Raw genomic sequence first — 71,057 nt, 5'->3', positions numbered from 1 at the left:
GGTAAAGTGTCCTACCATGAAGGACGAAATAAGGCTGCCCTCCCCAGAAACCTTTTGCAAAGGCTTTAGGACTACATCTAGGAGAACCGCAAATGCCAGGGCAAAGTAATCCTTTCACATGCTTGCTTTTAAACCATGTATAGCATTTTAAAAGGTACACTCACCAGAGGTCCCTTCTCTGCCTGCTGGGTCCAGGAGGCAGCCTTGGGTGGGTTCGGGGGGTACTGGCTCCAGGTCTAGGGTGAGAAACAGTTCCTGGCTGTCGGGAAAACCCGTTTCTCCGCTTGCTTGCTGTGAGCTATCTACAACCTCCTCCTCATCATCATCTTCTTCGTCCCCAAAACCTACTTCCGTATTGCCTCCATCTCCATTGAAGGAGTCAAACAACATGGCTGGGGTAGTGGTGGCTGAACCCCCTAAAATGGCATGCAGCTCATCATAGAAGCGGCATGTTTGGGGCTCTGACCCAGAGCGGCTGTTCGCCTCTCTGGTTTTCTGGTAGGCTTGCCTCAGCTCCTTCAGTTTCACGCGGCACTGCTTCGGGTCCCTGTTATGGCCTCTGTCCTTCATGCCCTGGGAGATTTTCACAAAGGTTTTGGCATTTCGAAAACTGGAACGGAGTTCTGATAGCACGGATTCCTCTCCCCATACAGCGATCAGATCCCGTACCTCCTGTTCGGTCCATGTTGGAGCTCTTTTGTGATTCTGGGACTCCATCATGGTCACCTGTGCTGATGAGCTGTGCATGGTCACCTGCAGCTTGCCACGCTGGCCAAACAGGAAATGAGATTCAAAAGTTCGCGGTTCTTTTCCTGTCTACCTGGCCAGTGCATCTGAGTTGAGAGTGCTGTCCAGAGCGGTCAGAATGGAGCACTCTGGGATAGCTCCCGGAGGCCAATACCATCGAATTGTGTCCACAGTACCCCAAATTCGAGCCGGCAACGTCGATTTAAGCGCTAATCCACTTGTCAGGGGTGGAGTAAGGAAATCGATTTTAAGAGCCCTTTAAGTCAAAATAAAGGGCTTCATTGTGTGGACGGGTGCAGGTTTAAATCGATTTAACGCTGCTAAATTTGACCTAAAGTCCTAGTGTAGACCAGGGCATAGAAACCTGCAAGATGGGTACCCAACCAGTAAATGAACTGATGAATATTATTACCATCACAGCAACGCCCTTCTAGTTCAGGTTGCACCATGACTTCTGTTTAAAGGTCCTCCTTTCTTAAAAAAAAAAGGAAAAAACAGAAGACATGCTTAGTCAGATTCTTTTGAAACTTAATGTGTCTTAGGAGGGTGCAGGGTAGGATTAGTGACCTAAATGTGGGGTCATTTGAGCCAAGGGTTGTGGAGATATGAGCCCCGTTACAAGTTTCTAGGTTTGTTTATTTTGCTCAAAGCTAGAGATCAAACTATTGATGTGAGACAGGTCAAACTGGTCTCAATCTGTCTCATTTTACCCAAGGTAGTGCATGGCCCCCACTAAATCTTGGGGGACCCAAAATGAGAATGGAATTTAAGAAAGTCTGCGTGTTGGATTGTGCGCTTGTGCCAATGCAGAAGGAGGGCTAGAGGATTTCCATTCCCGCCATTTCGTATGGTTTAAAGCTCAGTTTCTGGAAGTGCACTAGAAGCTGAATGGTTACTCGGATAGCTTTGAAATTTGGGTGCCTCAGGCAAGCCCGGGGTAGCATTCGAGTTCCAAATTTGTTGTCATTTGACCAAGGGCTTCCGGAGTTATAAGCCCCTCCATAACTTCCAGTTTCCTTCTGCTGCCTTGTATTGTTAAACTGCGAGGTACGAATGACGGGATCAATCACAGACCTCATTGAGATTGACGGCTGTGAATTCATCCTTCAATTAACATAACTAACAATAAGTTAACCAAAAACCCCCACCTTAAGCTTTGTCTACACTACCAATTTTGTCGGTCGGGATGTGAAAAAACCACCCCGACTGACAAAAGTTTGACCCACCCAAGCGATAAAGGAAGAAAGATCCGAAGGGTAGACACGGCGGTAAAGGTAAAAGCTGTAAGGTCCATAGTGTCAACATGGCCTAACTCTGTTGAGTTACTCACTGGGTGAGTAAGAGGAGAAACAGCTCCATTTACTCGACTAGAGTTACTCTTTATTTACACCAGGCTGAGGGAGAGAAGAATGAGTCTCACTGAGTCCAGTGGAATCACTCCTGGTTTGCATGGGGGGAGCGTATCAGCACCAATGACCAGTGGGGGAACACACAGGGATGCCATTAACGTCTCTCTGTTTGAACTGGGGTAAGTCAGCTTGGAAACCCCAGCCCATGTTTGTAGCTCTCTCCGTTCCTAACTGTGCAACCCTGGACAAGGTCCCTTCATTTCCTTCCCCACCTACATTTCCATCCATACAAATGTCCTTTGCTTGATGTGGCCACCTCTCCATGGAATGGGGAACATTAAACATTTGAACATTAAACATAAACCTGTGAAGTGAAGAAATTTCCTTGGAGAAATTTGCTCTAATGAACACACGGCGTGCACCTCTATGATCCACCCCTGGAACTGCTGAAGTCAGCGGGAGCATTGCTAGTGACTGCAGTGGGATCAGGACCAGGCCTTCCCTGCTATGTAAGAGCTGAGGGTTGTGTGGCTGACAGAAGAAGACTATTTCTATCAGGAAATTGCAAATTAATTTGAGATGGGCCCAGCTCAGACACTGGGCTCCTTCTTGGGATCCTCACTTCCCCAAAGCTCAGGCGAGGGGGCTTAGGATCTGAGGTTCTGGTTCCACACTAAAGCCCATCCCTACAGAACCCACCTTTACTTTGACTGGCAACAATTGGCTCCTTTGATGTTTATCGCAATCTCCATGGAGAGACCATGTAGTGAAGGGGACTGGGAGCCCGATCTACCCTCTCCCATTTTGAGATGAGCTCTTCAGGTCCGCGCTGGTCCATGGTCTCTGCTGAGGCTGCTCACAGGGGATTAACACGTTCTAGTTTGGATGGATGAGATGTTTGGTGGGTGCTTTCATGATGTGTCCAAGGAGATAAGGCACAAAACCAATTTTTCACAGAGCTCAGAAGGGGAGGACACTGGGGCACTGCTCACTGGGGCTGGGTTGAATAGGTGACCTAGACATGAAAGCAGCCGCTTCATCGGTTATCTCCCAAGCCAGCATGTCCCATCCTGCGCCGAGATGGCTATAGCGTTCATGTGGACATGGGGTGTGAACTGAGACCTCCTCTCCTTTCATATGTCCAGTGCTGGAAGCGAAGGCCAGAGACTGTCCTGCTCTCTAAAGATGCCGTTTCGGGGAACAGAGAGACAAGGTGGGTGAGGTAATATCTTTTATTGACCCAATTTCTGTTGATGAGAGAGACAAGCTTTCCAGCTACACAGAGCTCTTTCTCAGGTGTGGGAAAGGAATTCAGAGTGTCACAACTAAATACAAGGTCGAACAAATAGTTTGGCATAAGTAGTTGGCACAAATTCAAGGGACCATCCAAGGTGAATTGTCCCTTTAACACCCCTGTAGTCAAAGGAAAAAATATCAGGGTAGTCAGTAGAAAACAGGTCAACAGAATGGGCACCATGTATCCTGGGTACTAATTGCTGATTTCTATGGAGAGGCCCCAGGAATGGGCTTGGCCCTCTGGGGAGACCTGTAACCGACTTTGCAGCATCCTGTGTAATTAGAGCAGAAGGAAGGGGGTGTAGGTGCTGCAGAATCTGGAACAATACAGTGGACACTTGCTCCAGGATGTGAGCTATGACAGGGATTTTCAGAGTGGTTTCAGGGAAACAGGTGCCCAATGCCCATTGTCTGCACAATGGGAGTTAGATGCTTAACTCTTTTAGGGTATGTCTACACTACGAAATACGGTCAATTTTATAGAAGTCAATTTTTAGAAACTGATTTTATTCAGTCGATCGCGTATATCCCCACTAAGCGCATTAAGTCGGCGGAGTGTGTCGTCAATACCGTGGCTTGCGTCGATTTACAGAGTGGTGCACTGTGAGTAGCTATCCCACAGTTCCTGCAGTCTCCGCTGCCCATTGGAATTCTGGGTTAAGCTCCCAATGCCTGATGGGGCAAAAACATTGTCGCACGTGATTCTGGGTACATGTCGTCAGGACCCCCCCTTCCTCCTTCCCTCCTTCTGTGATAGCAACGGCAAAGAATCGTTTTGCGCCTTTTTTCCTGGGTTACCCATGCAGATGCCATACCACGGCAAGCGTGGAGCCCGCTCAGGTCACCGTACGTCTCCTGGGTGCTGCTGGCAGACGCGGTACTGCATTGCTACACAGCAGCAGCTCCTTGCCTTCACGGCAGATGGTGCAGTAGGACTGACAGCCGGCGTACGTCTCCTGGGTGCTCCTGGCAGACCTCGGTGAGGTCGATTGGGGCGCATGGACAGACATGGCGCTCCTCCTCTTAGAGCACCGAATGGGAGCCAGAGACTCCAGGTCATTCTCTTCTTTAGGTTTCGTCTCATGGAGATTCAGTCCTGCCTGGAATATCATGCGAGCTGGAGGCTTCTGCCTCAGGCTGCTCTCCCAGCCGGCAGCACCGTGCGGTCGCACCTACCCAGCTATAATGTTTTAGACCAACTGAGAACCTCTCCCTTCACTTTTAAGAAACCTGTGTAACCCTTCTGCCAGTTGGAGTCGGCAGCAACAAGGGCTGGGTTCAATATCTTGGGGGTCCTTTTCAACAATGCAACACAACACCGGCTTGAGCTCCCAACTAGTAACTTGGCACAGTTACACATCCCCCGTTGGGCACCTCTAGAGATAACACTTCCCCTCTCACAAGCACAGAGTCCGAGTGTAGAAAAGAAACTTTTAATAAAAAGGGGGAAAGTAAGCTGGTATTAACTTGGGAAAACACTGGAAGCAGGATTCATAACATAAACCATGAGCAAAACACCCACCCCAGAGTATGTTGGGCTGTGTCCTTTTGCCTCAGGTTCTTAAGTCCAGCAACCAAAAGTTCCTGTAACTTGCCCTTCCCTTCACCGCACCCCACTCACAGCTGTTGTCCTTGGTCAGCGAAGACCCAGAGTTCAGAGGTGCATCTGTGGCATTCACAGCCCACCCTGGTGGACGGAGAGAAAGGCACCTTGCTCTCTCTACTGTCCGGGCATTTGCTCTGGCCTCTGCCAGCCATCCTGCACACATGCACCCACCCACCTCCACTGGCCTTTGGCACCCATGTCCCCTGCTTAGCAAGTGCAGTTTACTTGAGGGTGAGTTCCTCAGTCAGGGCATGTCAAGCACAGTTCTGCTGCCCTTGATTCACACAAGAAGGATACACAACCCTTTATTACCCCTGCCCCAATAACAAAGTGTCTTGTGATCCAACACCAGCCAAAAGTCATTCCCATCATGCTGTGTGCCTAGGCAGAGTGGGAGTGTGTGATGGTGTTCCCCGGGCTGCAACCTGGGACTGTGGGATGGCTGTGGCTCCTGAATTCACTAGCCTGGTGTGTCTCTCACAATGCTCTGCTAGCGACTAACAGCAAACCCCTCCAGGTGCTATCACTCAGTCCAGAAGCATGTGAAGCCCCACACCCAGCTAGATTGCATGAATGCTCCCAGAGCCACTCGTGAATCGCACAAAGAAAGGCACCAGCCAGATGCCCCCAGCTCCCAGCCTTGTACCTCAGAAATATACCATCTTGCATTGCTCAAGGCATTTAGGCACCTACCGATGGAGACAGGCACCTAGGGAGATTAATCAAAGCTCCTAAGTAAGCCAGGTGGCTAAATCCCATGGACGTTCAATGGGAGTTAGGCACCTAACCTGCTTAGGTGCTCTTGTAAATCCCACTGGGCACCTATTAGAATAGGTAGGTGCCTAAACCCCTTTATAATCCGTGCCCTGTGTCTATCTTCTCAAGTTCTAAGGCCTGGGCTTCACCTGAACTTCAGGAACATTACACCTATCATTTGCAAAAGAGCGTATTGGAGCAAACCTTGGGTTTCTACAACTGATACACCACCATCTGCATCCCTCTGCAATAGCAACCACAGTGGACTTTATCCAGGGACATGTAGGTGCTTACAGGGTTAGGCAGCAGCTGAGCAGAGCTTTTGAGGGTGTAAATTTTGGACTTAGGCACCGAAATGCTTTTGCGGATTTAGCCCTTGGCTCCTGCTCAGTGGGGCTGGGTTTGGACAGGTGACTTAGAGGTGAAAGCAGCGACTTCATCTCTTATCTCCCAAGCCAGCCTGTCCCATCCTGCTCGACAATGTTTGTAGCTTCCACATGGAAATGGGGTGTGAACTGAGACCTCAGCTCCTCTCAGATGTTCAGGGGCCGAAGGCTCTCTATAGTTGCCTTATTGGGGCACAATCTATTCCCAGGCCCTGCCGCAGCGTGGTGCACCAAGCATAACATCAGCCCAGGGATTCAGTTACTGAGAGCAACCAAAGCAATCAGACCAAGTGGGGCATCCCCTAGGAAACCCGTGAGGAGCACAGAGCTGTGATTATCCCCAGGGGGCACTAGCAGGGGAGAGAGTAGAAAACAGCTCAGCAGAAGTGACCCAATGTATCCTGGGTGCAAAATCACCGATTTCCCTGGAGAGACCCCTGGAGGAATGGGCTTGGCCCTCTGGAGGAACCAGTGACTGACTCTCCAGCATCCTGTGCAATTAGAGCAGACACAAGGGGCTGTGGGTGCTGCAGAATCTGGAACCGTACAGTGAACTTTCACTGCGGGCCGTGAGCTGTGACAGGGATTTTCAGAGTGGCTTCAGGGAATTACGTGCCCAGCTCCCATTGACTGCACAATGGGAGTTAGGCAACTAATGTCATTAGACCCCTTTGAATATCCCAGACTTAATATACAGAGATTTCTGTCTTGTCCCCTTGTATCCTAATTTTCTTTGCACCACGCGAACCCTCAGTGGCCAGATGATTAGCCCAAGGTTCTGAAGTCTGACATTTTTCAGTAGTATGTATAGAAGCCCAGGTGGCAGCTGTGCGTTCTTCCCTCGCTCCCCATTCCCCGGACGTGTGCTTCTCCCCTGCCTTGGAGGGACCCTTCCTATATAGGACAGAGGATTCCTTTCTGCATACTTCTGGACCTCTCTATAGTAATGGAGCACAAGGATGCAAATCTATTTCCAGTAATGATGATGTTTGTGTGTTGGGGACACGTCTTCTAGAAACCGCACAAAGACCCTCAGTCCATTTCTTAAGGCCACCATGAAGCCATCACAAGGCACAAACTTTGATGCTTATGCCAACATAGTCACTAGCGGCCTAGCGGGGGAATGGTCCCTGTGCACCCCTAGGCAGTGATGAAGGCAAGGCTGGATGTTGAACACTGCACAGCTCAGGGATGGATGTTTCTGTTTGGCCAATGATGAAGAGAGGGGCCATTTGTAAAATCTGACAATAGATCATTTTCCACTTGACAAAGCCCTCAGCTGGCATTTTCAAAGAGGCCTCATTTTCAAAGCTACCCAGCTACCACTGACTGTCAGCTATCCAATGACTATCAGCCTTTCTCGTGTACCCTGCTGGGACCAGATTGTTCTGCATGATCTAGAGGTGAGGTGGTCCCTATCTCAGCTGAGATGGGAGCAGCCTTATATTTTAAAACCTCAAACTCATGAGTCTTTGGTCCTGGGGTCTGTGTCTGGCTCATTTTAAAGGGACAGGGCCATTTGTAGAACCCATGTCTGGATCTGGCTGCAGTTTACAAAGCCCTTCAGTGTTAGGAAGGGCTCAAAAATATGGTTTTTGGATCTGTCTTCAGTCTTCTGGGATGATATTGTTAAAGCCTCTTCGGGGATATCAGATACTCAGGGCTAGATTCACAGAAGGAATTAGGGCCTGATTTTTTAAAGGTATTTAAGCATCTAGTAGGACTTTCAAAACACCCTTTGATTTCAATTGGATTTAGGTACCTAAATGCTTTTGAAAATCCCACCAGGCACCTAAATACCTTTAAAAATCTTACCTTTAGGTATTCTAACGATGAGCATTGCAGCACCTAACATTTAGGCATTTAGAAAATCCCCATGATTCCTAAAGCTTGTGTTCGGAGCCCAGGCTCCCTGTTCAATGAATGGGGAGAGGTAAACACCTAAATGGGATCCACAGTTGCCAGCAGGCAGTGGGGAGGTGCCTAACCTGATCACTGGGAGCTGATGACTAGACGCGGGTGTGCCAGGCTCCGCCCCCTCACAGAGATAGTTGCCTATGTCGAACTGTTGGGTGGCGCCTATCCCTGCTTGTGATGCATACCTGGGAACCCTCTCCTTGGGTCAGGCCCCTCCGGTGTTTTGTGTGAGAAGGAGAAGGCCCTCCTGTTTAACTTTTAGCCCAGTGGTTAGGGTACTTACCTGGCCATGGGGAAACCCCCAGTTCAAATCCCCGCTCTGCCTGAGGAGGAGAAGGGATTTGAAGGGGGATCTGCCACCTTTTGGGTGAGTGTCCTAATCACTGGGCTGTGGGATATTCCGACGTGGGGCTCCCTCAGCCTCTCCTGTTCAAGCTGTTCCACTTTGGATTAAATCATTAAAGAATCATTGGTCAGAGAGGGAGAGAGAGCACATGAGAATTACCCTGTAGCCTGGTGGTCAAAGCACTCACCTGGGAGACCCCGTGTCCAGATCCCCTGCTCCAATAACTCTTTAATTATTTTTCCAGACTGGAACAGCTTCAACTGGAGTGACTGTGGGAGCCTCACATCAGAATACCCCTAACACTGATGACATGGACAGTGGCACAGCGTCCTTTCTCTGTGCAAGTCCTTGTCAATGTTGCTCTCTCTCTCTCTACTCCATTCATCGGTGTGGTGCCGAAAGTCACTGACACGTCACGTCCCAGAATCCTAATTTTTGAAAGAAGCCAGACGGGGAGAGTAATTCCAATGCACCAATTGCAGGGCTTTATTTGACTGGGAAAGGAGAGAAATGGAAAGAGTGTCAGGGTCTGACACCAGTTTGGGGTTATCCTTAAGCCCTATCCATATCCCTAACCCATATTCAACAGGGACTTAAACATGAGTTTACCATGGTTAAAGTTAAGAACGTGCTGAAGTGGCTGCGGAATCCGGACCATTATACAGAATATTCAAAGGAAATGAGTTTTAAATTCATAATCATGAGTGTTTGGACCAGATCCTCAGCTGGTGTAAATTCTCAGAGATCTATTGACTTCAATAGAGCTATGCCAATTTAAATCAGCTGAGCATTGGCCTGAGGCCCAGCTTGACTAAGCCTTGTCTGGGATGATTTAGTTGGTGTTGGTCCTGCTTTGAGCAGGGGATTGGACTAGATGGCCTCCTGAGGTCTCTTCCAACCCATCTGTGATACTTCCAAGCAAACCAGAGTATGTTAAAAATGTATCCGGTCAAAACAGCTCAAAGTTCAAACACTAAGTGCGTTAGGATGAGCTGTTTGTAAATGAGTGATGGAGTAAGATATAGTCATACAAAATCTTTGCGAAATAATGTGTAATAAGGAGTATTTATAAGAAAATCATGATCTGGACATAGACAATCATTAACAGGAAAAGAAGCACAATAATTTGCACAATAATTTCCATAGATTATTCATTATCTAGTGTGACAGGGTCGAGCCAGATGGCTACAGGAGAGTAGTAGAAGGCAGATATATTAGCCCCAGGTTAAGTAGGTCCCTTTCCCCTGGGTAAGGTAACAGGGAAGGTTCCAGAACAATCAGGAACCTTCTGGAGACAATTAAGACAGACAGGCTGATTGGCTGCAGGTGTTCTAATCAAGAAGCTGCTAGAATCAATTAAGGCAGGCTAATCAGGGCACCTGGGTTTAAAAAGGAGCTCACTTCAGTTTGTGGTGCCTGTGTAAGGAGCTGGGAGCAAGAGGCGCTAGGAGTGAGAATGTGGACTGTGGGAGGACTGAGGAATACAAGCATTATCAGACACCAGGAGGAAGGTCCTATGGTGAGGATAAAGAAGGTGTTGGGAGGAGGCCATGGGGAAGTAGCCCAGGGAGTTGTAGCTGTCGCACAGCTGTTCCAGGAGGCACTCTAGACAGCTGCATTCCACAGGGCCCTGGAGTCGAGGGCAAGCCTGGGTTCCCCCCAAACCTCCCAACTCCTGGTCAGACACAGGAGAAGTTGACCTGGACTGTGGGTTCACGACAACGGCCAAACTGAGGGCTGCCGTGAAGCTCAAAGGCAAACAAATCCGCCAATAAGCGCAAGACCCACCAAGGTAGAGGAGAAATTTTGTCACACTAGCTAGCTAGCTCATGTAATTCACAATCAAATAGAAATCTATCATTATCACTAAATGAGGGTGTGGGTTAGGACAAGGAATGGTCCTGTCTGTCTGTCTCTCTAGCTAATCACATACTCTGCTTTTGTCTGTCATATATGAAGTGTACACAACCATGCACAAAGATGATATTCTAATACTACTAACAGGCCAACTTCTGAGATCCTTTCTCAGCTTGGGTGTGAGTATATCTACACGGGAAGGCGTATGGAACACCAGATCAGTGCACGTGATGGCACTTGTCCACTTACACCAGGGCTAGAACAAAATGATCCCAGACAAGAAGACAAGAAGACCCCAGACACTAGTGTTCATGTCACTTATTTTAAAACAGTCTTCCCACCATAGCAAGAATGACACTGTTTTTACATCCCCACAACAGAAGGGATGTGGACAAATTGGAGAGAGTCCAGTGGAGAGCAACGAAAATGATTAGTGGGCTGGGGCACATGACTTATGAGGAGAGACTGAGCGAACTGGGGTTATTTAGTCTGCAGAAGAGAAGAGAGAGGGGGGATTTGATAGCAGCCTTCAATGACCTGAAGGGGGGTTCCAAAGAGAATGGAGCGAGGCTGTTCTCAGTGGTGGCAGATGACAGAACAAGGAGCAGTGGTCTCAAGTTACAGTGGGGGAGGTCTAGGTGGGATATTAGGAAACACTATTTCACTAGGAGGGTTACCTAGGGAGGTGGTGGAATCTCCATCCTTAGAGGTTTTTAAGGCCTGGCTTGACAACGCCTTGACTGGGGTGATTTAGTCAGCGTTGGTCCTGCTTTGAGCAGGGGATTTGACTAGATGACCTCCTGAGGTCTCTTCCAACCCTAATATTCTATGATGCTATACTCATTTAGGTTAAAATAATAAAAGGATGCCTTACATATTGTCAAGGTTCTTTCCCCACTCTGAACTCTAGGGTACAGATGTGGGGACCTGCATGAAAAACCCCATAAGCTTATTCTTACCAGCTTAGGTTAAAAACTTCCTCATGGTACAAACTTTGCCTTGTCCTTGAACCCTATGCTGCCACCACCAAGCGTGTTACACAAAGAACGGGGAAAGAGCCCACTTGGAGACATCTTCCCCCAAAATATCCCCCCAAGACCTACACCCCCTTTCCTGGGAAAGGCTTGATCAAAATTTTCACCAATTTGTACAGGTGAACACAGACCCAAACCCTTGGATCTTAAGAACAAAGAAAAAGAAATCAGGTTCTTAAAAGAAGAATTTTAATGAAAGAAAAGGTAAAAGAATGACCTCTCTAAAAATCAGGATGGTAAATACCTTACAGGGTAATCAGATTCAAAACATAGAGCATCCCTCTAGGCAAAACCTTAAGTTACAAAAAGACACAAAAACAGGAATATACATTCCATTCAGCACAGCTATTTTTTACCAGCCATTAAACAAAAGAAATCTAATGCATTTCTAGCTAGATTACTTACTAACTTTTTACAGGAGTTCTGAGCTGCATTCCTGATCTCTTCCTGGCAAAAGCATCACCCAGACAGACATACCCTTTGTTCCCCCCACCCTCCAGCTTTGAAAGTATCTTGTCTCCTCATTGGTCATTTTGGTCAGGTGCCAGCGAGGTTATCTTAGCTTCTTAACCCTTTACAGGTGAAAGGGTTTTGCCTCTGTCCAAGAGGGATTTTATAGCACTGTGGAGAGAAAGGTGGTTACCCTTCCCTTTATATTTATGACACATATCATTAATAATACAATAATATCCCAACAATCTACACATAATCATGTCAGTAGGAACTAAGCCATGCATAATCCTCTTTTGCACTCTTTTGTCATTGTGGGGAGCAAACCTTCAGTTCGCTCAGAAAACCCATCAAAGAGATGACAAATGGATACTCCCAAGAAGGGACAAACATTGAAAATCCCGTCTCACCAAACACTCACCATCTTCTCAGGCCTTTCCACCTCCAAAACCTCCTAAAACAAACAAACCAAACCACCAATCAACCAGTTAAGCAAAAATAAGCTAAAAATCTGACAAACAAACAAACAAAAAACACAAAGAACAAATGCATCGATACCTCCATCTGAGTTTTTATCCCAAAATATAAGAAGAGCCAAAGACCTCACCAGGGACTCTGCTATGGCTACTGATTTTATAGGCAAGGGTCTCAGGTAGTATGGTGATCGGTAGCAGTATATGATATATTCCAATCTTATTTACATTGGTGCAAACCTATAGAAACGCCTTTTTTTCCTGAGTCATGTTTGTCTGTATCTTTACTAGTGCAAATACCCAATTCCACATAAACAGAGTGCACGGTATTTTCTCATGGAGGCAATAATGTCATCAGATTTTATTTATAAAGAAATACAGAATGAAATTGCTACCGAAGGAGACATATGGACATTTTGTTCTTAGTGAATAACCTCCAACCTATCTGTTTACTCAGTGCACCTTTGATCTCTTTGTTTCTCATGCTGTAGATGATCGGATTCATCATTGGTGGCAACACAGAATAGAGAACAGCCACTATGAGATTCAGACGTGAGGTTGAGCTGGAGGTGGGTTTCAGGTAGGCAAAGGCAGCAGTACTAAAGAACAAGGACACCACGGTGAGGTGAGGGAGGCAGGTGGAGAAGGCTTTATGCTCACCCTACTTAGAGGGGATTCTCAGCACTGCTTTGAAGATCTGAACATATGACACAATGATGAAAAGAAAGCAGCTTAAGCCTAAGAATGAACTAAAGATGAGAAACTGTAGCCAGCCAGCCAGCCCCCCGCCCCCCCCCCCGCCCCCCAGACCAGCATTGCTGGAAACACAGGAGGAAGCAGGAACAGGGCACTTAACATATATTCCAGCACAGCCTTTGAAGCTGTGAAAGCACAGGTGTGCTGCTACAATGTGCCTCTGGGAGCAGATACAAGGATTAAGCTCACAGCAGGCAGAGGCCCTGTGACAGACATGGCTCTTAGCCCCTACTAAATAGCGTGATGCACACACCCCAACATCCTAGGTGGGAAAATATTTACCCTGAGAAAAGAAATGTCCAGTAGTCGAAACTTATTGTTTCTCTCCCTTGCAAGTGTAAACTACTCTTGCGAAAGCTGGCGTCACCCCGACAGACCAGCCTCAATTTGGCATAAGAAAGGAGAAAGAGAATAAAGGAGTACAGAGGTATAAGTAGGGGACCTACAGCACCATGATTTTTGCGTGCTTTTCACTATCTATCTGCTGGTCAGATAAGTGACAGCCTCCCAAGGCTTCTGCAGCTAAGAGGGTCCCTACGCCTTGTCCCTTATTCGTCTTTCCGCGGAATTGAGTGACCGATCCTGGCTTGGCACCGCTGGAATCGAGAGATGCAAGGAGGGTAAGAAGCACCCACACCTGATCTCCTATCTTTAGTGTACACATATTTTGAAATAGAGCTCTATACTTTGTTTTCTTTCTTTGGGATTGTGGCTTCAGTTTTGTAACTTGTTTGTGTGTGTAACATCTCTACATTTAAATAAGTAGGCACTAGCAATTTTGTAACCACATGATTAGAATCTAGCTTAATAAATTATGGTAACCATTTATGCATAAGCCTGACTTGTTTTCTCTGGTTTACTGTAAAGCAGCCAACACAATTAAAGAACCTCAGCCGTTTTGGCTCTAAAGCCTGGCCATTAGGTGAGAGTACTAAGAGCCTAGCGTTGAGTTGTGCCGCCTCCACGGGGCAAACTCTTGGGGCATCCGTCAGCCTAGCCCGGGCTGCCCGCCGCGAAGGGACAGTGCGTCCTAGCGGTTAAAGTCACGGATGGTATAAACGGGCATAGCTGGCACCTCACCAAACATCCTTGGCCGTCGGCTAACAGAAATCCAACTTCAATGAGGTACAAGTCAGAGCAGGCGAGATTGAGGAGCTGGGGGACTTCACAGAAGAACTGATCCACCACGTTGCCTCCACAGAAGGAGATTTCAAAGGTGATCCCAGTGTGCAGTGCAGAGTAGAGAATTCCAGTGATCCAGGCACTGGCTGCCATTTGGACACAAGCTCTCCTGTTCATTATAGTCTCATAGTGCAGTGGTTTGCAGATGGCGATGTATCGATCGTATGCCATGATGGTGAGTAAGACAAAGTCGGTTTCAGCAAAGAAGATGAAGAAAAAGACTTGGGTGACACATCCAGAATAAGAAATCGATCTGGTGTTCGTGAGGGAACTGGCCATGGATTTGGGGATGGTGACAGAGATGGAGCCGAGGTCTAGGATGGACAGATTCATCAGGAAGAAGTACATGGGGGTGTGAAGGTGGCGGTCAAGGGCTATGGCTGTGATGATGAGAAGGTCCCCCAGCAGGGATATCAGGTAAAGCAGAAGAAACACCACAAAGTGTAAAATCTGCAGCTCCTGAATGTCAGAGAATCCCAGGAGAAGGAACTCGGTCACGGCAGTTTGGTTGGACATTTTCTTCCGCAGTACACTGTGCGATGTCTGTGGAGGGAACGAGAAAGACAATGGTCAGGATTAGAGCGACAGAGGGAATGGCTCTGATTCCCCTTTCCCTAATATCTCATTCTATGAATGTCAAAGGTGCACAGAACTCATCACTTACAATGAGTAGGTGTTGTTAGTGTTCCTTGCCTCTGACAATCAAGGAGTCACGTTACCACACTAGTGTAAATTAGGTCAGCTCCTTTAAAGTCAATGGAGCTTCGTCACTTTATCTCATCTGAGGATTTGGCCCAAGGTGTGGCTTGATAAAATGCAATATGAAGGATGGAACAAAGCACACTCCAAACCCAACAATTCTCACAACTTGGGTATGAAACTGATCAACTAAAATTCTAACACAGCCTGATTCTCACTTTCCAGGGCAATATGATGTTGACTCACCCAGCATCGTAAATAGCAGCTCATCTGTCATTTTTCCACCCCAAACTCTGTGCATAGAGGCTGGTTGGAAATTTTCAGCTGTGTTCTTTTTAATGGAGATTGGTTTTTAAGATAAATAACAACACATCTCAGAATCTGTCTGCTTTTCTCAAACATTTTGGGATTGTTTTGTAAAAAAAAATGAAAACTTAAAAAAACAAACTATATTGGTTTTGGAATAAAAAAAATCAGTTTTCAGCAGAAAGTTTTCATTTGCCAAAAACTGGGGGGGGAGGGGGGAGCGGGGAATGGATTTAGGGTGTTCAGTGAAAAGTAAAAATGTTCCTGATGGGAGGAAAAATTCCAGTCAGCAGTAGGTATTTGATTAAACTGATGGGAAAGGTCTTAACCAGTTCATATTGTAATTCATATTTATCATCTTAATTCTTCCCTGTATGTTGATCCCCCAACACATTTAATTGAAATAGCAAACTTCCTGTGCTAACCTTTGTGGCTTTTTCCCAACGGAAGACACATTCAGTCATCCAGCACTAGGATTTTTTGGTCACTATCTATCTATATAGCAGAATCTAGAAGCTAAGGGCACAGGTATCTGAGAATCCTTTCAGCCTCATTCTGCGATTGAACTAGACTCAAACCGATTGCTCTCTTCAGACGAGCTGTGAGTAGCTGGCATTGAGCTGCACTGACATTAAAGGACTGATGCTGCAGGAAGGTGATTTATCCATGTCTATTTCCTGAGGGCTAGCAAGACTCACATCCTGGAGCCCTGCAGAGCTCAGAAGCAGAGATTCAGAGGCAAGGGCACAGAAACAAAGGTGATAACGCCAAAAGGGCCATTCAGACCCTGTAGTCTGACCCCAGCATAACACAGGGAGTACAGTCGCCACCGGGGTTCCCTGATTCCAGCCAGCTTCTGTGTTATCTGTGGGCCACGATTAAAAGATAAAAAGAAAAGGAGGACTTGTGGCACCTTAGAGACTAACCAATTTATTTGAGCATAAGCTTTCGTGAGCTACAGCTCACTTCATCGGATCTGTAGCTCACGAAAGCTCATGCTCAAATAAATTGGTTAGTCTCTAAGGTGCCACAAGTACTCCTTTTCTTTTTGCGAATACAGACTAACACGGCTGTTACTATGAAACCTGTGATTAAAAGATAGCACCTAACCTGCTCAGATGCTATTGTAAATCCCCAAAGGCGCCTTTCTCCTTCTTTAGGTGTTTAAACTCTTTGTAATCCTGGGCCTGTGTCTATCTTGTTAACTTCCAAGGAAATCCTGGAAATATGGGTTCTAGTCCCATTTACCTCCTGTATGTCCTTTGGCAACATTGAGATAGACTGGCTTTAACTGGTGGTTCAACTCTGAGCCTAAAGGTGCTGGTGTGCATAACATATCAACTGTGGCTGTCAGCTGTGCTGCTTATTCAATTTTGACCTTCCAGTAATTATCCCTTTGACACAGAAACAAACCCAGTTTCAAGAGAAAAAATGGTTTTGAAATTATGCTATTATTGAACAGTATTAGTGTTCCCCTCCCTTGTTTAAAGCTCCATTCCAAATTAGAGATGTTTGGAAATTTAGATTTTTTTTTGTAGTAGTAGGAAAATGAGTTTTTTTTGTAGGAAAACGAGTTTTTGAACTAAACAAAAATGTTCAGGGAAAGTATCTCCGATACTCAGATATTTGGTTTCGGTTTTTTTGAAATCTGCAAATCCCAATATTCTTTGGTTTGCAATGTGCAATTTCCAGTTTACAGTAGTTTTTAGCTGAAAAGGAATTAGTTGTTGCTTGCTAAACCCTGCAAACATTTCTGATTTCTGTTGCAAAGTCATTGTCCCCCTTCTTTTTCTCTGACTGGATCTAGATGTCTGACTAGACTGAGAGTTAATTCCTTAAAGAGTTCAAATTGTAACTTATATTTCGGTTCTTACATTCTGCTGAAAAGAAATCTGACAGGCTTTAGCTGTTTGATAATAAAAGTCTTTAAAGTTCCAATTACAATTCATATCTCTATTATTAAATTTGTCTGTATATTAATACCTTCACATGTAGAATTGAAAGCAAAAATGTAGTCTGTTGGTCTTTGTGGATTTTTTCCCAACATGCGATGCTTTTGATCCTCCAGCACCAGGATTCTTTGGTCATCTCTCTCTCATGCCCCCATCACTGTATTATCCAGCAGCAGTTTTCATGTCCCTTCGCTGGATTTCCTAAGTCTCTCTGCAGTTCCTAGTAGACAGGGATCCACTCCACAGAGGGGCGCTCCCTGCTCCCCTCCTTGGACAGGCTTGGCTGGGAGACGAAGGACTAAATGGGATCAGAGACTGAAAACTCCTCCCAGCTCTAGAGCTGATCCTGTCTTGTGCAGGGTTCAGATATTGCCACAGCCCAGGATGTCCCTACTCTGGGCTAAATAGTTGAATCCGGTCTCCAAGGCTTTACGCCCAGCTCTGATCTCACCTCTGGAGCAAACCACCCTGACAACCTGCCCAACTCTAACCCCACAGAGGGAGAACAGTACCCGCCTTTTATCTCACTTGATGGCAGCATCCCTGGAAGGACCCTTGGCTAAAAACAAGGCAGGGCAGAGGCCCAAAGCATGTCCCAAGGTGTTTGTAGAATGAATCATAGAATGAATGAATCATAGAATCTCAGGATTGGAAGGGACTAAAACAGCGATTTCTAACAGAGACACATGATCCACAATAGCGAAGAGCCTTGTCACACCAGAATCTCAGCTGGCCTGGAATAGCCTGTTCCTTCATTAACATCACGTAATCACTTCTGGGGGAGCAGAGACTTTTTTTTCCTCCTGCATTGTATGAGCAGCTCTAGAGGAACCCACAGCTCAGCCTGCCTTGTCTGACTGAAGTCAGTCACCAAGAGGTACCCAGAGGTGAAGACTAAAAACTAAGGGCCAGGTCATGGGCTTGTGTAAATTGTTACACTTCCATTGAGTTCATGGTAGTTTGGCCTATTTACGCCAACTGGGAATCTGGGCCTTGGATTTCTGTCGAGCGATGTCAATTTACATCAGCTGGGGATCTAGCCCATTACACAGTTATAAATCCATATGTTTTGCCTGCCAATGTGATCCGAAGCTGATTCAAAAGTTCTGAACCCGTCTGCACTTTCTTAGCTTTTTGCCCCATGGGTTTAATTACAAGTGTAACTTTTATTGGTGGCGAAGAATGGTTCAGTCCCACTAGGGATAGAACTTTGGAGGAATTCAGTGTTGCACAGTTTTCAAGTATCTCATCTTCAACTTCTGTTGGGATGAATGGCCCAAATCTTTCTTTCTTTCTTTCTTTCTTTCTTTCTTTCTTTCTTTCTTTCTTTCTTTCTTTCTTTCTTTCTTTCTTTCTTTCTTTCTTTCTTTCTTTCTTTCTTTCTTTCTTTCTCAGCCATTACACTAATTTTTCTCTTACTACAGACAGCACTAAACTAAAAAGCTCAATGGGCTGCAGATGCAACGCTGCATGACTTTTAAAAAATATTGAATTCACATTGATCGCCCAGCAGGTGTAAATTGGCTGTAGCTCCTTTGGAGTCAATGGGCCCTGCTGCCTATTCTGCAGAGTGTTAATCGCCCACTTCATGTTAATTGCCCACTTCATTTTAAATGGTCTCCTACAATATGTGTGATCCCCTTATGCATAACAATCTGTCCCACCTTGTACTGATCTTGGACACTATGGTTATCTTCTCCAGACCAGAGGAAGAGCTCTGTGAAGCACGAAAGCTTGTCCCATCCACCAACAGAAGTTGGTCCAATAAAAAATGATACCTCACCTTCTTTGTCTCTCTCAAAATCTTGAAAAGTCTTGCAGGATGGGAAACCCATTTCCCACCCAGCTGCATTCTTCAGGTATTCTTCCCTGCTCTGTGCCTGGTTACCCTGTAGATCGAGATAACAATACAACTTAGCTGTAGATCTCAAAGTGATTTATCAAGCCGGGTCAGGATCATCATCCTCATTTTTCAGAGTGTACAGAGAGGGGAAGTGACTGGCTAGAGGTCACACAGCAACTTTGAGGAATATAACCAGGGTGTCATGAGTCCCAGTCCCTTCGGGTATGTCTAGACGGGGATAAAAGCCCTGTGGCATGGCTTCGGCAGGCCTGGGTCATCTGACTCGGGGTTGCAGAGCTTGGACTGTGGGGCTAAAAATTGCTGTGTAGGGTCCTAGAGCTCGGGCTCCAGCCTGGGTCCGAATGTCTACACAGCAATTTTTCAGCCCCGGAGCCCAAGCCCCATGAGCTCGAGTCGGAGGATCCAGGCCAGCCATGGGTTTATTAATCCCTGTGAAGGCATACCTGAGTAATGTCGCTCCCTCTGGTCACGTAGCAATTGTGACACTGACAGGCCAGCTCAGGTCAGAGCAATAGGCCGATTCACTTGTGTGTTGTTAGGGCTTCCCCTACCCTCCCTTGGTTCTTGTCATGCAGACAGAAAGCAGGTAGCCAGTGTCCAAACTGCCGGCAATGCATAACCCCTGCTCTTTACACCAACAGAGCTTCCTCTCCCTCCTCCTTTGTAGTGGGCTTAATTATACCTGTAGTGTACGCCCCGGTACCCTGAACCCTGGTACCACCCTTGCAATTTATGGTCATATTCCGTTTTGGAGGGTCTTGAGTCTGGGGGCTTCGGTACCACCTCTTTTGTACCCCATGGGAGGGGTAGGGAGTGAAGTTATGCACCGGTCAGGGTTCCCTTTTTGATTGGTTTTTAGTGTTCCTTATAGCTTCCCCCATCTCCCTGGCCCCCCAAACTGGTTACTTGACCTTGTCTTGGGAGAGGAGTCAGGCAGCCGTCAATTATACACGGTATATCAAACTCCCGCCATATCCAGCAACACTGGAACCCTATTTCTTATCTTTTCTCTTTGTATTGAAAAACCCCCATCTGTAGGCAGAAGCAACACACGGTGGTGTCCCCCCAGCCCCTTGTTCACATATGTTGATAAGGGTATAAGACACAAACAATTCTATTTTAAAAACCTCAAAATTCAAGTGGGCAAACAAAACCCAAAATTCTATCTCAGGCAAATAAACAGGACTACATACTATATTACCATCACTAACGTATGACTATCAAAGAAATGTTAAGTGTACTAATTCACTCAAGTGTTTAGTTCAAAGGAAATGGGAATGATATTGCCTTCACTTATCTGTAACCCGTTGCATGCTATCCCTTTACATTATGTATATCCCTCTGCTTAATTAACCCTAGATCAAAAGTGTGAATTTACTTGATGTGTGAACTTCATGAAAACTAAGGAAGGATTGTTGTCTGCTGTTACATTGCAATTTACATCGCATGTATCCCGGTAATTACGTTTGCTCATCAAATGCGATTGGAGCCTTGGAAATGTAAATGAAGAACATGCTACCTTCAAAGCATGGGTCATTGTGTTGCACAAATGGAAATCCACAGACCCAGTCTGCGTTGAGTCATCAGAGGAAAAACCCATGCTGTGATGGAAACACTTGCCAGATTGCTTTCCGGGGAAGACAGCTGTAAGAATGGATCCAGGGAATGGTTCTGTCTCTCTGAGCTGTTTGGACACTTTCAGGGAACATTCCAGATGCAAGCAATGTGCCAGCAATGCCCCTCTGCCATGTACATTGGTCAAACTGGACAGTCTCTACGTAAAAGAATAAATGGACATAAATCAGATGTCAAGAATTATAACATTCATAAACCAGTCGAAGAACACTTCGATCTCTCTGGTCATGCGATTACAGACATGAAAGTTGCTATATTACAACAAAAAAGCTTCAAAAACAGACTCCAACGAGAGACTGCCGAATTGGAATTAATTTGCAAACTGGATACAATTAACTTAGGCTTGAATAGAGACTTAGAATGGATGGGTCATTACACAAAGTAAAACTATTTCCCCATGTTTGTTTATTTCTTACCCCCCACCCCCCCCCGACACTGTTCCTCAGTTAAAAGAAAAGGAGTACTTGTGGCACCTTAGAGACTAACCAATTTATTAGAGCATAAGCTTTCGTGAGCTACAGCTCACTTCCTCAGATGCATATCGTGGAAACTGCAGCAGACTTTATATATACACAGAGAATATGAAACAATACCTCCTCCCACCCCACTGTCCTGCTGGTAATAGCTTATCTAAAGTGATCATCAGGTGGGCCATTACCAGCACAAATCCAGGTTTTCTGGGTGAGAGTTGTTCCTGTTAACTGCTTGAAATGGCCCACCTAGATTATCACTACAAAAAGTTTCCCCCCTTCTTGTTAACTGCTGGAAATGGCTCACCTTGATTATCACTACAAAAAGTTTCCCCCTCCTTCCCCCCACCCCGCTCTCCTGCTGGTAATAGCTCATCTTAATTGATCAGTCTCCTTACAGGTTTGGTTTTTTGGTTTGGTTTTTTTCTCATGTTCTCTGTGTGTATATATATGTCCTCACTGTGTTTTCCACTAAATGCATCCGATGAAGTGAGCTGTAGCTCATGAAAGTTTATGCTCAAATAAATTGGTTAGTCTCTAAGGTGCCACCAGTACTCCTCTTCTTTTTTTGAATACAGACTAGCATGGCTGCTACTCTGAAACCTGAAAAGATGCAAGACAGAGATCCCCAAAGTTATCTTGGGTAACCCTGAGAGACTTATGGAAAACTAGCAGATACCACATCTCTGCTGTCACTTTGGACTGACAAACTTGGACTGTCCAAACCTGTTAATGTATTTTACGTGCTTTAAACTCTCAATAACTTTCATTTCTTTTCTTAGCTAATAAAACTTTAGTTAGTTTACTAGAGAAATTTGCTGCCAGCATTGCCTTTGATGTGAGATCAAGAGTATCCATTGACCTGGGATAAGTGACTGACCCTTTGGGGTTGGGAGTAACCCAATATAATGTGATTCTTTGTTTTAATAACCTTTTATCACAAAGTCCAGTTTATCTGGTTGGTGAAAGTGGCTGGAGATCCTAGGGGACTGTCTGTGACTCCATGGTAATACTAATATAGTGATCCAGGAGTTCACATTTATTACTGGCTTGGTGAAATCTAATTACCACCAGTCATACCACCAGTTTGGGGTGTCTGCCCTGTGTTCTGACCGTCTGACCTGCGATTGGCACTCATGGTTGTGAGCCGTTCCAGACAGCGTGACAGCAATGACTGAGGAAGAATGGTCCAGGTGGTCTGGACGCTAACATGGAACCTGAGAGACCCAGCTCAGCTACCTGCTTTGCCATGGGTTTCCTGTGTGATCTTGGGCACGTCATTCTGTCCGGACAACAGTTCCCATCTATAACATGGATATAATAGTACTGCCCTGCCTTGTAGGGTTGCGGGGAGGATAAATATATTAAAGAGTTAGTGGTTAAAACAGAGGTGGTTGGAAACTTTGTTTCCTCATGAAAATTTTGTGGTTTTTTGTTAAAGAAAATCCCCAACATTTCTCAAAACTGAACTTTTTTGTCTGAAAATTGTCAAAAAACATTAAGCTAAATTAAATTAAATTAAATGAAAAATACAATTTTCAGGCAAAACTATTTGTTTTTCCAGTTTTCATTTCTTTAAATGAAAAACAGAAAATGTTCAAGGAAAGTGAAGACTTTCTGTGAAAATTTTGTTTGGTGAAGCCTGCAATTTATACTTCGGAAAACATCGTGATGGAATGCAGTCATGGCAGCCATATGGACACTTTAGATAGACAGAGATGTGAATAATGGGACTTTTTTTCCTGATCATTGTCAAAGTCAGATTCAAGACTCAGAAGGTTTGTCAGACCACTCTGTTTATTAGCAAAGCACTTTGCCAATGCACCCAGATATGTGTGCCTCTTGCAAAAGCTCAAGCTAACTTATTTAAACAGATAAGCCAAAGCCAATTTAACATAAGAGACAAAAGGAAGCAGAAACTGACAAATATACGTACATATCTTATTTGCATACTAACGTTTACCAATCTCCTACCTCAGTAGGAGCTCTAAGTTAATTAGTTTGATGACCCATTGTCTCACACTCTTTAATGTTTCTCTTCCTGACAACTATATTTCTTTAATGAATTATAATTTCAATATCATTCATTCTACTTTCACATCATCTATAGAGTTGAATTATAACAGTTCCGTCCATTCAAAGCTATCATGAGGCTGATGTCATTCTCAGATTAAATTCATCCATGGGCACCATTTAATTTGATGCCTGAATGGGACCTGAGTTCTTCTGAGCTGGCCTCTGGGCATAAGAAATAAGTTACATTTCATGTTCAGCACTGGATGAGTTGATTTTTCACCTGCTGTGAAGCACCAAGTATTGGCTATTGCCCAGAGCCACCAAGTATGTCAGTGGCAAAACCAAAAACCAAGTCCCGTGAGAGCTGGGTGCATAATACCTTGGAGGACCTGGACCTGGAACAAGTTCTGAACTCCTATCTACTGCACTAACTTCTTTAGACTCCCTTGAAAATAAAAGCCCAAATATGGAATTTTTTGCACCATTCTGGAGTCCTTTCAGGATGCAGAATAAAAGTGACATTTGAAATTGTGGCTCAAAATAATTCTTGCAAATTTTGTTTTAAAATTAAAAAAACAGCAAATACAAACATTGAAGGACTCCTGAAATGAGCTTCACTTGGCATGGGAGGAAATGATGCATTGGAGGCATCACCTTTGAACGGACTCAGATCTCACTATCTTAGGAGCTGCAGGAAGACAGCAGCTTTTGATGTTTATCCCAGGCTCAGCGGTAAGTCCTTATTAATGTTCACTTCCAAACACACACATGCACAAAATCATATTTTCCCATAAATACGCCATCATGTAACAAAAGTCAGGGTATGCTTCTATGGGCACAAAGCTCTAAAGATTTAGAGCAGGTTGCACAGCGGAGCCAAGAGGCCAGTGAAGAAGCTTGGCAACATGTGACCTCTAGAAGAAGAAGGGGGAATGTCCGGGTTCCAGCAACGCAGACACAGGTAACTAACCGCTTTCATGTTCTCTCCACAGGTACCATTGTGGAGAGTGGACCAGATGATATGTCTGGGGGGAGAAAGCAGAAGGAGACTCCGCTGGTTGGAAGGCATGAGATGCTATGTCCTGAGGTTGGGAGTTCCACGACCACCACTCCCAAGAGAAGGAGGCGGGTGGTGGTGGTCGGGGACTCTCTACTCCGGGGGACTGAGTCATCTATCTGTCGCCCTGACCGGGAAAACCGAGAAGTCTGCTGCTTGCCGGGGGCTAAGATTCGCGATGTGATGGAGAGACTGCCGAGACTCATCAAGCCCTCGGATCGCTACCCCTTCCTGCTTCTCCACGTGGGCACCAATGATACTGCCAAGAATGACCTTGAGTGGATCACTGCAGACTATGTGGCTCTGGGAAGAAGGATAAAGGAGTTTGAGGCGCAAGTGGTGTTCTCGTCCCTCCTCCCAGTGGAAGGAAAAGGCCTGGGTAGGGACCGTCGAATCGTGGAAGTCAATGAATGGCTATGCAGGTGGTGTTGGAGAGAAGGCTTTGGATTCTTTGACCATGGGATGGTGTTCCATGAAGGAGGAGTGCTGGGCAGAGACGGGCTCCACCTTACGAAGAGAGGGAAGAGCATCTTTGTGAGCACGCTAGCTAACCTAGTGAGGAGGGCTTTAAACTAGGTTCACCGGGGGAAGGAGACCAAAGCCCTGAGGTAAGTGGGAAAGCGGGATACCGGGAGGAAGCACAGGCAGGAATGTCTGTGAGGGGAGGGCTCCTGCCTCATACTGAGAATGAGGGGCGATCAGCAGGTTATCTCAAGTGCTTATATACGAATGCACAAAGCCTTGGAAACAAGCAGGGAGAACTGGAGGTCCTGGTGATGTCAAGGAATTATGACGTGATTGGAATAACAGAGACTTGGTGGGATAACTCATATGACTGGAGTACTGTCATGGATGGTTATAAACTGTTCAGGAAGGACAGGCAGGGCAGAAAAGGTGGGGGAGTAGCACTGTATGTAAGGGAGCAGTATGACTGCTCAGAGCTCTGGTACGAAACTGCAGAAAAAGCTGAGTGTCTCTGGATTAAGTTTAGAAGTGTGAGCAACAAGAGTGATGTAGTGGTGGGAGTCTGCTATAGACCACCGGACCAGGGGGATGAGGTGGATGAGGCTTTCTTCCGGCAGCTCACGGAAGCTACTAGATCGCATGCCCTGGTTCTCATGGGTGACTTTAATTTTCCTGATATCTGCTGGGAGAGCAATACAGCGGTGCATAGACAATCCAAGAAGTTTTTGTAAAGCATAGGGGACAATTTCCTGGTGCAAGTGCTAGAGGAGCCAACTGGGGGGAAGCTTTTCTTGACCTGCTGCTCACAAACCGGGAAGAATTAGTAGGGGAAGCAAAAGTGGATGGGAATCTGGGAGGCAGTGACCATGAATTGGCTGAGTTCAGGATCCTGACACAGGGAAGAAAGGTAAGCAGTAGGATATGGACCCTGGACTTCAGGAAAGCAGACTTCGACTCCCTCAGGGAACGGATGGGTAGGATCCCCTGGGGGACTAACATGAAGGGGAAAGGAGTCCAGGAGAGCTGGCTATATTTCAAGGAATCCCTGTTGAGGTTACAGGGACAAACCATCCCGAAGTGTCGAAAGAATAGTAAATATGGCAGCGACCAGCTTGGCTTAACGGTGAAATCCTAGCGGATCTTAAGCATAAAAAAGAAGCTTGCAAGAAGTGGAAGGTTGGACATATGACCAGGGAAGAGTATAAAAATATTGCTCGGGCATGTAGGAATGAAATTAGGAGGGCCAAATCGCACCTGGAGCTGCAGCTAGCAAGAGATGTCAAGAGTAACAAGAATGGTTTCTTCAGATATGTTGGCAACAAGAAGAAAGCCAAGGAAAGTGTGGGCCCCTTAATGAATGAGGGAGGCAACCTAGTGACAGAGGATGTGGAAAAAGCTAATGTACTCAATGCTTTTTTTGCCTCTGTCTTCACGAACAAGGTCAGCTCCCAGACTGCTGCGCTGGGCATCACAACATGGGGAATAGATGGCCAGCCCTCTGTGGAGAAAGAGGTGGTTAGGGACTATTTAGAAAAGCTGGACGTGCACAAGTCCATGGGGCAGGACGAGTTGCATCCGAGAGTGCTAAAGGAACTGGCGGCTGTGATTGCAGAGCCATTCGCCATTATCTTTGAAAACTCGTGGCGAACGGGGGAAGGCCCGGATGACTGGAAAAAGGCTAATGTAGTGCCAATCTTTAAAAAAGGGAAGAAGGAGGATCCTGGGAACTACAGGCCAATCAGCTTCACTTCAGTCCCCGGAAAAATCATGGAGCAGGTCCTCAAAGAATCAATCCTGAAGCACTTACATGAGAGGAAAGTGATCAGGAACAGTCAGCATGGATTCACCAAGGGAAGGTCATGCCTGACTAATCTAATCGCCTTCTATGATGAGATTACTGGTTCTGTGGATGAAGGGAAAGCAGTGGATGTATTGTATCTTGACTTTAGCAAAGCTTTTGACACGGTCTCCCCCAGTATTCTTGTCAGCAAGTTAAAGAAGTATGGGCTGGATGAATGCACTATAAGGTGGGTAGAAAGTTGGCTAGATTGTCGGGCTCAACGGGTAGTGATCAATGGCTCCATGTCTAGTTGGCAGCCGGTGTCAAGTGGAGTGCCCCAGGTGTCGGTCCTGGGGCCGGTTTTGTTCAATATCTTCATAAATGATCTGGAGGATGGTGTGGATTGCACTCTCAGAAAATTTGCGGATGATACTAAACTGGGAGGAGTGGTAGATACGCTGGAGGGCAGGGCTAGGATACAGAGGGACCTAGACAAATTGGAGGATTGGGCCAAAAGAAATCTGATGAGGTTCAATAAGGATAAGTGCAGGGTCCTGCACTTAGGACGGAAGAACCCAATGCACAGCTACAGACTAGGGACCGAATGGCTAGGCAGCAGTTCTGCGGAAAAGGACCTAGGGGTGACAGTGGACGAGAAGCTGGATATGAGTCAGCAGTGTGCCCTTGTTGCCAAGAAGGCCAATGGCATTTTGGGATGTATAAGTAGGGGCATAGCGAGCAGATCGAGGGACGTGATCGTCCCCCTCTATTCGACATTGGTGAGGCCTCATCTGGAGTACTGTGTCCAGTTTTGGGCCCCACACTACAAGAAGGATGTGGATAAATTGGAAAGAGCCCAGCGAAGGGCAACAAAAATGATTAGGGGTCTGGAACACATGACTTATGAGGAGAGGCTGAGGGAACTGGGATTGTTTAGTCTGCGGAAGAGAAGAATGAGGGAGGATTTGATAGCTGCTTTCAACTGCCTGAGAGGTGGTTCCAGAGAGGATGGTTCTAGACTATTCTCAGTGGTGGAAGAGGACAGGACAAGGAGTAATGGTCTCAAGTTGCAGTGGGGGAGGTTTAGGTTGCATATTAGGAAAAACTTTTTCACTAGGAGGGTGGTGAAACACTGGAATGCGTTGCCTAGGGAGGTGGTGGAATCTCCTTCCTTAGAAGTTTTTAAGGTCAGGCTTGACAAAGCCCTGGCTGGGATGATTTAATTGGGGATGGGTCCTGCTTTTGAGCAGGGTGTTGGACTAGATGACCTCCTGAGGTCCCTTCCAACCCTGATATTCTATGATTCTATGATTCTATGTACCCGTAGAAACACACGCACAATAATCCACAGTCATAACACTCATGTAGTCACGCAATATTTTTCACTAATAAACACACAATATTGTGTATTCACAAACACAACAATAATGCACACTTGCACACCAGAAGAAGCACTGACAACACACACAAAAGTTACGCAATATTTTTCGCCATAAACACATGATTTTGTACATTCTCATGGACACACACGAACAGAAAACTCACATGCACATTGATTGCAACTCAGGTATACACTCACAATAATGTCCACTGACAACACCACACATGTGAGCAGTGTACTTGACTAGCAAACACACACTGAAAGCAATGTCTCAGTACATTGCACTTATCATGTAATCTCACAAAAAGAAACACATAAGACAGATCGACACTAGAAACTTTCACCGTCATAACAATGTCAGCTTGGAAGTGTGATTTTTTGGGCAACATTTCTATGCTGGTAAAACCCCTCGTGTAAACATGGTAAAACCAGCTTACAAATGCTTCTGCGGTGTGGCTTGTTTCTCTCAGAGAACCAGTGTAAGTAATACCAGCAAAACTACTAGTCCATTTACAGTAGGAGAGTTTGTTTGTATTGCTATATCAGCAAAACTTTTCCAGTGTAGACCTGGCTCTACCTTGTCTCGCTAGACATTCTCCCTCTTCTTCTCATATAAACACACACACACTTACACACACACAGATTCTCCTCCATTTACAGCCACTGGGTAAAATTATCATCCCTCACCCAGTTATTTAGGTACCAAAATCTTATTTTCAAACGTGACTTTGGCACTTCTACATATAATACGGCCCTATTTTTAAAGGTATTTAGGTGCCTATGGAGGATTACCTAAAGAACCTAGATGCTTAATACCTATAGAAATCCATGGGTGTTAAGTGATAAGATGTTTTTGAAGATCTCACAACGCACCTAAATACCTTTAAAAATCTGGCCTGAGTGACTAAGGCATGTTGCACTTGTCACAGAAGTGTTTCTGCAAATGTTACCCCTCGCCATGAGGCAGCCACCAGGCAGAGGCAGATCCGATTGCTCACGATAGTGAGGTATTGCAGCAGGTATGAGATGCCATTTCGAAGTCTGAGGACATGATATCAAAGAAGAAGAACTCCATGCTGTCCATCAGGCAGTGGAAGTAGCCCTGGGCATGGTAGCTAAGGAAGGAACTCATCTCCTGATTGCTCACCATGGGGATGACCATGCTGGTGAGCAGGACGTCCAGGAGGGAGAGGCTGATGAGGAAGCGGCACACTGTACTGGTGAGTTTGGAGAAGAAGACCCAGAGATTCTGGCTTTGGGATAAACTGTTATTTCACGTTAATCATCCAGAACCCAGAAAGGGAGAATAATTCCAGTGCACCAATTGCAGGGCTTTATTTGATTGGGAAAGGAGAGTACCTTGCACAGTGTCAGGGTCTGACACCAGTTTGGGGTTATCCTTAAGCCCTATCCATAGCCCTAACCCATAACCAACAGGGACTTAAGTATAAGTTTTTCTTTAAACCTTCAATGGGGCCACTAATGTGTTTGGACCAGATCCTCAGCTGGTGTAAATTCTCAGAGATCTATTGACTTCAACAGAGCGATGACAATTTAAACCAGCTGAGAATTAGCCCCTTGGTTTTTCAGGAACCCATGTGTGATATGTTCATTTATTCAGAGAAACAAAACACAGCATGTTTAAAATGTATCCAGTCAAAACATCTGGAAGTCTAAACACCGAGTACTTTTGATGAGCTCTTTGTAAATGAGCGATGGAGTAAGACAGAGTCATAAACCATCTTTGCTAAATAATGTTTAATAACGAGTACTTATAAGAGAATCATGAAGTGGACAAAGACAATCATTGACAGGAAGAAGCACATTAATTTTCATCAATGATTGGTTATCTAGTTAGCTAACATAATTCACAATTAAAGAGAAATCTGTCATTATGACTAAATGAGGTTGTGTGTTAGGAGAATAAATGATCCTATCTGTCTGTCTCTCTATCTAATCACATGATCTGTACAGATCCGTCATATATGTAATGTACAGAACCATGCACAAAGATGGTATTCTAATAGTAACAACTTCTGAGATCCTTTCTCAGCTTGGAAATGAGTAGATCTACATGGGATAGCATATGGAGCACCAGATCAGTGCATGTGACGGCACTTTTCCACTTACATCAAGGCTAGAACAAAATGATCCCAACCAAGTAACTTACACCAGTGTTCATGTCACTGCTGAGTGTAGCCCAGAGACTTTGGGCCAGAACCTCAGAAGTATTAAATTGGTGATGTGAATGTGTTTACTCTACATTGGTGCTGGTTCAGATGAGCTGGGATATCAGACCCTTACATTTCGGTCACACTAACTTTCTCCAGGAGTCTGTCAGCCAATTCTGGATCCTTGTGTAGACAAGCTCTTGGCCAAATCCTAATTTCTTTGAAGTGAGGGGCTAAACCTCAGTGACTTCAATGGGATCCAAACCTGGCCTCATTATCTCAAGTTGGATTTTCTTTAGAAAACATTGGAAAAAGTTTCTCTTCCAAACAGTCTTTGCACCATAGCAAGAATGACACAGCTCTTACACAGAGAAGATGGGTGAGGTAATAACTTTAATTGGACAATCTTCTGTTGGTGAGAGGGACAAGCTTTTGATTTACACAGAGCTCTTCTTCAGGTTAAAATAATAAAAGACAGCTACCTGAGGCTCTTTCTCCCCTAAGACGTCATTCATAATACAATAATATCCCAACAGTATATACATAATCGAGTCAGGAGGAACTTAGCCACGCAGAAACTTCTTTTGCACCCTTTTATCACTATGGGGAGCAAACCTTCAGCTCACTCAGAAAATCCCATCAAAGAGATGACATATGAACACTCTCAGGAGAAGGCAAACATTGAAAATCCTGTCAAACTAAACTCTCACTGTCTCAACAGGCCTTCCCACCTGCAAACCCACCTGGAACAAAGAAACAAATAAAAGCAACAAACAACTCAGCAAAATTAAACTAAAAAACTGACAAACAAAAACCAAAGAACAAATGTGTTGATACCTCAGTCAGAGTTATTATCCTGACAAAGAAGAGCCAGAGAACCCACTAGGAACATTGCTATGGCTAGTGACTATCACATTGAATGGTGGTGTCTAGCAGTAGATAGATAGATAGATAGATTCTGATCTTAATTACATTGATGTAAACCTAGAGTAACTCCAATTTTCTTGGGTTAAATTTGTCTGGATTTTTATGAATGCAAATACCCAATTCTGCATAAAAAGATTGCAAAGTATGTTGTCATGAAGGCAATAATGTCATCAGATGATTCTATTTATAAAGAAACACAGAATGAACTCGCAATCAGTGGAGAAATATAGACATTATATTCTTGCTGAATAACCTCCAACCTATCAGTTTACTCAGTGCACCTTTCATTTCCTTGTTTCTCATGCTGTAGATGATCGGATTCATCATTGGGGGCAACACAGAATAGAGAACAGCCACCAAGAGATTCAGATCTGAGGTCGAGTTGGAGGTTGGTTTCAGGAAGGCAAAGGTGCCCGTGAAAAGGAATAAGGAGACCACAGTGAGGTGAGGGAGGCAGGTGGAGAGGGCTTTATGCTGGCCCTGCTTCGAAGGGATTTTCAGCACTGTTTTGTAGGTCTGAACATACGACACAATTATAAAAGCAAAGCAGATTAAACCTAAAAGCACGTGAAAAGAAATAACAACAATTTCCCTGAGATACGAGTCAGAGCAGGCAAGGTGGAGGAGCTGGGGGATTTCACAGAAGAACTGGTCCACCACGTTGCCTCCACAGAAGGATATTGCAAACGTGTTCCTGGTGTGCACTGCAGAGTAGAGAATAACACTGATCCAGGCACTGGCTGCCATTTGGACGAAAGCTCTCCTGTTCATTACTGTCTCCAAGGGCAATGGTTGGCAGATGGCGATGTATCAATCGTACGGCATGATGGTCAGTAAGGGAAAATTTGCTGAAGCAAAGAATAAGAAAAGAATGATTAGGGTATCTCATCCAGAATAAGAAATCAATTTTGTGTTCATGAGGGAATTGGCCATAGATTTGAGAATGGTGACAGAGATGGAATCAAAGTCTAGAATGGACAGATTCATCAGGAAGAAGTACATGGGGTTGTGAAGGTGGCGGTCAAGGGCTCTGGCTGTGATGATGAGAAGGTTCCCCAGCAGGGATATCAGGTAAAGCAGTAGAAACACCACTGCTTTGTAAAATCTGCAGCTCCCGAACATCAGAGAATCCCTGGAGAAAGAATTCGATCATGGAGGTTTGGTTGGACATTTTCTTCCTCAGTACACTGTGTGATGGCTGTGGAGGGAATGAGAAGGACAATGATCAGGACTAGAGTGACAGAGGGAATGGCCCTGTTTCTCCTTTCCCTAATATCTCATTCTAGGAATGTCAAAGGTACATAGAACTCATCACTTACAATGACTAGGTGTTCTTAGTGCTCCTCACCTCTGACAATCAATCAGTAATATTATCACACTTGTGTAACCTCCTTCATCACTTTACCCAATCTGAGGATTCGGCACAAGGTGTGGCTTGATAAAATGCAGTATGAAGAATAAAATGCCAACACAGCCCCATGTCTTCTGTGTAAGTTCTGTACACCCATTTACACCATTTATACTCAGCCAGCAGCAGTGTGGAGCTAGGCCAGGAACTTTGGGTTCCACCCCCAGTCAGCTCCCGTGTGTCCTTGAACGAGGTCAGGATAGACAGGCTTTGGCTGCTTGGTTCAACTCTAAGCCAGGGTTTAAAGGGGCTCTTCTGTAAAAAACATTCTGTGTGCTGCCAACTTTACTGCTTATTCAATTGTTACCTCCACGCAACTATCCCCTTGAAAGAGAAATCACAGAGATGAGATCGAATCAATGAGTTTGAAATCAGTCTCTTATCAGGCAATATTAATGTTACCCAATTTATTTAACATTTACTGCTGGTTGGAAATTTTCAGCTGGGTTCTTTTTAATGGAGATTGTTTTTTCAGCTAAACAATACCACCACCACCAACATCAGATGTATTCTTTGGGTAGCAAATTATTACCCCACCTAGCAGTAACAATAGGAATTTTGAATCCTTGATTTTATCTTGGTTTCTCTTGAACTCCTTGGAAGGTGATTTTAGATGATGCTTCATGCAGCAGACATTCTTTTGCCCTGTGTCATCCTGGCATCTCCATTACCGGGCTCGGGAGGAGGGTAAGAGAGAATCCACTCTGCAGCCTGCAGAAGACTGCATTCTAATTCAAAAGTTTGTTACTTTTTGTCCTGATTTCCTTCCGCTCCTGGAAGGTGATAGCCGGAATTTTTTTTTGAAGCATGAATTCTGGATGACTTTTTCAAATGTTTGGGTGGAGAGAGCTTTTGTAGGTCACTCTCCCCTTGTCCCCGGTTTAAAGGGGCTCTTCTGTAAAAAACATTCTGTGTGCTGCCAACTTTATTGCTTATTCAATTGTTACCTCCACGCAACTATCCCCTTGAAAGAGAAATCACAGAGATGAGATCGAATCAATGAGTTTGAAATCAGGCTCTTATCAGGCAAGATTAATGTTCCCCAATTTATTTAACATTTACTGCTGGTTGGAAATTTTCAGCTGGGTTCTTTTTAATGGAGATTGTTTTTTCAGCTAAACAATACCGCCAACAACAACATCTTAGAACCTGTCTGCTTCCCTCAAACATTTCGGGATTCTTTTTTAAAGAAACTGAAAACTCGGTGCAAAAGTTCCAACGAGCGCGCAGGAAGCCGCTCAGCCCCGCTGTGCTGTGGGTGGCGGCGGGAGGCGCCAGGCTGTTTTAAATTGCCCGGGGACAGCAGGTGGGGCTGGGGGAAGTGCGGGGGGAGTGTGTGTGTGTGTGTGAGGTTGGAAATTTTGGTGGAGCCGGGCCCCTGGGACAGGAATATTCCTGGTGCCCGGGCTCCACAGGCCCATAGAACTCGCCGCCCATGTCAGGGAGGGACCTTCAGGCAGTTGCTGAGGGACAGAGCCAGCCTTCCCTCAGGATCTGCCAGATAAAGGACCTTCCTCTGCCAGGTCTGCCCACAAGTGAGCTGTTCTGCTCCCTTTTAAATCCTCCCTCCGGTCTGTGGCTACCCTGCAAATGTGTTGGGGTGGGTCTGGCTGAAGCCAGAGCAGCTCCTTAAGCCCTTCTTGCCCAGCGTGGGATTTGTATTCCTCATCACAAGTCCAAACAGAGGGGGAAAACCTTGAAGGTACAGCATTCCATACTGGTAACGGCTAACAAGCCTAGCAGGCCTGAGGGGCTATTTTTGCAAGTCGAGCTTTTTGTTCTATTGGTACTTTTATCTAATTCTTCAGGTGTATTCTTTAGGTAGCAAATTATTACCCCACCTAGCAGTAACAATAGGAATTTTGAATCCTTGATTTTATCCTGGTTTCTCTTGAACTCCTTGGAAGGTGACTTTAGATGATGCTTCATGCAGCAGACATTCTTTTGCCCTGTGTCAACCTGGCATCTCCGTTACCGGGCTCGGGAGGAGGGTAAGAGAGAATCCACTCTGCAGCCTGCAGAAGACTGCATTGTAATTCAAAAGTTTGTTACTTTTTGTCCTGATTTCCTTCCACTCCTGGAAGGTGATAGTCGGAATTTTTTTTTGAAGCATGAATTCTGGATGACTTTTTCAAATGTTTGGATAGAGAGAGCTTTTGTAGGTCACCCTCCCCTTGTCCCCGGTATCTCATAAAACCATTGCACTCATTGATGTGCTGTTCACACACCATTGCCCTCAATAGCTCCTCCGCGTACTTTGATGTGATCCTATCACATGCCTGGAAAATTACTTGGTTTTCTGATAGTTCTAAAATATTAAGGGATTCCCCAAAGTCAGAGCCAGGATTGGTAAAGGTCCCCAAAACACAACTGCAGCCTACCCTGCGTCAGCCAGATCCAGCATCTTAATTATCTGTAATTGATTTAAAGTAAAACAAGAGGTTGATGCTCAGTCAACCCGTGAAACTCTTTGCCAGGGGATGTTGTGAACGCCAAGACTATAACCGGGTTCAAAAAATAACTCTAGAAATTGATGAAGGAAAGGTCCATCAATGGCTATTAACCAGTATGGGTGGGAATGGTGTCCTTAGTCTCTGTTTGCCAGAAGCTGGAAATGGTCAAAGGGAGATGGATCACTTGATGAATATCTGTTCCATTCATTCCCTCTGGAGAATCTGGCATTGGCCACTGTCAGCAGACAGGTTGCTTGTGCCTCTGTGAATCTTCCAGGGACGGAAGTGAGATGGAGAGTACACGAGAATTTATGAAAGAGTGATCTAGAAACATTCCACAGTGTGTACAGACAGAAAGCAAAGTGGGGGATTCTTCCCCCCACCCCAGGCAGTACAATGAATATAGTCTCTGTTTCCTTCCACTGGAAGACACTTGCACGCCTGCTGGGCCAAGACTGCTGCGTGGGACTGTGGGTGCTACAAGTGGCCAGCAGTGGGCCAGAAGGACGAGGACCGTGCAGGAGGTTTGCCAATAGAGGCAAAGAGAAGCCAAAAGCACCTGGTTTCCAAAAGAGCCAAAGAGGAGAAGGACACAATCCATCAAGAGAGACTGCTCTAGAGGTTCCTGGATGAAGAGAGGTGGAGCAGACAGTGGGACGGATTGCTCAGGGAGAGAACGCTGGGTATGTGGGCCAGCAGGGTGATTCATCCAGCTCCGTGACAGAGCCTGCACCAATGCATGTGCCAGCTGCAATGTCTGCAGGTGCACAGGTACCTGTAGACAGGAGAGGGGAATGGTGTCCCTGGTCCTGGTTCACAATGGTTGGAGGGTGGAGTTTGGAGTTTCTAGCAGGGCCAGTGAACAACATTATAAGTAGGGTTTGTTTTCCAAACTATTCACAGTTGTGTGTCTGAGAGAAAGATTTTTTAACCCCTGTCCAAGGGATGGACCCCTGTCTCCAAGACCATGGAGGTGGCAGAGCGCAGACTGGTTTATGACATATACGACATCTTTGCTGGTCAGCCCTGAACTCTGAATTCCATGATTCATCTTCTTCTGACACTTAATAGCTTTTCTATTTTAGCTGTAGCTATTCTTCAGACGCTCGGCCAAATGGCAATCCAGCTTCCATGTGGCACCTCAATTTCCCACTCTCCTTACCCACATTCAGAAAGTGGTTGATCTTCCCTCTTTCTTCCCAGGTCCCTGCCCTCCTTGCCCAGCCCCGGCCTCTGTCCTGTTCCCCAAACTTCCATGCCCATGTTAGTGCCTGTCTCACCCCCCCTCAACCTGCAAGGTCTCCTGCCAGCAAAGGGAAGCTGCTCCTGGATCTGGAGCTGCCTTCGTATGTCCTGAGGGCTGTCCTGTACCATGATCACCACGGGCAGGTAGTTCAAACAAGGCCAATAGCATAGTGGTCAATAGGTTTCCAGTATAGGGTGGTGTTTATGTGACCATCGCTTATTAGCACCATAGTGTCCAGGAAGTGGATCTCTTGTGTGGACTGGTCCAGGCTGAGGTTGATGGTGGGATGGAAATTGTTGAAATATGGTGGAATTCCTCAAGGGCTTCTTTTCCATGGGTCCAGATGATGAAGATGTCATCATTGTAGCACAAGTAGAGTAGGGGCATTAGGGGACGAGAGCTGAGAAAGCGTTGTTCTAAGTCAGCCATAAAAATGTTGGCATATTGTGGAGCCATGCGGGTACCCATAGCAGTGCCGCTGGTTTGAAGGTATACATTGTCCCCAAATGTGAAATAGTTATGGGTGAGGACAAAGTCACAAACTTCAGTCACCAGGTTTGCCGTGACATTATCGGGGATACTGTTTCTGATGGTTTGTAGTCCATCTTTGTGTGGAATGTTGGTGTAGAGGGCTTCTACATCCACAGTGGCCAGGATGGTGTTTTCAGGAAGATCACCGATGGATTGTAGTTTCCTCAGGAAGTCAGTGGTGTCTCAAAGATAGCTGGCAGTGCTGGTAGCATAGGGCCTGAGGAGGGAGTCTACATAGCCAGACAATCCTGCTGTCAGGGTGCCAATGCCTGAGATGATGGGGCGTCCAGGATTTCCAGGTTTATGGATCTTGGGTAGCAGATAGAAGACCCCTGGTCGGGGTTCGAGGAGTGTGTCTGTGCACATTTGTTTTTGTGCTTTTTTCAGGGAGTTTCTTGAGCAGATGATGTAGTTTCTTTTGGTAACCCACAGTGGGATCAGAGGGTAATGGCTTGTAGAAAGTGGTGTTGGAGAGCTGCCGAGCAGCCTCTTGTTCATATTCCGACCTATTCATGATGACGACAGCACCTCCTTTGTCAGCCTTCTTGATTATGATGTCTGAGCTGTTTCTGAGTCTGTGGATGGCATTGTGTTCTGCACGGCTGAGGTTATGGGGCAAGTGATGTTGCTTTTCCACAATTTCAGGTCGTTCACGTCGGCGGAAGCACTCTCTGTAGAAATCCAGTCTGTTGTTTCAACCTTCAGGAGGAGTCCACCCAGAATCCTTCTTTTTGTAGTCTTGGTAGGAAGGTCTCTGTGGGTTTGTATGTTGTTCAGAGGTGTGTTGGAAATATTCCTTGAGTTGGAGACGTCAAAAATAGGATTCTAGGTCACCAGAGAACTGTATCATGTTCCTGGGGGTGGAGGGGCAGAAGGAGAGGCCCCGAGATAGGACAGATTCTTCTGCTGGGCTAAGAGTATAGTTGGATAGATTAACAATATTGCTGGGTGGGTTAAGGGAACCACTGTTGTGGCCCCTTGTGGCATGTAGTAGTTTAGAGAGTTTAGTGTCCTTTTTCTTTTGTAGAGAAACAAAGTGTGTGTTGTAAATGGCTTGCCTAGTTTTTGTAAAGCTCTCCAACACCACTTTCTACAAACCATTACCCGCTGATCCCAATGAGGGTTACCAAAAGTTAGTGCCTGTCTCACTCCCCGCAACCTGCAAGGTCTCGTGCCAGCAAAGGGAAGCTTCATTCTGCATATTTGGAGCTACATTCGCATGTCCTGAGGGCTGTCCTGCACCATGGTCACCACGGGCAGGTAGGTCATCAACCTCCATCTCTGCCCCAGCTACAGGATGGCCTCTGGTTCCTGCTCCCTCAGGCACCTGGAATAGGGGTGGGGTTGGCAGAGCAGGAGAACACCCCATGAGGTTAAGAAATGGCAGTGAGAGCCTTTTCCCTCCCTGGGAGACTACGGCGTCCCTCTGTGGGGACTCCCTTTCTGGCAGGTGCTGTGCTTTCGTTCCTGGACACTGCCAGGAGACCCAGCTCCCAACCCTAGCAGCTTGGCTGTGCCATCCCCTACTGTGTACCCAAATTGCCTTTAAAGGAATATCCAAGCCCCTCCCAGGCCTGCTCCCATTGCGGATCTCTCTCCTGGCTGAGCACAGGCTGTTCTTATATCACCCAACAGGCCTGGATCCTAGATACATGCTGCTCCTTCTCATGTGCCCCTGCACTTATTCCCTTCACCTGGGGATAGGTTCACTTGAGCTACTACCCCTTTCATGGCCATCTCATCCTGGGACAGCCTGAAACTGGAAACCTGTGCTCGAACAGTAACTGTTTGCTAGGAAAGGTGCTGAAGTCACAATGGAAGAGGAAATCCTTTGGACTGGATTGAAATTATTCCAAAGGAAAGTGATTGAGGGAAAATGTCCAGCTTTATCCTCCTAGCAAAAGAAAAAACTTAAGGTCAGAAAGGACCATTCAGTCCATCTTCTGTGTAACACAGGCCCTAGAACGGCACTGAGTGCTTCCTCCAGAAAACCTACGACATGAGACTGAGCCAGAGCACGACTTCTGGAAAGACATCTCCAAGCATTAGAGCCAGCTGGTCAGAAAAAATCTTTCTTCTGCAGTGCCATGAAGTTAAAGGACACGGAGAAGAAGAAAACCTCGACTCGGGTTGTTACTGGAGCTGAAGCAGAGAGGCCAAGACAAACATGGCTAGGGCCCAGGACTGACTATCAGCAGATCTGCCGTTTTCTATTCCTGGCTTTTTGACCATGAGCGAATCTCTTTGCTTCTCTGTGCCTCAGTTTCCAAGACTATAAAATAAAGCTACTCAAGGTTCTGTTTTTTTCTCTCCTGTTTTTCAAGGCGGGACACTTAGATACGTTTGGGGACTGTCTACGCTACCGGACTAGAGTGTCTTTGAAAGCTGATGACCCCCACATGTTGTTCAGAAGCTATGGATGACACAAGCTCCTACGTTTGTTCTGTGCTTAGCCCTATAGGGCACAGCTGGGCTGGGTGGCCTTTTCTCGCTGTGCTGTGCGGAGCAGGTTCTGGGCATGAGGGATATGAAGAGGCTCTCAAGGACTAATTCTTGAAAATAAATATCAATGAACTGCAACCCAAATAAAAAATCACTGCTGCTAATGTTAGTGGGTGATAAAATAGTAGTAGAGTGGTAATTAATGAGGAGAGGGCAGTGACACAGAGCAATTGGATCCCTTGATAAGCTGGAGCCATTCAAAGAAAACAAGTTGGAAAAGAACCAAATGAAGGGTCCTATAGCTAGCGACAAAGCATGCAGGCCACACCTACAGAATGGGGAAGTGTATCCAGGAAAGCACTGAGTGTGAAGAGGATTTAGGGGCCATGCTTGGCAAGCCATTCAATGTGAGCACCCAGGGTGATGCTGTGGTGAACAGGGCTAAAGCCATCATTAGATGCATGAAAAGAGCAGTGAGGAGCATAGGGAGGTGACACACCATGAGGAAGACTGATCATGGAATCCTGCATCCAGTTTTGGCATCCACCTTTGAAAAAAGATTTGGAAATCTTGGAGATGGGGCAGCAAAAAGCAATAAAACATTTTGAGGGCTGGAGAAATATGCCTGCGAATGAACTATTGAAAGAGCTCAGCCTGTGTAGACGATAAAGAAGATTGGGAGGACACATCATTGAAGTGTTGAAGTGACTTCATGGAGAGAAAATATCGGGTAGGAAAGGAATATACCATTAATCTACCATTAAAGGAATCATTAATCTAGCAGAGAAAAGCATAACAGTGGCTGGAAACTCAAAAGAGACCAATTCGTATTCGAAAGAGGGCACACATATTCAACCGTGAGGATGAATCACCAAAGGAACAAACTAGAAAGGGAAGTGGTGGGAATTCCCCACCACTTGATGTCTTATAATGAGGACGAGATGCCTTTCTGGAACGTCTGCAGTCAAAAACTAGCTACTATGCTCAACAGAAAGCATGTGATATGCAGGGGGTGAGATGACATGCTCTAATTGTCTCTTCTGTCCATAAAGCCTGCTCATGTATGAAAAACTGAGCGTAGCATGGGGAGAAGCCTCTGATGTTTTACTGTGTTGGGCTTGAGCCCACAATGAACGCTCATTGCGTGGGGTGATCCAGGGGAAGCAGCTGAAACATCCAATGTGGCTGGACAGGGGCAGGACATCAGCACTGCAGGGGAGGGGTGGGTGTGGCAGTGACATCACAAGGGCCTTTGGCAGGACCTCAGCCTATTGGACAAAGGTGGTGGGGAGGCGATGACCTCACAGAGAGATCTTGACATCAGCCAGGCAGGACAGGGGCGCAGGACAGGGGCAACCTCGGAGATCCCTGTGGCTTTGCTTCAGCACGTCTCCTTCTCGAGGTCTCTTCTGGAGGACTGAGAGAGCATTCACTTGCACGTACGTGAGCACAAGGAGGACCCTCTTCGGAGTTTTCTCCTTTTCTTTTAGTGGTTTTGCTCGAAAATAGACGTCTCTGTAGAGAAGGTAAGAGCCTCGGAGAGGTTTGGAACCTGTTCAGTCTGATCCATCAGGTGCCGGCTGATTTTTAGGAAAGGAAAACACTAGATTGTGGGGGCAGCATTTTATTTCCGACCTAGGACATTGTCCCTTAGAATTACTGGGGACATTGGGGTTTCTCCTTTTTGTTTTCCCTTTTCCTCTATCCCTCCTACCTTTCTCTTCTTGCTTCCTTTGTCCTTTTCCTCTGCTCTCCTCCCACCACCAGGAGCTCTGTGTGTGGAGCGAGGGCCGGGGTGGGCGGTTGTGGGAGGCCCTCACAGAGAGGTGAGACTGGAATTGGAGATTGGAATTGGAAATGACCAGGGCCATTCTTTGGGCTATTTGATGAGAACCCTTAGCCTCCCACCCCCCAAAGTCTCAACCTTGATTGGCTGAGGAGGGGGCTATTGACAGGGAGGAAACTCTGGTCTTTGTTGTTCTCTTTTATGACCAAGCAAATAAGTCACAACCAGTTATAAGTTTGACCAATGTTGATGCTGGTCTCCATTCATTGTCCTGGAGCAGTTCATGATCCTCTCGAACATTCCAATTCTTCTCAAATACTTGTTGAATAATTACGATGAAAAATTGTTGGTCTGTAGCTCATTTGAGAGCAACTCTGCTACTGACTGGCTGCATCAGCTAAGACAGGTCCCTGCTCCTTTCTCAGCCTTCGTTTCTCCTTCTGTCAAGGACGAATAACAATCCTCTCCCACCTACCTCACCATGGGTGGCTGCTGGGGATCCACTGAAGAGTGTCACTCGGAGCAGTGCAGACTAGGGGTGTCCTATCACACTGAGCCATATCCGATTATGACCTAATATTCTATTGGTTTTGTATTTTATTCTTTTGAAATTGTGAAGAGCAGCAACTACTTAGCTCAGACGGAAGCATCTCATCTAATTTTCTAGATCATAGTTGGTTTCAGAGTAGCAGCCGTGTTAGTCTGTATTCGCAAAAAGAACAGGAGGACGTGTGGCACCTTAGAGACTAACCAATTTATTTGAGCAGAAGCTTTCGTGAGCTACAGCTGTCGAGAGCTACAGATGCATCCGATGAAGTGAGCTGTAGCTCACAAAAGCTTATGCTGAAATAAATTGGTTAGTCTCTAAGGTGCCACAAGTACTTCTTTTTCTATTTGCTAGATCATAGTGTCTCCCCTTTGTGTACGACGAGACAGTTTAATGCACTGTGACAAACAGGAGACGCTCTTGTTTTGCAAACAAATATTTTTGCTAAGAATTTTCATCCTACTCGTTATGATTTCAAGAAACAAAGTGGTTTCGTCTGAATGGATTTTCTGACAGAAACGGTTTCCATGAAAATGTTCACACCTGATTTCCTGGGCTCTATCCCTGCCTCCAGGGGGTTGTTGTCTCATAGTTAGAACAGGAGTCATCACTGTTGGCTTCTCTTTCTGGCTCCGTCACCGTTTTGCTGTGTGACACCTTGGGTAGGTCCAGTGGGAACAGGGTCAATTCTCTAACTCCAGGCAGCAGGGAGCCTGGGTGAGATAAGGGATGTTAAGGCCGTCTGTGAAGGAGAAAGGGATGTTTCCAGGTGTTGAATGTCAAGAATTCTAAACTTTGCTAAAATGGCTAATCTCGAGAAATAAGAACTAGTTGGGGCCAAACTTGAACCATTGTCTTTCTTAAAGCCCATTCAGGGATGTGAGTCCCAGAGAGCCATAGAGAGTGGGAGCAACTTGCCCAAAGTCCCACAGATCAAGAGGCAGTAATGGAAGCAGGAGTGACACTCCCTCTCAAAGTCAGGGGGACCAGACATTAGGGCCTGGTTGCAATTGCCAGCTGTGGGAGGGAGTGTGCGGCCGTGGTTAGTGAAGGGGTCCATCCATGGCTCTGACACTCAGTGTGACCCTGAGCTAGTAGCTGAAGCCCGTTTGCCATCAGTAGGGTTGGGGTCCCATCGCTACAGCCCAGTGGGTTTGGGAGGCTCCAGAAAGGTGTGTAAAGTGCTGGGATGTCAGGATCCTGGAAGCGCTGTCACCTCCGCCCTAGGGCCGTGTTCTGCACCCCCCTGCTGCTGGCTGGGTTTCTCCGTCCCTTGGCAATCAGACAGACTCTTGTTTTCACAGCCAGTCGATCGCCCTCGTGTCATCACCCTGCCTGCTGGCTGGGCAGGGTAACTCCTGAGGTCATCATCCTCTCCAGCCTGCCTTGGGCTTGGAGAGTGAGGAGGAGGGCGAGGGACGTCTGCTGACCCTGAACATCCGCCATCCATTATCCCATCACTGAGAGCAAGTGAGTGGCATTCGGGTTCCTCGGTAGCTTCCCCTCTCTGTCTGGGGAGAGGCAGAAACGGGGGGAGAGACTATCTCCAAAGGGGGATTTCCTTTGCAAACAGCCCCCAAGAGCCCCTCACTCTTAGGCCAGACAGGGGCTTCTCCAGAGCCGTCTCCAGTGTGTTTGGAAAGGTTCCAGCAAGGGGGCTCCTAGTCCTTCCCTTGTGGGACACTGTTCCCCAGGCAGAGAGTCTCCCTGTGAGCTGCTGAGCGTGGAAATCAATGGGGAACGAGGAGGGCCCTGCTCATGGTTCTGCTCTAAACCCTCCTGCTTCTCGGCATCCTCTGGAACTGGTCGCTCGCTCAGCACCGGTCAGAGATGGCCGGTGTCACTGACCCCACCCCACCCTATGGACACGTTTCCCAGATCTCAGTGCCCGGTCTGAGCTCTCTCCCTCCCCCGCCTCCAGGGTTTCACACCGAGCAGGTTGACGTGGGCTGCGCTCTGAGCGGCCAGGCCCTCGTGGACCCCCGAGATTCCAGTACGCCTACGATGGGAGGGACTTCATCAGCTTTGACGACCAGACGGGGACGTGGGTCGCGGCCGAGCAGCCGGCCTTCCCTCAGAAGCAGAGCTGGGAGACGGGCAAGACGTGGACTCAGTACGTCCGGTGGTACCTGAAACAAAAGTGTCTGGACACCCTGCAGAGCCCGGTGCAGCAGGGGAGTGGGGTCCTGCGGCAGCAGGGTGAGTGAGCCTGCAAGGAGCTAGCATGGGGTGCGGGAGGGGCACAGTCACACCAATGGGACTTAGGTACAGAGGTGCCGACTTCCCAATGCTCCAGGGGATGCTCGACCCCCACTCTGCCCCAGGCCCTCCCCCCACTCCACCGCTTCCTGCCCCACCTCTTCCCACACCCGCTCCGCCCCCCACTCCAACCCCTCTGCCTCTCCCCACCCTGATCTGCCCCCTTCCCCCTCGTGTGCCGCCCCCTCCCCCTCCCCCTGTGAGCCTCCTGCATGACACAGAACAGCTGACTGTGGCGGGCCAACGGCGTTGCGGGGGAGGGGGAGGCGCTGATCGGGAAGGCTGCTGGTGGCTGCTGAGCACCCACCATGTTTTTTCCTGTCGGTGCTCCAGCCCCGGAGCACCCACGGAGCCAACGCCTATGCTTGGGTATCTCCGGAAAGGGTGGTGTGGCTGGGCAGAGGGACTGTGATGAAGCGCGCCTGTGTTCTATTCCAGCTCTGTCCCTGGCCTGCTGGGTCACCCTGGGCCAGTCACAACCCCTCTCTGTGCCTCAGTTTCCTCATCTGTACAATGGGGATAATGAAGCTGACCATTTTTTGTAAAGTGCATGGAGATGGAGCAATGACGAGCTTGCCGAGAGCTGCGGGTTGTTCTCAGTTGTTACCAGTGCAGACAGATTATTAGCTGGTGCTAGCAGTTCTGGCTGCCTGGGCGCCTCCATTCTGCAAGCCCTTTCCTGTTGGCTTCCAGCTCCCTCCAACGTCTCCTTTTTGGGCTGAACCGTTTCAGCCCTGGGTTGTGAGTTGATTAATTTTGGCAAGTTTGAGCCGGAAAAGGCCCAGCCGTCTGTGCGTGTGAAGGCAGCAGACTGGGAATGGGGCGGGGGATGCATTTTGTCATTCGACAAAGAAAAAACACTTGCCTTGAGCTTCTTTTGCCCAGCGCTAGCACCTCCTCAGTCGAGGGCAGAGGCGTGGAAAGGGCCAGGGACTCGGGGCAGTGTGGCAGCGGGATTGAAGTGCCCGAGGATGCAGAGAGGGGCCTGCTGGGATTTCCAAAGGGAGGCGCCTGACTCCCTGTGAAATCACCGGGGTTAGGCACCGAGGGGGGCTGGAAATCCAACTGGCCCTTAGCCCCCTAAATCGCACACGTGTGTTTGGAGGGCCCAGTGAAAACCTGCCTGGATGTAGCTGGGTTACAGTGCAGGAGCGTGCGCAGTGAAGGAGACCTGGGCCCAGGCTTCTGCTGGTAACTACCCAGTTCAGCTACACCAATATGAGAAAGGATTAGAACAGAGGGGATTGACACCAGATTAACTAACTCTATTTACGAATCAATGTAAATGGGTGCAGACCAAGTCTCTCTCACATGTGAGTATTCCTCAAATTCAAACTGGAACAGGTGCAGAGAAGGGCTACTAGGATGATCTGAGGAATGGAGAGCTCTATCTTATGAGAGGAGACTCAAAGAGGTTGGCTTGTTGAGCCTAATCAAGGAGCGTATGATGGGTCCACCTACGATGGTGTGTGGCCCATTGGCGACTGTCAGTAGCAAAAATCCCCAATGGCCAGAGACAGGACATTAGATGGGGAGGGCTATGAGTTGCTACAGAGAATTCTTTCCCAGATATCTGGCTGATGGGTCTCACCCACATACTCAGGGTCTAATTGATCACCAGATTTGGGGTCAGGAAGGAATTTTCCGCCAGGAGAGACTGGCAGAGACCTTGGGGCGTGGGGTTGTTGCCTTCCTCTGCAGCATGGGGCACGAGTCACTGCTGCTTTAAACTAGTGTCAATGGTGAATTCTCTGTAACTTGAAATCTTTAAATCATGATTTGAGGACTCCAGTCGCTCAGGCAGAGGTTAGGGATCGGTTCCAGGAGCAGGTGGGTGAGGTTCTGTGGCCTGCAATGTGCAGGAGGTCAGACTAGATGACCACAATGGTCTCTTCTAACCTTAAAGTCTATCAGACACTCTGCAGGGCCTTTACCTGTTCTGTTACATGGTCCCAGCCCCCGGCGTCTGGCTAACGCCCTGTGTCTCCTCCCAGTGCACCCCAAGGTCTCAGTTTCCCGCAGAGATGCCCCCGATGACTCCATCACCCTCTCCTGCCACACCAGGGGTTCTTACCCACATCCCATCCACATCTCCTGGATGCAGGATGGAAAAGACATCCTGGTGGAGAAAGAGTCCAGCGGGATCCTGCCCAACGCTGACGGCACCTACTACATGCAGTCGTCTCTTGAGATCTCCCTGCAGGAGGAGGACAGGCACCGCTATGCCTGCCGGGTAGAGCACAGCAGCCTGGCAGAGCCTGCGCTTGTCTGGAGTAAGGGTGGGGTGAATGGCGGGGGGTGGGGGCACAGCCCTCTTGGAGTTTCAGAGATGGGGTGAGCCCCTGTAGCAGAAGGGTCAATATCCCTGCCCATCATCAGTGTGAACTCTTCTAGTCTGGGGATTTGTGTGATCCACAGAAATGGCCGATCCCTCAGAGAATCTGATTTTCTGGCCATGGTGGCATCCAGTGACGGTGAGTTCCACAGGCTGATGTTATTACAAGTGAAAGGCCCAGCAACTGTGTGGCGTGTATGGCTGGCAGTGCCTGGCAGAGTGCCCGGTCTTGTGCCCCATCCCTGTCCGCCTCCTGCCTCAGACTTTCCTCTCCTCTGGAGGCCAGGTCTCTGTATAGGCCCTTGGGGAGAGGTTCAAGGCAAAAGCCTGTGGCTGACCCAGGAGGATGGACCAGTGGATGCTCCCCTCGCTGACCTGAGTCCTTCTCCATCCCACAGCCCCTGGGAAGAAGGGCCCCCTGCCCCTCTGGGTCCTGGCCTCCATTGCCCTGGCTGCTCTGATTCTGGCTGGAGCTGTAGGAGCAAGCGTTACCCTGTGGAGGGGAAAATCAGCAGGTAACAGTTGGTCCCTGTGGAGCTGGGATGTATGCGAGGGCGGCTCGGGAATGGGGCAGCCCAGCCAGCCAAGGGTGAATGGGTCCTCCCACCCCCAAGGAGAGGTGGGGCAGCGTTGATCACAGTAGCCTGGTCCTGCTGGGGGCAGAGTGGGCTCTGTGGTTGACTGGGCATCTTATTGTGGGGGGGGGGGTCACTGGGGTAGAGCTGGCCTCAGCATGGTGCAATCGGGGTCACGGGGAGCCTTGTGTCTGGGGAAGGGGGAGTCGGGGTCACCAATGGGGAGGGGTTACCCTGCTCCCCTGCACTGATCCTCATTCTCTGCTTGTGTTTCAGGCCCATGGAGACCTAGCTACGCTCTGGCAGCCAGTGAGTAAATCTGGGGTACAGGGCCCAGATGCCCCAGTGCATCATAGTGGGAGGGGAGTAGTGACTGAAGATGAGCGCCGATTGCTGTTTACTCTAGGCCTGACAATTCCTGGGCCTGTGGAAATCTGCGGGGCCGCCCCAGCCATCACCCTTCCCCGGCTCCCCTGGAACCTCTGACACACGCGCTGCCTTCGCTCAAAACCCAGGGAACCCCAAAGAGCGGAAACAGCATCCAAAGGTCACCCCCCAGGGCAAAGCTCGGCCAGCGTCCCAGCATGCACTGCGTGCCCCTTAGCATGACTCTGGGGACAGGAGTGCAGGCCTGTACCCGGAGCACCGGGAGATGGTGCGTAGGGTTGTTATGCTCTCTCCTGGAGGCCTGCCCATTGTCAGGACTGGGGGTTTCTGTACAGAGCTTAGTTTGGGGTCCATGAGGGGGCATGGCGGGGGGAAACCCACAGCTGAATTCCCATCCGCCTTCCCTAGCTGGGGTTCCCCACAGGTAAAGCCACCTCTAAATAATTGTCTTCTCTCTCTGTACCGCAGCAAAAATCGGAGAAGTTTCTGCTTCCAGCTCTTCATCGGGAACAGACACCCAGAGCATGGGAGCCCGGAGCTAGGTTCAGAGTGGCCCTGGCCATCCAGTGAGGAATTATGGGATGCCACCTCCATCTGTGAGGCAAATGGACCCGCTTGAAAAAACTGAATGCAGAAATTGTGATTTGTAGGAAGAAGACTCTTTGCTTTCATCGAGGTCCAGTCTGAGATGCCACCAGCTTTTCTGACACACAAAAATCTGCTCCAAACTGAGCCACTGAGTCTCCAGATATCAGACGGTGGTTGGCTAGTGTCTCTGTGTGGAGCAGGACTTGCGAAAAGATGAGGATCTATCCCTCTCTGGCTGTGGCTGAGGGGATGTGGAATGGGTTTTTCCCTATTTCTTCTCCAGTTCCACCTTTTTGCTGGCTTTTCATTTCTAAGAAATGATTTCTGGGGGCTGACACACGACCTCCAATGTCTCAGATACCTACAGACCTGTGGACTGTGTGGATTTTTGGGTAACAAAGTTTGATGATATGGGTTCCCCTATCACAGTAGTGCTACCTCTCCCTTTCCTCATGCTCTGGTCCAGGGGCAGCACATTAGGACAGACGGGGGCATTCCTGTCACCATTTGCTATGAGTGTGACATTTCTATTTTAAATTTGGACACAAATAAAGTACCTTTGTGATTGGAAAACGCGTTCTACAGCATTAAACCTCGGGGCAAGTGTAGTAACTTCTTGCTTAACGTTGTAGTTATGTTCCTGAAAAATGCGACTGTAAGCGAAATGATGTTAAGCGAATCCAGTTTCCCCATAAGAATGAATGTAAAGGGGGGGGGAGGGGAGGTTCCAGGGAAATTATTTTCACCAGACAAAAGACTGTACACACACACACACACACAAACACAAACACACACACACACTATAAGTTTTAAACAAACAATTTAATACTGTTCACAGCTACGATGGTTGTGAAGCTTGGTTGAGGTGGTGAAGTTAGAGGGTGGAGGAGGAAGGGATATTTCCCAGGGAATGCCTTACTGCTAAATGATGAACTAACACTCGGCTGAGCCCTCAAGGGTTAACACATTGCTGTTAATGTAGCCTCACACTCTACAAGGCAGCACCAATGGAGGGAAGGGAGACAGCATGGCAGACAGAGACACACGCCGTGTGTGTGTGTGTGTGTGTGAGAGAGAGAGATGCACTTTGCCCCTTTAAGTACTCTGACCCCACTCTAAGTACATTGCCTTTTTAAGAAGATCGGCAGGTTGAGATGGGAGCTGCAGCCAGGAAGCTCTCTCCATCCTGAGCCCTGTCATGTCTCCCCCACCACCACACACCCATTCTATGGAGATGGGGTAAGTGGGGTGCAGGGGGGAGAGGGACACCCGGACATTAGTCCCCCTCCCCTCCCTCAGCACAGCAAGCAGGAGGCTCTGGGGAGCAGCTCCAAGGCAGAGGGCAGGAGCAGCATATGGCAGTGGCAGGAGGGACAGCTGAACTGCTGGCAATTGATAGCCTGCTGGGCGGCTGCCACACTGGGAACTTAGGGGAGCAGGGAGCTGATAGGGGGGCTGCCGGTCCACCCTGGTTCCAAGCCCCCACCAGCTAGCTGCAACGGGCTGCTCTTCCTGCAAGCAGTGGACAAAGCAGGCAGCTGCCAAAGGACGTTATAAGGGAGCATTGCACAACTTTAAACGAGCATGTTCTCTAATTGATCAGCAAGGTAACAACATAACATTAACAATCTGCTTTACAAGGCTGCTTGCTGGGTCTGGCAGGAAATGAAACTTACCCTGTTACACTGTCTGCAAAGAGCCATGGCTGCAGCCGTGAATCCTTTGAAGAGCCTCCGAGATGAAGCTACTTGCTCCATCTGTCTGAGCCCTGGTCTACACTAGGAGTTTAGGTCAAATTTAGCTGCGTTATATCGATGTAAACCTGCACCCATCCACACGATGAAGCCCTTTTTTTCAACTTAAAGGGCTCTTAAAATCGATTTCCTTACTCCACCCCCAACACGGGGATTAGCGCTTAAATCGGCTTTGCCGGGTCGAATTTGGGGTACTGTGGACGCAATTAGACAGTATTGGCATCCGGGAGCTATCCCAGAGTGCTCTATTGTGACCGCTCTGGATAGCACTCTCAACTCATATGCACTGGCCAGGTAGACAGGAAAAGGCCTGCGAACTTTTGAATCTCATTTCCTGTTTGCATGGTCACCTGCAGCTTGCCACGCTGGCCAGAGCTCATCAGCAGAGGGAATTAAAATCAACAAAGGGGGTGGCTTTGCGAGAAACTGAATGGCCCCCTCAAGGATAGAACTCAAAACCTCAAAGATAGAACTCAAAACTGGGTTTGGCAGGCCATTGATTTCACAGAGGGAAGGAGGGAGGGAGGAGAAAATGAATACAAAACAAATCTGGTCTATTTCTTGTTTTGAGCCACTTCATCTATCTTTATACATCTTGCTGGCAGTAGACTGTGCAGTATGACCACTAGCCATCGTCATCTCCTGGGTGCTCGGCAGAAGATGCTGCAGTATGACTACTGGCCATCATCTTCTGTTGGCTGGAGATTAAAAGACAGTGCATTGCCTGTAGGACTGAATCGCCACGAGATGAAACTTAAAAGGGAAATGACCTGGCTGAGTCACTCCCATGTTTGCCCAGGCTCCTGATTAAAAGAGCACCCAGGACTATGTCGATGACGGCTACCAGTCATGCCGCACTGTCTGCTGCCAAAAGGCAATAAGCTGCTGCTGTGTAGCAATGCAGCACCACGTCTGCCAGCACCCAGGAGACATACAGTGACGGTTTGCTGAGCGGGCTCCATGCTTGCTGTGGTATGGCATCTGCACAGGTAACTCAAGAAAAAAGGCGCAAAACGATTGCTGCTGCTTTCACGGAGGGAGGGAGGGAACGGGGGCCTGATGATATGTACCGAGAACCACCTGCGACAATGTTTTAGCCCCATCAGGCGCTGGGATTTCTACCCAGAATTGAGATGGGCGGCGGAGACTGCGGGAACTGTGGGATAGCCACCCACAGTGCAACGCTCCAGAAGTCGATGGTTGCCTCGGTATTGTGGACACACTACGCTGACTACAGGCACTTAGAGCACTTGCGTGGGGATACACACAATCGACTGTATAAAACCGCTTTCTACAAAACCGACTTCTATAAATTCGACCTAATTTCGTAGTGTAGACATACCTTGAGGTTTTTTTAAGGATCCAGTGTCTTTAGATTGTGGGCACAATTTCTGCCAAGCCTGCATCACCGAGTTCTGGGAGGGACCAAATACAGACATCTCCTGCCCTCAGTGCAGAGAGACCTTTCCCCAGAGGACCCTAAGGCCGGACAGACAACTGGGGAACTTTGTAGAAATAGCCAAGCAGTTGAATGTCCCAGCAGCAGCAGGAGGAGGAGATTTGTGCAATGTGCACCAGGAGCCTTTCAAACTCTTCTGTAACCAGGACCAAATGCTCATCTGTGTGATCTGCAGGGAGTCCCAGGCTCACCGCGCTCACAGGGTGGTCCCTATAGAGGAGGCTGCCCAGGAGCATAACGTAGGCCACAGCTGGGCACGACTGTAAGTGAGGAGTTAGTGTGTATGTAAACCCCAGAATGAAGGCGGTGTTATTTCTTTATTAGTCTCATTCCATTATAGATTAGAACTCAGAGTTTAATCTGATCAGGGCTTAAATTCTTATAGAGTATTTCCCAGAGCCCCCCATGCCCTCCTCCAATATGCTATAAAAACTCCAGGGGGGTTGAAGATATTTACCAGAGCTCTTCTCCAGACAGCTCCAGCTGCATTTAAGCCTGAATCTGAAAATCGACCCCCTGCTCGCCTGTCTCCCATTCTCATCCTCAGGGTTGGCTGCGGTGGCCCATGACTCCAACTCCTCCGGTACCCATGGGGCTCGGGGGTGGCACGGCATCACCGCAGAGGATAGCGTGCAGCTCCTTGTCAAAGCGGCATGTCTGTGGAGTTCCTGTTCCCCCAAAATATTCCCCCAAGCCTTACACCCCCTTTCCTGGGGAGGCTTGAGAATAAACAAGATGAGCACAGACCAGCCTTGGGTTTTTAGGACCCTAAAAACCCCAATCAGATTTTTTTAAAAACAACAGAACTTTATTAGAAGAACAAAACAAAACAAAGAACTAGCCTTGTAAGATTAGGATGGAAGATAATCTCACAGGCAATTAGCTTCAACACATAAAGAATCCCCCTCTAGGCAAAACCTTAACGTTACCAAAAAAAAAAAACCCAAAACAGAAATGCACATTCCCTCCAGCACAGAGAATTTCACAAGCCAAAAAGAAAAGAAAATCAAACGCATCTTCTAGCTAAATTACTTACTAACTCTATAGGAGTTGGATTGCTTGCTTCCTTGATCTGTCTCCAGCAGAGGCATCACACAGACAAAAAAGCCTTCTCTCCCCTCAGATTTGAAAGTATCTTCTCCCCTTATTGTTTTTTCTTGGTCAGGTGCTAGCCAGGTTACTTAAGCTTTTTAACCCCTTACAGGTAAGGAGGAATTCTAGGCTACCCTTAGCTGTATGGTTATGACAGTCCTTCTCCTCATCTCCATGGCAAGGAGATCCCGGCTGGGAGGGGAAGGGAGAGGGGGGAACTTCAGCCAGGCAGAGGGAGCAGTTGGAGGAGTTTCTCTCTCTCCCTTCCCCTACCTGTGGCCCATCAGCTCAGCAGCCAGGGCTGCAGCAGGGAGGAGGGGCTGATCGGGGCTTCTGCTCCTTTGTCTGTGGTTTGCTTAGGCCAGGCAGAGCCAGAGGGTCACTGACCAGCTGATGCTCGGCTGCTGCTGGATCCTTACCCGAGTGATGGGCAGCTGGGTCCTTGGGAGCCAAATGCCCCTGATGTGTGTGGGAATGAGGAAATGGAGGCGTCTCTGATGTCCACTGTGGACATTCATTTGGAGCATTTTCCACACTGAGAACATCTCAGAGGTTACTTCCCTGTGCAGATTTGCAGATGCCTGATGCTCTGGGAGCAGCACGCTGAACTTGATCAATTAGGACAAACTGCAAAGCATGGGGCAGACAATCCCCCAAACTGGTGGATATTCCAATACTTAGATTCACCAAACCAGCAACAAAACACCTTCTATGCCTATCTTACTGGTTACCCAGAAGCCAAAACACAGTTCCCTGAAAGCACAGGTAGCCAATTCTTTTTTTCAAGGTCAAAATTTCCTTGTCAAGCTATAGACAAAGTCCACACTCCAGAGAAAATAATAATAAAGAAACCACAACAGTAATGATAATAGAGAAATAAAAACATTTCAGGGTTCCATTCGAAAGCATCTGGTTGTCTAGATTTGGCCCATGTCTGCCTATTGACTACCCCTGCATTAAAGACACCCAGCCTTGGGCTCCTGCCCAGACAGCCCAGTTAAATATAATGCAGATTACTGAAAATCTTGTTCATCATCTAAAAAATTCAGCCAACCCCAAAGGATCGGATACATTACCCAAGAAGTTAAGGAATACTTCAGTTCTTACCCAAATACATGCTTACAGCCAATTCTTATTAACTAAAGTAACACTTATTAAAAGAAGAAAAGAGAGAGTCTTGATCATTATACACACAGACATGAATAGAGTCCTTAGGGCAGTTTCACTGCAGGGATGGTGCTTTAGAATTGAAGGGTCCTTTTTCGAATCATTTCATCAGGTTCTTGTCCAGATGTGAGCAAACTATGGCCTGCGGGACCATCCTGCCAGGCCCCCAAGCTCCCGGCATGGCCCCGCTTTGAGCGCCTTGGTAAGGGAGCGATGGTGGGGGCAACAGACGTTCGGGGGGGGGGGTGTGGTCAGGGGACAGGGAACGGTTGGATGGGGCAGAGGTTCTGGGGTGGAGCGGTCAGGGGTCGAGGAACAGGGGGGGTTGGATACGCATGGGAGTCCTGAGGGGCCTGTCAGGGGGTGGGGGTGTGGATAGGGGTCGGGGCAGTCCGGGGACAGGGAGCGGGAGAGGGGTTGGATGGGGGTGGGGTCCTGGGGGGCCTGTTAGGGGGTGGGGGTGTGGATAGGAGTTGGGGCAGTCCGGTGACAGGGAGCGGGGCGGGGTTGGATAGGGGGTGGGGTCCTGGGGGGCCTGTCAGGGGGTGCGGTTGTGGTTAGGGCTCAGGAGGGAGTCAGGAAAGGGGGGTTGAATAGGGGGTGGGATCCGGGGGAGGGCAATTTGGGGCAGGAGTCCTGGGTCGGGGTGGTCAGGGGACAAGGAGCAGGGTGAGGTGGATGGGTCAGGGGTTCTGAGGCTGGCACTCAGGGGGCAGGAAGTGGGAAGGGGCGGATAGGGGGCAGGGGCCAGGCTATTTGGGGGGCACAGCCTTCCCTACCCAGCCCTCGATATAGTTTGACACCCCAATGTGGCCCTCAGACCAAAAAGTTTGCCCACCCCCGTTCTAGTCTAATGTCAAAATCAGGGCAGTTCACTATCAAGGCAGTCCAGATGGGACTGGAGATCTCAGTCTTACGACTCAAACTCCCTCTGAATAAAGCTTGAGAAGATCTGAGAGAAAAGGATCAGGTCCCAAGAGTTTTTATACAGATTTTTGCAGCCTCTCGATGGCACGCAGTCCTGGGGTGAAAAATAGGCTTTTGAAATAACCTTGTAATTCCTAAACATCACCGGCAATTAACTACAGGGATTAACAGAAGGTGATTATCCATTAAGCAGTTCATGGACTGTTTACCACAAACTTTAGAGAGACATGCAGACAAGGACATTATTACACCTAACTTTTATCTAAATGTTAATATTTCCTTTTGATCTCCAAGTTAACAGAATACAGCCCTAGAGAGGAACTGTTTGATTACATTGTTAACCTCTAACAAGACATAGGTAAACAGAGACTACTACGGTTACCATCTTCCAATTCTTTAGGAATACAAGTTTACATTTCAAAGCTCAAGCCTATAGAACATGCAATGGCCCTAAATACCATTTACACACTTAGAAGCATGTTTCTAAAGGTTGAACCTAGATCAATTAGCCTGCAAGTTGCTTCACCCTTTCTGGCCATGGGTCACAGAAGTTTAAATGCTGTGTGGATTCTCCCATGCTTAATGAGGTGTGATCTCAGTGTGAAACTTTTCCCACAATCCAAGCACTTATGGGGTCTCTCTCCTGTGTGGATTTTCCAATGATGAACAAGGGATGATCTCCATGTGAAACTTTTCCCACAGTCCAAGCACTTATGGGGTCTCTCTCCTGTGTGGATTCTCCAATGATTAACAAGGCCTGACCTCCATATGAAACTTTTCCCACAGTCCAAGCACTTATGGGGTCTCTCTCCTGTGTGGATTCTCCAATGATTAACGAGGCCTGACCTCCATATGAAACTTTTCCCACAGTCTAAGCACTTATGGGATCTTCCTCCTGTGTGGATTCTCTGATGTGTAACAAGGCCTGATTTATCTGTGAAACTTTTCCCACAGTCCAAGCACTTATGGGGTCTCTCTCCTGTGTGGGTTCCCTGATGTTTAACAAGGACTGATTTCTGTGTGAAACTTTTCCCACACTCCAAGCACTTATGGGGTCTCTCACCTGTGTGGATTCTCTGATGTCTTATAAGGTCTGACTTCCAAAGGAAACCATTTCCGCAGCAGAGGCATTTATAAGGTCTCTCTCCTGTGTGGGTTGCCTGATGTGAAACAAGGGCAGATCTCTGTATGAAACTTTTCCCACACTCCAAGCACTTATGGGGTCTCTCACCTGTGTGGATTCTCTGATGTCTTATAAGGTCTGACTTCCAAAGGAAACCATTTCCGCAGCAGAGGCATTTATAAGGTCTCTCTCCTGTGTGGATTCCCTGATGTGAAACGAGGGTAGATCTCTGTTTGAAACTTTTCCCACACTCCAAGCACTTATGGGGTCTCTCACCTGTGTGGATTCTCTGATGTCTTATAAGGTCTGACTTCCAAAGGAAACCATTTCCACAGCAGAGGCATTTAAAACGTCTCTCACCGGTGTGGATTCTCTGATGCGTAACAAGGCCTGATTTCTTTGTGAAACTTTTCCCACAGTCTAAGCACTTATGGGGTCTCTCTCCTGTGTGGATTCTCTGATGTGTAACAAGGCCTGATTTCTTTGTGAAACTTTTCCCACAGTCTAAGCACTTATGGGGTCTCTCTCCTGTGTGGATTCTCTGATGTGTAACAAGGCCTGATTTCTTTGTGAAACTTTTCCCACAGTCTAAGCACTTATGGGGTCTCTCTCCTGTGTGGGTTCTCTGATGTCTAATTAGTGCTGACTTTGAGTAGAAAGATATCCAGCACTTGAGGCACTGAGAGGGTTTCTCGCCTGTGTGGCTTCTCCCATGGTTATTCAGGTCTGAGCGATTAATGAAGCTTTCGCCACGGTCCAAGCATTGAAGGGGTTCCTCTCCAGTGTGGATTGTCTGATGTGTCACAAGGTGTGATCTCAGAATGAATCCTTTCCCATAGTCGAGGCACTGATAGGGTTTCTCTTCATTGGGATTTCTCTGCTGGGCTGTGGGATCCTTGTGTCCTCCACCACCTATAATAGATTCATCAACTTCCCCAGGAACGTCCTCATGATTCCCATCCTCACTCTCACTCACTCTCTTAGCACCTGCTGGGAGAGAGACAATCCAGACAGGAGTCATCGTGCTGGGGAGAAAGAGGAATAGCACACAGGGAAAACCCAACACACTAAAGTTGTGAAGAATCAGCAATTGGATTTTGACTCCACATCCCACCCAAACACTCACAGGGAAGGAAAGTTGGGAAGGAAGCTCCAGCAGCTCACAGGGTGGGTGGAATGGCGTGAGCGATATCTGCTGACTACGGCCCTGCCCTGGCTGAGATGAGGAAGAACAGAGGGCGCTTACTCACACCACACATTTGGGATTCTCAACTTTTTCCTTCATTCACCACATGGTTTCTGTATCAGTCCTCACCTGTGTGGGTGCCTCTCGGGATCTCTCTTTCCTCAGAGGCCTGGAGATCCGGGACCCACAACTCTTCCCCTCGTTCCAGCTGGGCGATCAGCTCAGGCTTGGGAATGGGAAACCCTGCGCAGGGGGTGAAATCAGACCAGATCAGGGTGCATGGAGGATTGAGAGAGAGTCTGTCACAAAGGGCATTCCATGTCCCAGTGCTGTGCTGGGGGAACGTGGAATCCAAGGGGACGGGAACATGGTCACTGAGCCCCCTTGGGAGAGGCAGACATCTGGGGAGGTGAGGGGAATTGTCACACCCTCACTAGGAGTTTGCAGGATCTGTGCATTCTGCGGGCCTTGCTGACAAACACACAGCTCTAGAGTTAAACCCCTGCCTCCTTCTAAACCTGCAGAGCCCAGAGCCCTCCCCATGGCGAGAGCTAGACCCAAGGAGGGAGATGAACAGAGATGCTGTGTGTGAATGAGAAATAATAGACAGGACACTTCATGAGTTCTGCCCCACTGAAAGCTGGAGGTGGGTGGGAATGGTTTCGCATGTCCATTAGGTTTTGACACTGTGGTCCCATTGGAGAGGGTACAGAGATGCAAGTCTCTCTCGCCGCAACTGTGGACTATGGGACAAATTCTCCTCCAATCTAACTGACCAGGGAAGAACGTAACCAGAGTCAGAAATGCAGGCCCTACACTTTCTAATAACCGAGGGAACGGGAATCGCTTACCCAGCGAGGTCACCGTCTCGTAGTTATCCTGCATGACGTCCCTGTAGAGGGCTCTCTGACCGGGGTCCAGGAGAGCCCCCTGCCCCTGGGTGAAATACACAGCCACCTCCTCGAAGGTCACCGGCATCTGGAACAACAAGAGTCCCCCACTCAGCACCTGCTGCTCCAGCCACAATCCCACTAGTCACGGGAAAGGAAGAAAAAAAAGCTCTGGGAGGGCCAGAGAAGCAGAATCCCTCTCCCACCCTGCAGCAGCCATGTGGCTTCAGGGGGTGGGAGAAGGTGAGAGCTCCTTGTCCCCCCAGCACACAGAGCAGGGCAGGGTCTTCTCATTTCCCACACGCCTGCCAGCCACAGGCAGATACAGGAAGCAGAGCTCTGAGCCGGGGACAGGAATCCCGACAGCTTCCCTTCGTATTTCACAGCAGCCTCTGGCCAGTGGAGTCAGGCTCCAGCACTGGGAGTCTGGAAAATGTTCCAAGCCCTGTTTCCTGTTTCATAAATGAGGAAAGTTCCCCTGCTGCCAATGGGCCTATTCAGAAAAGCAGCAGGTGTGAGGATGCAGATATGCAGGCCTGGCTGTAAAGGCCGATACTCTAAGAATTTAGGTGTATTCTTATCACTTGGCTAGTTCTAGTGGTATAAAAGAAAGAATCAAAATCACTGTCTGCGGGTGGAAGGGCCTTCTCTTACTGTGACAGTCAGAGGCCCTGTGCTTAGGCGAAGGCCTTTGGCTAAGCAGCAGAGGCAGCCATAAGCCGGGAAGCGACCGGTCACCTCCTCACATTTCAACCTAGTCATATTGAAATAAGGTGCTATTGGGCTGTTAGGAATACAATCCTGTCCTGATAGTGCCCATCGCCTCCAGAGAAAGGGAAGTGCCTAGAAAATGTAAAAGGAAACTTAGTTTGATAGCATCCTGTCTGTCAGGAACCCACTTATCAATAGCTGGGATGTGAAATCCTCACTTCTCTATTGTTTTGTCATTATAGTTCCCACTTTGCTATTGTTTATTTGCATGGTCTCTGTCTGATTCTGAGATTGTTTCGTCTTCTGTATAATTAATTTTGCTGGGTGTAAACTAATTAAGGTGGCACGATATAATTGGTTACATACTCATGTTACAATATGTTAGGATTGGTTAGTTAAATTTCAGGAAAATGATTGGTTAAGGTATAGCTAAGCAGAACTCAAGTTTTACTATCTAGTCTGTAGTCAATCAGGAAGTGAGTGGTGGGGGGGTGGGGAAACTGCAATCATGTTTGGCTAAGGGCAGGAATGGGAACAGGGACACAGGTAAGGCTCTGTGGTGTCAGAGCTGGGAAGGGGAACACTAAAGAAGGAAACTGGAAGTATGCTTGCTGGAAGTTCACCCCAATAAACACTGAATTGTTTGCACCTTTGGACTTCGGGTATTGTTGGTCTCTGTTCATGCAAGAAGGACCAGGGAACTAAGTGGGTGAAGGAATAAGCCCCCTAACAGCAGGTTTATCACACCCTGTTTCCTCCCTGCCTCTCCCTTCCTCTCCTCCCCCCAGCAGCTCCCTTAAAATCCCCTACCTGAGCTGGCTCCATCATGGACATTTTCCTTCCCTTTCTCCTGGAAGATGGGTTGATCTGGAGCGAAATCTGGACGTGATTCCTCAGCCTGTCAGGGTGAGAGGGGCGATGGGGGAGGTTTCAAAAGGGGCTTGAGTCCATTTCGCACCCCGATTCCCCCCGCCCCAGACTCTTTCCCTTGAGTCAGACGCTCTGGACTTTGCCATGCTGGGAAGAAACCCAGTTAGGTTATTACCACCCAGGCCAGCCCCCTCCCAGCAGAACTGAACCCACCGGGACACTTTGAAACTCTCCCTGTAACAGTGTCTCTGAGCCAAATGCTGGAAAAAGAGCAGAACCAGAAAAGCCACTTTTGGGGATTCCCTCTGACACTGTCCCCAAAGGCAGCGCCTGTCCCCCCACTCCACAAGCAGTGCAGTGATTCCAGGCAGTCAGCAACTGGCTTTTCCTCTCTCAGCTCCTCTCCTTGTGCTCAGGAGAGTCAGTCTGCCCGGGATAATGCAGGGAATGGATCTGGGCAGATCTGGGAACTTCTCTTCCTGCTGCTCCTTCCAGTCTCTCCACTCTCCCTTTTTATCATCTTCCCTCTCCCTGGAGAACTGGTGACTGCTCCATTGACGTGGGCCTTTGCTCTCCTTAGGGAGATCAGCCACTGACACTGCTAACAGGGGTTTGAACCCTAGCAGTATCCATGAGGACAGCAGCTCTGGGACTCACAGACACATGGGGAGCCCCTCCCTCCTGTACTTCAAACTCGCCAGCAGGTCCCTGAAAGGGGCCCTTTGTGCAGAGTCACTTTCCTGCCATGTGGAGGAGCAGAAACTGCTCCCTGTAGGAATTTGCTACTTAGGGTGCACTGAGCATGCTGACGTGAACTGAGCACGCTGAGTAACATCTGCTGAAGTCACTGCCCTTCACCCTGCCCTTATTACCCATAAGATTCTGCAGACTGTTTTTACAGGGGTTAAAAAGGTGGAAAGGGGGCAAATCGGAGGAGGGAGGTGTTGGCCAGATTCTGAGCAGGGGGAAAAAATTCATTGGTCAGGAGGGTGAAGCAGCTGGAAGCAGGGTTAGGATAGGGCCTGAAGGGCAAAATCAGGGATGGGGGGAAGGAGCTGGGGTTAAGCTCAGGGGTAAGGCGCTGCCAGAAGGTAATAGAGGGTAAAACCCTGGCAGGGGCAGATGGGGTATGAGTTACGCCGGTGGACTGAGACATCAGTGTTTCCAAAAATAGGGTGTGTGTGGGGGAGGGAGAGGGTCTTTTTTTATTTCTCCTCTCACAGACAGCTCCTGTCAGCATGGGCTTCCCAGGGCTGGGTTCTTAAAGGCATCCCAGTGACTAGCCACTGGAGCTCCTCTCTGTCTGATGTAACCTACTAAGGTGCTGCAGGAGACTTAATTCAGTGAAACAGGGACTTCCCTCCCCCTTCGCCCCATCCTTTCCCCGCCCCGCAGTGATCAACTAGTTACCGGCAGTGTTGCCAATTTAGTCATTGGTTGGAAATTGCAATCGAAATTGAAACATTAATACACACTTTAAAATACACATACAGTGTATGATCAAATACTTGTACCTGAAAGTATAATAGGTTTGAAAAGTCTGAACAAAGACTGGCTTCCTCACACAGCCGTTGTTTTTTCTGGCACATTGGTTTCGGCAATGTTGGCCAACCTTATCATTTAAAATGATGATTTGTAAACAAGGTGTGAATGAGTTCTCCCCTGACAGGGGGTGATGAGCCAGGGGTAGGGGGAAGGCTTCAGGACCAGACTGTATTTACATGAACTCACCTACTCTGCTGAGGTATCCAGCAGACAGAGCTGTGGGGCCCAAGTGATCAATTTTGGCTGGTGTCGGGAGTTTCTGTACTAAACATTTTTATTATATTATAATTAATTTTTGCATAAGAACGTAAGAACAGCCAGACTGGGTCAGACCAAGGGTCCATCTAGCCCAGTACTCGGTCTTCCGACAGTGGCCAAGGCCAGAGGCTTCACAGGGAATGAACAGAACAGGCAATTATTGAGTGACCATCCCCTGCCGTCCACTCCCAGTTTCTGGAAAACAAGAGGCTCTCAGAGCATGGGGTTGCATCCCTGCCCATCCTGGCTAATAGCCATTGATGGACACATCCTCCATGAATTGATCTCGGTCTCTTTTGAATCCTATTCTAGTTTTGGCCTTCACACCCCCCACCCCGGCAAACAGTTCCAGAGGTTGACTGTGTGTTGTGTGAAGAAGTCCTTCCTTTTGTTTGTTTTAAACCTGCTGCCTATTAATGTCATTGGGTGACCCCTTGTTCTTGGTTACGTGAGGGAGCTTATTCACTTTCTCCACACCAGTCAAGATTTTATAGACCTCTATCATATCCCCTCTTAGTCCTCTCTTTTTCAGGCTGAAAAGTCCCAGTCTTTTTAATCTCTCCTCCTGTGGAAGCTGTTCCACACCCCTCATCATTTTAGTTACCTTCTCTGTACCTTTGCATGCAGTATTCAAGATGTGAGCGTTCCATGGATTTATAAAGTAAAAGTGGAGGAGCTTGGTTTGCCAGACTGACTAGCAAAGCCAATGCTGACAAACTATGTGAAAAGGCTGCAAAACACCAATCCTCTGGACTGCATCGACATGCAGAAAGCCTCATAAGCCAGTCGTTGCCAAAGCCAATCTGAGAAGAATTTAGTGAGGTGTTAAGAATGCTGGAGACACACCACAGTTTATGCGAACAAACATGGCTGTCACATCACACTTTCTCTTTAAGCAAGAATTACCACATGCTACAAACTGGGGGCCAATGTTAAGTGCACTGTCCAGCTGAAAAGTAAAGTACATTGACTTGATTCTTACATCTCTACAACAACAACTTTTGGATTCTATCAACCTCTACGTTGCTTTTACAGATGCCTGTCTTATAAAACACCAACAGTTGAATGGAGTGAGGCATTCCCAGCAACAGGGCTGCCATGTGATCAGGACAGAATAGAGAATATGAACAAAGAGTGGAATATCACATGATGAACAAATGAAGATTTGATTTCAACTTCATCATCATCACAAATGGTTCAACCCAATTTTTGTGCTGTGTTTCCTGGGATGAAAGAAGTAGGAATTCACCTCTTCCTACTCTCAGTCACAAGAGCTACAGCTGAGTGTTCTTGTTCCTCATTGAATAGAATTGTGTGTTCTGAAAGAAGTCATCTTCTGCCTGATCATGAGCATATCTTGAAGGAAGGAAGTATCTGACACATGAGAAGCCTCCAAAAATGAATGCCGTGCATTCGAGAAGTTCATTAACAGAGTTTGCACAGTAAGCTTGTATAGAAAACTTTAATTTGTGTGAGGATTTAAAAATGAGCTAAATCTAATAAAATGGTTGTGAAACATTTTTCAGTTTTTACTATGGTGCCATACAGCCCACCTTCACCCTAACAATCTCACCTGTCATCGGTCTTCCCCCCTCCCTCCAGAGGAGAAGGTGATACATCTTCGAGCAATGGTGGTAGGTGCAGTGATTGTGCTGGTGGAAGCCAGGGGAAGCCCTGGGGCCTCCAGGAGCACTGGGGAGTGAGGGTTGCCCTCACCAGTACAGAATAGGTGTAGCAGCATACACTCCACACAGTGCATGGCTCCTCTGGGCTGCTCAGGACAGCTGGCAGTGCCTTCTGCCCCCACCCGTTTGCCATCAGGGTATTTCAAGAGCAGCAACATTGCGGCTTCCACATGCACGGGAGTGTTTGGGGAGAGAAAGGACTTTTTGGCCCCCTTCTCACCTCCACCACCACTAATGGCTCTGTGTGACGGCAGCCATATTTTGACCCTGTAACAAATAGATAGGAATTGTTTCTGCCAGGAAAAACGTCAGGTGAGCATAGGTGGTCCTCAGTAAGGGAAACAGAAAATCCAACATAGTTCTCTCTCCTTTCTACCCAGCCCCCAGAGACTAAAATACACCTGCATGAAGACAAACCCCTCTGGCTCATCTTTACCCTACAGATTTCAAAATCTCTGTCTGAACAAGCCCTTTCATCGCCAGTGAGACATTACCCTAGGAGCTGGCTGGAATCTACCCTCCCTTGGATTGGAACCTTTCTCAGTCAAGGCAACAGGACAAGGGCATTGCTGCCTGGGCCTGCCAGCTGAGCCTATGAACGGTCAGAGATCACACCAGCCCAGAGTTTAAATTATCCTCCATTTGTCCCGCGTCCCACTACAATGAATCCTACCCACAGGTCACTTGCACGGAAATATCAATATCAGGATGCTACATTGTTAGCACAGTAAGTGATGCTGCAAAACAAGTGATGTTTAAATGACCTCCCTATTTTTGATACATCTGTACACCAGGCAGGGTCGTTTGGAAGCTGACGACTTTATGCTTCCATCCCTTGCCACTGTCAAGTTTTACCAAATTACGACAAGTCAGCCCATAAGAACAATGTTCTTAGGTATGAGTAACTGCTACTGTTAACAATTTGCTACCTCTGTCCCAGAAGACAGGAAAGGTGAGTAGTAGCAGATTTCTACAGATAGCAGTTTCTCACACTATAGGGTGTGAGAAACTGTTATCTGTAGAAATGAGCTAAGTCAGCTAGCAGTTTTTAGCAAAGTAGGACTTGTCTGCTACATGTAGCAATTTCCTACAGGGAGCAGTTTCTCATACTATACCTACCCCAGCACTTTGCCCCAGGTCTCTCCCCTCACCTGCAGGCTCCGGCTCAGGGGCTGGTGTCAGCAGAGCCTGGAGCTGCCCCAGGGCTGGTTCCAGGCACCGGAGAAAGTCCCCACCCGAGATGGGCACTGAGGGGGCTTTAACAAAGGTCGCTCCTCTGCTAGATAAGCAGCAGCTTCTCAATTTGGGTTCCCAGGTCAAAATGCAGGAGGCAGCTTCTGATCCAGGCAGCTCAACTCCAGAGCTGTATCCTGAGCAGAGAGACACACACCAGCCTCCTCAATAGCCGGAGTCTTCTGGTGGCAACACCTGATGAATGAGTTTCCCTGGACTCCCCCTGCACCAGGGCCGGCTCTAGTTTTTTTGTCACCCCAAAGGGGAGGGGAAAAAAAAAAGGAGTGCCATCCCTTCAGAAGTGCCGCCCCGCCCCGGACTGTGGCCCCTTGAGAAGTGCGGCCCCAAGCACATGCTTGGTTGGCTGGTGCCTAGAGCTGGCCCTGCCTGCACCGCCCTGGGACAGGCAGGCAGAGACTGATCTCACTGGCCCTCTGCACTCACCCCCTGCCAGAGCCAGCAGTGACTCCGGTCTGACTCCGGTGTAGCCGAGATCTGAATCCTGCACGGAAATCAGACCAGGGCCCTGGGCAGCCCCGAACGCCCAGGAGACAGACCCCAAAATCATGATTCTCTCTTGAAAAAAAAACAACTGAATAATACCTTGGGAGCACCGTGTGTGGGGGGAGGAGGGGGGTTGCCTGTGGATATTTGCTGTGGAGTTTCTGAGCGGTGAGGGGTTAGATCCCTGCCCAGCCACCCCCCAATGCTTCTGTGACCAGCTCAGGAAAAAACCTCCCACCCACCGGCTGCTGGAAGGGGCAGCCCCGCCCCCTCTCCTACTCCATGGGGCGGGGAGCTGCCTTGTGTCCCTCCCCACCCCCTCCTTGCTCTCTGGCTCTTCCTTCTCCCCCCAGCCAGTCTCCCCTTGCTCTCACATTCTCCCTCCAGCCTCCCCGCCCCACATCCCCCCTTTCCCTCCAAGTGACCCCCCCATCTTCTCCCTAGACCAGCCTCGTTCCCCTCAGCCCCATAATTCCCCCCACACCCTGATTCCCTGCAACAGCCCATCCCCCCTTCAGTGCAACCACTGCCCCCATCTCCTCCTGCCCCTGGATCGCCTTTAACCCGCCTCCTGCCCCGCACACACCCCTGTCCCCCCTTCGGTCCCCCTTTCCTACACCCCACAAAGCCCCTCTCCAGACCCCTCCCGGCTGCCCCCACGTGTTGCCCCAGCGCGGCCCGGCCGGGCTCCCCCCGCCCCGCGCACACCGGGGGCTGCGGCAGCTTTCCCGGGCCCGGGGCAGGGAATCGCAGCCGGCTCCGCGGGGAGCAGCCCGGGGGGGGCGGGTCTCTCTTACCTTCCCTCCGAGCGGGGCCCCCCGGGGCAGGGGCCGGGCCGGGAAGGGGCCCTGGCCGGGCTGGGGGCTCTGCCCTGGGAGAGGCTCCCGGGGAGCAGCGGGCAGGGCCCGGCTGGAGGTTCCCCTCTCCCGGCTGCAGCCCGGGCTCCGGGCTCCCGGCACCAGCCGCCGGGGCGCGGGGATCTCGCCGGGAGCCAGAGTCCCCGCAGCGGCTGCGAGTCACTTCCTGCGGCCGGGCTGAGCCCCGCGATCCTCCCCCCAGAGCCGCCCCCCAGCCGCTCCTGGGTCCTAGCGATCAACCCACCGATCTGCAGGCCCCTGCCCCAGACCCTGCCCCCTGGGGACCCCACCAGCCTGGGCGCGGGCAGCTTCTCCCAGCCCTATGCAGGCGTCCTCCCTCGAAGCCACAGGATCACTGCGGGGACAGAAAGGAGACGAGCAGAGCCCGGGGCGGGGGAGAAGGGGGGTTTCTAGGGAGACTCCAGGTTGATCCAGAGGATCCAGGGGTGACGGGAGCCGGGGACACTCTGTGTGTGATCCGCTCTGGTAACAGACTGGCACAGGGAGCAGTTGGTCAGAGCTGGTCTCGTCTCTCCACACCAGGCTCACTGGCGACCAGCCCTGGGCTCCCAGCTCTGCTCCCCTGGCTCGGGTCATGGAGCTGTCAGAGCTTTGCCCCTGGGTTCCTCTGGTTACCTGTAGGTCCGGAGGAACCCACCCCTGGGCTCTATTTAAACCCCCCTCCTGTCTGCCCCCTCTCAGGGATCCCCTCTGCCCATGTCCTGGCTGGCTCCCCGTGTGGGCACTGACTGCAGCTCCCCATCGGGCACCGGGATGTCGGCAGCGAAGCTCCTGTTGCTCTGGGTCAGGGACTGGTGCTCTGCCCGCTCAGGCTTGTCACCTGTTTCCCCCTCATCGTTTTCCGATTGTCACCAAAATCATCCGCCTTCTCCTAATGGTCACCTAGAAAATCCCCTGAAATGTTGGAATTGATCCGCTGCAGCCATCGAAACAGACCAGTGCCACCGAGTTAAGTGCTAGGCCAAAAATAAATCAAGATATTCGATAGCACTCTTAGGTCATGGCCAATGATGGAGCCGCGCCCCAGTTAGCTCTCTAGTGCAGGGGTTCTCACAACAAATGTTTTGGTGGCCTCACAGCATGGCCACCAACTACCACTGGTGGCCACTCTGACAATTTGGTCTAAAATACTTAATTAACTTTAGGAATAAATAAATCTGCCCTTATCCATGCCCAAATCATTGCAATTTATTGATGTAGGGTTGTTTTCATACTCAATAATAAAAATAATGTACAGTCGCCTCTATTCTTTACTGGACCTACACCGAATAGAAACACAAGTAAGGTACTTTGCATGTTCTTGACTTTGTTTAATTGTTGTTTCTTTTGCTTTTTTGGTTGTTTTTTTTTTTTTGCTAGCGAGTAAGTCTGCTGCTGTGAAAAGTGATGTTTGTACGTTTGTTAATATCACGTCTCACAGCAGGAGACTTGCTAGCGAGCTGGGAGGCAGCGAAAAGTGATTAACAAACATACAGATATCACTTTGCACAGCAGCCTTCCTCAGACCCAGCAAGCTGGGGGACAAATTAAGCCCTGGATGGGAGGTGGGCAGGGTCCAGGGCTGGCCTGACCATGAGGCGAACTGAGGCGGCCGCCTCAGGTGCCAGACTGTGGGGAGGCACCACTAGGACCCAGAGCGTAGAAAACTGTGTCTGCTGCTGGGGCATCTGTATTCTCTGCTCGAGATGCCCAGAGATGGGGGAGTGCTGTGCTGGAGGAAGGAGGGCACAAGAGACCTAACAGGCAGGCAGGAGAAAAGGTGAGGGGGAATAGCAGAAAGCAGCAGGAGCTGCAGGGAGAGACAGGAGAAGGAGCCTCTCATGTACCTCTCCAGCACCCCCAGGAGCCTGGACTGATTAACCCCTAGCTTCTCAGGCAGCTTCCTGTTTCCTGCTGCTTCCCTGAACCCACCTGGGGAGAACAGGCAGTCAACTGAAACAGTAGGAGCCAGTTAGGCCCTTAAGACGCTGATATCTTCCCTCACTCAGGCCTGTTACCAGCCTGCTTATTTGTCCCCTTCCACTGAGTGTTGAAGGCCACTATAGCTGGCACAGAACAGCAGTCATGAGTGAAAGAAGAAAACGCCCCTCTGGGGCAGCACTCAGAAAAAGAAAGAAAGTGAAGGAAGCTTTTCTATCTAAGCAGGAAGGAGCTCTCCTGAGATACACAGACACAAATGTTCACGGTGAGCCTTCCGGCCCCAGTGAGGATGTGAGTGGTGAGGAGATGCCTGATCTTCCAGTTAGTCGGAGTGCAGGTGACCTGGCAGCTACTGCAGCATCCCTATCTCCATCTCAAATGGATGTAACCATGCACATTCCTGAAGAAAAGTGTAGATCAGAGAAGAGTGTGGTGGAGGCGCAAGAAACAGCTGCTCCTGAGTTTCGTTCCTTAAGTCTAGATGATCCAGGACTGTGGACCCACTTCAGCAGTGTTAAGGAAAAGTTAGCATACGTGACTCCATTTTGATTTGGGGCTCACCATTGTCTCAAAGCAAGCTCATCATGTACCAGGAGGAGTGTTCCTTAGATACTGCATTCCTGTGAACCCACCCCCCGCAACCCCCGTCTCCAGCCTGTCTTGACTCCCGGTTTCTGTTCTTTGTCTGTTCCTAACTCCCTGCCTCCTGACCCTTTGATGTGGGCCTCCCATCCTGATAAGAGAAGTTACTGATGCATTGCTTCAGGGCCATGGTGGGAAATTGAAGTAACAGTTTAAGCACGGGGAACGTACCTAGCAGGGATAGGTGGGAGATAAGAAAATGGTTTGTCTATTGGCTGAGATTTCTGATGCACGAGGGCAACATGCTTTGCTAAAAGGTCTATAATCTTTGAATAACCTACATTCGGGGTCCCTCTCTGACTAGCGGGGGGCACCACGCTCGACCATAATAAACTTAGTATCTTTGGGAACTCTGCAGTTGTGGACTTTGTTCGTGTGCCTCAGCCTAGACTCGAACTGTGCGTGACCTATCGAGTATAATTCGCAGCAGTTCCTGTGTGTGACCTGTCAGGTATAATTCGTAACAGTTTGTGTGCATGACCTATTAAGTATAATTCATAACAGCAGTAGCCTGAGGTACTTCCTTGTACTGCATTGGCCTCAACAAGTGAAAAACTTCATGTTCCCCAAAGACAATGAAAAGAGAAGTTTCCATCCAACACATTACTGGCGTGAAATCCCCAATGGTGATAAAGTGGAGAGGCCATGGCTTATGTACTCAAAAACCCAGAATGCTGCATACTGGTTTTGTTGCAAACTCTTCCACTCTAATGTTCTAGCCACATTGGGTTCTACAGAAATAAAGGACTGGAAAAATCTGGCTAGAAATCTGGCATGCCATGAGAAGGCAGCAAATCACCAGAGAGCATTCCATAGGTGGAAAGAGCATGAGATGAGACTAAGGTTAAAGGCCACCATAGATGATCAGCATCAAGAGAAGATTGCATCAGAGTCTCTTTACTGGCAAAATGTTATGAAAAGGCTCATTGCCATTGTGAGAATGCTTGCTACCCCAAACCTAGCACTGCGTGGCACTTCAGATCAGCTGTATGTGCCAAACAATGGAAATTAACCTTAATTGGCCTTAAAATTGTGGAGCTGATGGCTGAATTTGAGGCTGTACTCCATGAGGCTGTTGAATTTTTTAATGTAATTCAAAGCATCTATGTATTTTTCTCAGCATCAACTCATCGATGGCAAATTTTGAAGCAACATCTGGGAACATCCTCTCTGATACTGAAACCACTGAGTGCCACACAATAGGAAAGTCGAGTGGAGGCGATAAAGCCTATCAAACACCAAATTGGGAAGATAGATGATGCCATAGTTGCCATTATGGAGGATAATGCTGTGACAGGAACTGTTCATGGGAGAAGAGTGGCAGAGGGAAATGGAATCACCAAAAACATACATCACTTCAAATTTCTGTGTGGCTTAGTGTTGTGGAATGACATAATGTTTGAAATAAATGTTGTAAGCAAGAGACTCCAAGGTGTTGACCTTGACATATCTGGAACAATGGAACAACTGGACAAAGCAAAGTCATACCTACAGTCTTACCGCTCAGATGAGGGATTTCAAAATGTTTGAAAAGTGCAGAGAAGTTGTTAGAGGAACTTGACACTGAAGCTATTTTCCCACCCATTCAAGGATACAAGTGTAACCCTTCTGCCTGTCAGAGTTGGCAGCAGCAAGGGCCGGGTTCAGTATCTAGGGGTTCCATTCCAATAACACAATGCAAAACCGGCTCAAGCCCCCACCCAGTGACATCGGTGATTCATGTCTGTAATTCATGTCTGTAATTGCGTGACCAGAGAGATTGAAGTGTTCTCCGACTGGTTTATGAATGTTATAATTCTCGACATCTGATGTGTCCATTTATTCTCTTATGTAGAGACTGTCCAGTCTGTACAATCCATCTGTGATCTTCCTGATAACACCATCCTGGCCACTATGGATGTAGAAGCCCTCTACACCAACATTCCACACAAAGATGGACTACAAGCCGTCAAGAACACTATCCCCGATAATGTCATGGCTAACCTGGTGGCTGAACTTTGTGACTTTGTCCTTACCCATAACTATTTTACATTTGGGGACAATGTATACCTTCAGATCAGTGGCACTACTATGGGTACCCACATGGCCCCACAGTATGCCAACATTTTTATGACTGATTTAGAACAACGCTTCCTCAGCTCTCGTCCCCTAACGCCCCTACTCTACTTGCGCTATATTGATGACATCTTCATCATCTGGACCCATGGAAAAGAAGCCCTTGAGGAATTCCACCATGATTTCAACAATTTCCATCCCACCGTCAACCTCAGCCTGGTCCAGTCCACACAAGAGATCCACTTCGTGGACACTATAGTGCTAATAAACAATGGTCACATAAACACCACCCTATACCGGAAACCTACTGACCACTATTCCTACCTACATGCCTCCAGCTTTCACCCTGACCACACCACATGATCCATCGTCTACAGCCAAGGTCTGCGATACAACCGCATTTCCTCCAACCCCTCAGACAGAGACAAACACCTACAAGATCTCTATCAAGCATTCTTACAACTACAATACCCACCTGCGGAAGTGAAGAAACAGATTGATAGAGCCGGAAGAGTTCCCAGAAGTCACCTACTACAGGACAGGCCTAACAAAGAAAATAACAGAACACCACTAGCCGTCACCTTCAGCCCCCAACTAAAACCCCTCCAACGCATTATTAAGGATCTACAACCTATCCTGAAGGATGACCCAACACTCTCACAAATCTTGGGAGACAGGCCAGTCCTTGCCTACAGATAGCCCCCCAACCTGAAGCAAATACTCACCAACAACCACATGCCACACAACAGAACCACTAACCCAGGAACCTATCCTTGCAACAAAGCCCGTTGCCAACTGTGCCCACATATCTATTCAGGGGACATCATCATCACAGGGCCTAATAACATCAGCCACACTATCAGAGGCTCGTTCACCTGCACATCCACCAACGTGATATATGCCATCATGTGCCAGCAATGCCCCTCTGTCATGTACATTGGTCAAACTGGACAGTCTCTACGTAAAAGAATAAATGGACACAAATCAGATGTCAAGAATTATAACATTCATAAACCAGTCAGAGAACACTTCAATCTCTCTGGTCACGCAATTACAGACATGAAGGTCACTATCTTACAACAAAAAAACTGCAAATCCAGACTCCAGCGAGAACCTGCTGAATTGGAATTCATTTGCAAATTGGATACTATTAATTTAGGCTTAAATAGAGACTGGGAGTGGCTATTTCCCCTTGTTTTTTTCCTACCCCCCCCCCCGACATTCTGGTTAAACTTGGATTTATGCTGGAAATGGCCCACCTTGATTATCATGCACATTGTAGGCAGAGTGGTCACGTTGGATGGGCTATTACCAGCAGGAGAGTGAGTTTGTGTGTGGGGAGGCGGAGGGTGAGAAAACCTGGATTTGTGCTGGAAATGGCCCAACTTGATTATCATAAACATTGTAAGGAGAGTGATCACTTTAGATAAGCTATTACCAGCAGGAGAGTGGGGTAGGAGGAAGTATTGTTTCATGGTCTCTGTGTATATAATGTCTTCTGCAGTTTCCACAGTATGCATCCGATGAAGTGAGCTGTAGCTCACGAAAGCTTATGCTCAAATAAATTGGTTAGTCTCTAAGGTGCCACAAGTACTCTGTTTCTTAATCCTCACCCTCTGCTTGTGAGGTCAGTAGTTCATGGCCTGTAGAAAGCACAGGAGGTTAACTAATGAGAACGGGGAGGCATTACCCTCTCAGGTGCCGAAGGATGGTGTAGTGATAG

At 48.0% G+C, this 71,057-nt stretch overlaps 1 protein-coding gene and 3 pseudogenes across 4 annotated transcripts; 1 reads left to right on the top strand and 3 right to left on the bottom strand.

Annotated features, from left to right (window-relative positions):
* Positions 1 to 12,608: 12,608 nt before the first annotated feature.
* On the bottom strand, positions 12,609 to 14,671 carry LOC311530990 (olfactory receptor 14A16-like; annotated as a pseudogene). Its single transcript has 2 exons — positions 14,049 to 14,671; positions 12,609 to 12,966 (listed from the first exon to the last, which is right to left on the bottom strand). The product of its transcript is annotated as an olfactory receptor 14A16-like (transcript).
* A 16,420-nt stretch (positions 14,672 to 31,091) lies between these two features.
* LOC311530989 (olfactory receptor 14A16-like) lies at positions 31,092 to 32,049 on the bottom strand (annotated as a pseudogene). Its single transcript has one exon. The product of its transcript is annotated as an olfactory receptor 14A16-like (transcript).
* A 3,657-nt stretch (positions 32,050 to 35,706) lies between these two features.
* On the top strand, positions 35,707 to 47,389 carry LOC311530987 (class I histocompatibility antigen, F10 alpha chain-like; annotated as a pseudogene). The gene is made up of 6 exons: positions 35,707 to 35,758; positions 43,213 to 43,490; positions 45,545 to 45,823; positions 46,284 to 46,400; positions 46,737 to 46,769; positions 47,316 to 47,389. The product of its transcript is annotated as a class I histocompatibility antigen, F10 alpha chain-like (transcript).
* A 6,040-nt stretch (positions 47,390 to 53,429) lies between these two features.
* LOC311530835 (uncharacterized protein) lies at positions 53,430 to 64,870 on the bottom strand. The gene is made up of 5 exons (XM_084647781.1): positions 64,637 to 64,870; positions 58,555 to 58,642; positions 56,995 to 57,121; positions 56,273 to 56,386; positions 53,430 to 55,947 (listed from the first exon to the last, which is right to left on the bottom strand). The coding sequence occupies exons 2-5, from the start codon at positions 58,576 to 58,578 to the stop codon at positions 54,377 to 54,379; spliced, it is 1,836 nt and encodes a 611-aa protein (XP_084503907.1). The 5' UTR covers positions 58,579 to 58,642; positions 64,637 to 64,870; the 3' UTR covers positions 53,430 to 54,376.
* Between the last annotated feature and the right edge of the window lie 6,187 nt (positions 64,871 to 71,057).

Source organism: Lepidochelys olivacea (genome assembly GCF_965140295.1).
Source record: "Lepidochelys olivacea isolate rLepOli2 genome assembly, chromosome: 14".
Classification (NCBI taxonomy): Eukaryota; Metazoa; Chordata; order Testudines; family Cheloniidae; genus Lepidochelys; species Lepidochelys olivacea.
The sequence above is the reverse complement of the archived record's forward strand: the minus strand, read 5'-3'. Positions and strand labels throughout refer to the sequence as shown.

What these genes read in the sequence shown, in the direction of transcription:
- LOC311530835 (XM_084647781.1), bottom strand. Translation starts at nt 58,578, where the DNA reads ATGTCCATGATGGAGCCAGCTCAG. An exon ending in CGAGACGGTGACCTCGCTGG is followed by an intron (nt 56,387 to 56,994) that starts GTAAGCGATTCC and finishes CCCCCTGCGCAG; the next exon opens with GGTTTCCCATTCCCAAGCCT. An exon ending in CCCGAGAGGCACCCACACAG is followed by an intron (nt 55,948 to 56,272) that starts GTGAGGACTGAT and finishes TCTCTCTCCCAG; the next exon opens with CAGGTGCTAAGAGAGTGAGT.